Genomic DNA, 72089 nt, shown 5'->3' on the forward strand with positions numbered 1-72089 from the left:
TTGTTGACAAAGTAATGTCTCTGCTTTTTAATATGCTGTCTAGGTTAGTCATAACTTAATTCTCCAGGCCAGAATACTGGAGTGGGTATCCTTTCCCTTCTCCATGGGATCTTCCCAACCCAGGGATTGAACCCAGGTCTCCCACATTGCAGGCGGATTCTTTACTAGCTGAGCCACAAGGGAAGTCCAAGAATACTGGAGTGGGTAGCTCATCCCTTCTCCAGGAGATCTTCCTGACCCAGGAATTGAACTGGGGTCTCCTGCATTGCAGGCAGATACTTTACCAACTGAGCTATCAGGGAAGCCCTAAAGTTACTCTTAGAGGTATTTTATTTATTTGTTTTTGGCTGCTCTGGGTCTTCACTGTTGCACAGGCTTTCTCTAGTTGTGGCAAGCAGAGTCTACTCTTTAGTTTCTGTGCACAGGCTTCTCATTTCGACGACTTCTCTTGTTGTGAAGCGCAAGCTCTAGGTGTGCGTGGGCTTCAGTAGTTCTGGTGCGCAGGCTTAGTTGCTCCATGCCATGTGAGATCTCCCTGGACCAGGATAGCAAAGGTCACCCGTCATTTCTAAAAGCACTTGTATTGGCAGGTGGATTCCCAGCCACTGGACCACCAGGAAAGTCCCCCAAATTACTCTTGATGAATAGGCATTGGCAGGAAGTCCCAGAACATTTTCTGACCCTTCAACACTGAGAGTGAATGTCTACTGGGGAACAGCAGCAAAAGGGCTAAGGGTATGGCATTATTAGTGCCTGATTCAGGAGCTCTGGATAGTAGAGATGTCTGGGACTTCTGATGGGTGGAGGTGAGGCTGGGGAAGCCCAGAGAGAACTTATTTGACTCTTTAAGAATTTTGACCATTCTAGCTGGGAAACTGGGAAGTGCAAAAGGGGCTGTGCAGAGAAGGGCAGGCGTGATAACAAGGAATTCCATCCTAAAAACACTAGATGAGGGTAACGACAGAAGTAATGACCCCCCTCCCCAGTTAGTGTCATGACAACATTTTGCAAGAGGATGGAATTCGGTACCCTCCTTAAGTGTCATTTTTTATTAAGATGTCAAGATTCCACGTAGGTGTCATTTAAATAATTTATTGAAAAAATACTGTATGCAGATCACTGATCAGTTACAAGTGACTACCCTGTCTTCTGCTTCTGCCGAATTAGTGTCGTGACAGCACAGACAAGTCATGAAACTGACTTCAGAGTTAGTGCTTTTAGAAATGACGGGTGACCTTTGCTATCCCGGTGAGTACTTTCGCCACCATTGCTAATGAAAATAAAGTAGTATTGGTAGAATGTTTGTCCAACACCTACAGTCACTGCTCTCCGTTTTTGTGGGTAGAGGGAAGGATGGGGATGACATTTCCAATAAGGGGCCTTTTCCTGTCGCTTTTCTTCACGCATCGTTGACCTCAATAGGAATCTCCAGGAAAGAGACAAGGAGTAAATCTCTGACTCACTCATTGAAATCCCAGAAGCCTCTCTAGAGACACATCTTGAATCGACGTTCTGGATCAGTTTGTACAGTGCTCTGCAGGCTGACTCTCTCAGGGGCTTCAAGTCACCAAAAGTGACCAGTAAGTTGGCTTTAAACAGGAGACTGATGAAGCTGGGTACCTTATGGGGAGGGCTGGTTCCATCTTCCCAGGAGGGCTTTGGTGCCGCCCCCGCCAGGCCAGTAGGAGGCGCGCGCGCCCCCTGGGGCTTGGAGGGGACGCGGGCCCGGCGCCCGAGTCCCCGCGTGCGCGTGATCGGCGGCGGGGCCGCGCACGCCAGAGCTGGGGAACAGGGCGGGGGGCAACGCGGGGCCATTTCCGGGCGGGGCGGGGCGGGGAGGGGCGGGGCCGCCGGCGGCCGGATCTTTAATCTCGGCGGCGGCCGGCGAGTCGGTCTCACTGTGAAGAGAGGCAAGGCCGGCTAGAGAGTGTCGCGTGGGAAGGAGCGCGGGAGCTGGCTCCCGGCTGAGAAGATTTACTGGGCCCTCGCTGACCCGAGGAAATAGAGGGGTCAGCGCTGGGGAGGAGGGCTTTGGTTTGGGTTTGGAGAGAGTCGGGACTGAATGGGAGGCGGGTCCTGGCCGGGGCGGAGGAGGAGTGTCGGGACGGCGGGGGGTCCTGATGCGGAGGGGGTGCGCACAGCTGGAAGGGCCGGGCCGGACCGAGGGGCCAGCACCTCGGGGCGGGCTTGGGTTCGGGCTGAGGGTAGGGGCGTAGGCCACCCGAGGTCTTGAGTTGAATGCCAGGTTCGCGCGTGGGCGCGCGTGGGTGGGGTAGGCGCCAGGGCCGAGACGGAGCGGGACATGAAACTCCACTCGCGGGCGCGGTAGGACTGGTCTCGCGGCGGGAAGGTTTGCCGATTCTTCCCCGGCGAGGAAAGGGTTGTGTGGAGGGAGGGATGAAGTCTAGAACGAGGCCAGCTTGTTTCTGAAGAGCGGCCAGTGGAGGCTGGACCCTGGGGCTGGGCTGCCTGGAGCGGCCGCTGGTCCGCCGGGTTAGTTTGAGGTGGGCGGGGCTCCGGGCCTCGAGGCCTCGGTCCGCTGCGGGCTGGGCGTTTCCTTCATATCTACCTGGGAGGGAATTGCTTTTGTAGAGGGGCTGGCGCTCGTGGCGTTTGGTCCGCGGCGGGCGGGAAGCAGAGTGCCAGCAGGATTCTTAATTCGCTGGGTTGGGGTGCTGGGCTGTAGTGTGAAAGCGCGGAGTGAAAGCTGAGCTCTCCAAGGAGGGAAAAGAACCATTTGTCTGCTGCTCTGGTGAATATAGGCGGGCCAACGGGACAGTTTGTATCGTTAGAAGTAAACAAACCTGGTTCCCTTTTGCAGAGGGGAGACACTGAAAGGACGTCTGGGAGAGGAAAATGCCCAGTACAGACCTAATGTCGTTGGTGAGTCCTTTTCCAAATATCTTTCTTGTTGTAAGGCACTTGTCCAGTATGTTTTATTTTTAGTCCAAAGGATGAGTGTGTAGATTTCATCTCTGATGCTTGCCTTTGGTAGCTGAGAATTTCTGCCTGCTTTTATTTTGGATTTAATGATTAGATGGGTGTAAGTGACTGAAATAAATGTATGAATATATATATTTATTTAATGAATATGAAGAATATTTTGCAAAATTCTTGCAGTTGATTTTAATCTCTCCCTTCGTATACTACCAGAACCGTTTAAAAACTTCAATGAAATTTTGTCTGGATCTGCCATATATTAGTTTATAAGTGTTAGTTTCCCAGACTAGAGTTATTCCCTGGAAGGCAGATATCTTGTCTTATTTGTTTAGAGGTGATAAACACCTGTCATGGTGCTCTGTATATAATAAGTTGCTAATTGCTGAATTGAGCTAGTTTGAATTTACTTTCTTCTGTTGTGGTGAGATGTTTGGCCTGTTTTGGTAGAGGCTGTTTTTTTCCCTCTCCTCTTGAGATCTTTCTGTGCTGGTTTTTTTTTTTCCCCCAGTGAGCAGGGAAAATAGAATTGCCAAATGAGTGTTTACCAAAATGACGTTTTATTCTTGGGACATTTGTGGATTCCATAGAAATTCTTTATTGACTTTTATTTTTTTCATAGAGGGTGTTAGTGAGAGAATTGTGAGGAACCCATGATTTTCAAATAGCAGTGTGTTTAGTTTTTAATAAGTTACGTCTTTGAATCTGATGTCTCTTTGTATAAAGAGACATTGATTTGAAAACATTTCCTTTCCCTCTCTTGATGTCACTATCCCAGAGGGTTGATAGCTGTCACTGGGAAGTTGGCAAAAACTAGTAGTGAGGTTTTTTTTTTTTTTTTAATATCCATGGCTGATGTCCTGTAGTGTCAAAATCTCTAAGGTCTGCAGGAGAGGTTGAGAGATCAGCCAAGTTGTGGGGAGCAAGGATGACTCTGGAGACATAGACAAGTACTTGGTTTATCCAAGATTCAGATGAAGGGTTCTCCTTAAATAGGTTTTTGTGGGTTTTTTTGTCTCAAATTTCATACATTGTTAGTAGATAATAAATTTTGTTTTGTAATATTAAACTCTTATTACAAGAGCAGTTATGTTAGAAGAATTGGAAGCTGTTAATAAAAGGAAGCAGTCCCCAATAATTCTGCTATTCAGAAATAGCCACTGTTAGCACCTTGCAGAATGATCTGCAATAATTGGCAATTTCTTTCTCTTTTATAAATCAGTATGTATATGTAAATTAAGATTCCTATATGTTAGTAGGATATAACTCCATGCCCAGAGATGTGTGTATTACTTCCTGGGCCTGTAGGCTCCCTTTAGCAGTCCGAGCAGTGAGTGCTTTTATTTACAATATTAACTTTAGAATCAGTTTTGTTTTGAAGTATTTCTCTAGCTATCGCTACTGCTTTTCATTTCCTCGTTTGAAAATCTAGATCTTTATGGGTGTTGCTTTGCTCAGTGGTGTAAGGAATTAAATCATATGACTAACAGCTGGCCCTTGAGAATCATCACTCTCTGAAGACACTGTACATGTTGCTTGAGGTGCTCTTGATGGAAGAATTGTCCTTCTTTCTTTGACTGTACTGTGCTGAATTTTAAAGAACCAGTGACCAGGGCTGGGTTTTCAGAGAGGATGCTATAAATGTTTGGTCAAGATCTGAGTTCAAGGTGTTTCTCTGTAGTTGCTTTGTATTGTGTGATGCATTACACATGTTCTTGGCCCTCTAACTGGAAAGAAAGGACTCTAGTTAATAGAAGATAACCTCAGCATAGGGCAGCATATGGTAGGATTTCAGAATTAGAAACAACCTTGCAAGTTGTATGATGCAACTTCTTACTTTTATTGTACATGCATCCTTTTTAGAGTATCTCTGCTAAATGAATATCTAGTCATCCATCTTTTCTCCTGGGGGAATCAGACAGGCATAAGCTAAGATACAGTAAGAGATGGATTCAGGAGTAATAATGTAAGTCTGATAGCTAACATTTATTAAGCACATATTATGCATTAGGTGCAGAAATAGATATTCTACATACTCATTTAATTTTCCTAAAATTCCTTGAAAAATATGCTGGCATTCTCCTTTTATAGATGAAAAACTAGACTTAGCATATCATAGCAATGAAGTGGTGGAGCTTTATTTTAACCACAGTTGGTCTGTCTTAAAAACCCTCTTTCTTCAGCCATTAAAAAGAATTCATTTGAATCAGTTCTAATGAGATGGATGAAACTGGAGCCTATTATACAGAGTGAAGTAAGCCAGAAAGAAAAACACCAATATAGTATACTAACACATATATATGGAATTTAAAAAGATGGTAATGATAACCCTATATGCAAAACAGAAAAAGAGACACAGATGTACAGAACAGACTTTTAGACTCTGTGGGAGAAGGCGAGGGTGGGATGTTCTGAGAGAACAGCACTGAAACAAGTATACTATCAAGGGTGAAACAGATCACCAGCCCCGGTTGGATGCATGAGACGGTGCTCAGGGCTGGTGCACTGGGAAGACCCAGAGGGATGGGATGGAGAGGGAGGCAGGAGGGGGGATCGGGATTGGGAACACATGTAAATCCATGACTGATTCATGTCAGTGTATGGCAAAAACCACTGCAATATTGTAAAGTAATTAGCCTCCAACTAATAAAAATAAATGGAAAAAAAAAAAACAAACCCTCTTTCTTGTCTACTTTGTGAAGCTACCTCTAAGTTGTCTTCATGGAAAGGCACAGGAGTTACTGAACTTTGTGGCTGTTGAGAGCAGGTTTGTGTGGAGGAGGAGTGAAATAGTTCTGACCTCTAAGGGGGCACTTTGGAAGAGTGGGGGAGGGTGCTTTTGGCTTCTGATCTAGTCTTGTCTGAACATACATGTTTTATTATATAGATCTTCATGTTTGTTTTCTCTTACATTGCAGTTGGGGCATTATCTTGAAATTTTCAAAAGTTATGTCTCTAGATATAATGTTATATTCTTTGAATTTCATTTCATAATAAAGGGCATTATGAAATATAGAAAAGGGCATTGGGTCTGATACGGTTGAAAACTACTGTGTGGAGGGCGGTAAAACTGGAAGGTGAACTGGAATCCATGTGTAACAAACCTAGGATTCCAGATGAAAACTCCTGGGCTGTCAGCCCTCATTGGTTTTCTGCCCTTGATTTTGTCCTCATTTGATTAAGGTGATATGCCTGCCTTTTTTCCATTTGCTCATTTATGCCATGGACTGTAATACTTTCCACTTATGTCTCAGAGAGAATAAAATGAATGAGTGGATTCATTCATCTGAGAATTGCAGTGCTTTCAGAGGGAATTCAAGTCTGGAAATCTTTTAGCAATCTTTCTCCACTTTAGCAACCATTCTTTTTATCCATATTTTCCTCCTTCCTAGTGCTCAGGGGTAGATCACTTTGCGAGTTGCAAAATACTCCTAGATTTTAAGAAAAAAATACTTTGTAAAGCTAAGTCTACCTTTTAGACCTGTCTAAAGGGGTGGTGCAGTGTTGCTGTATGAACTGTGGTAGGCTGGGTGGGGTTTGAGAGATAGGTGTTTATCTAGGGTTGAGGTTCTCAACCAGGAGCAGCTTTTGCTCCCCTCCCCGCCATGGCCCATGGACATTTGGCAATGTCTAGAGACATTTTTAAGGGCTTCCCTGCTGGCTCAGCGGTTAAGAATCCACCTGCAATGCAGGAGTTGCAGGTTCAATCCTTGGGTCAGAAATATCTCCTGGAGTAGGAAATGGCAACCTGTTCAGTATTCTTGCCTAAAGAATCCCATGGACAGAGGGGCCTGGAGGGCTACAGTCCATAGGGTTGCAAAGAGCCGGACACGACTAAGGTGAGTGAGCATAAGCACAGTGATAGTTGGGTTATTTTGCCCATGTGTCAAGCTCTACTACTTTGGAATATACATTGGAGAGCATAATTTTCTGAAGCATGGTAAAATTTCTAAGAAATGCTGTCTTTTACTACATTTCTGCAACACTGTTTTCTTGATTTGGAAGCAGTAAACCTGTCTCAGTTTTGTTTTTCAGGTTCAAAAATCAAATCTTTCCAGATCTTAGAGCTTTATCTTTGACCCTTGAATCCTTTTCAGGGATGCTTTCTTAATGACTCTCTAATGGAGTTTAAGCAATAAACTGGAAAGATGGACATTAAAAGCTCATTTCTGTTATTTGAGTCTGATGCCTTATTTGTAGGCTTGTCTAGAAGAGAGGGAGCACAGGCAGGACACTAGAAACTTTGCTGACAGTCTGAGTGGCCATGATAGGATGAGCACTGGTTTTGGCGTTGTTCTAATTTTGTAAATAAAGCAAAATATAATAACAAGTATGATAATTTCTCCAGGTTTTGGTGTGAAGGAAAGGAAAGTTATAAATAGATAATCCCTAAATCTTTGGCTTGACTTTGCAGTCTGTGTGTCAGGAGTTTTTAGTAATATATACCTTCCTAATTAGGTTTTGCACAATCTAGTATTACATGCAGTTTGTTCATATTGGTGGCAGAAATGGGAATCAGCTTGGGATTGAGACTTTTCCATAGGGAACTGATTTGCAGTGAATCAGTCCACGTGTGGAAACACACAGAATGCAGTTACTGAGGAAAAACCATGTTAAGGGGTAAGGGGAGAGAAAGGAGCCATTCAGTGGGGGGAAGATGGAACAGTGCAGGCTGAAAATAATTTGTTGGGTCTGTCAGTTATCTCCTGGCGCACTCCAACAGCGTGAGTGCCCAGAGTTAGGGAACACCAGCGGGGTTGGTGTTAAGAGCCATTAGCTGTCTTAGGCCTGAAAGGGCAAGAGAGGGACTTGAAAGAGAGAGTAAGCTGTGGGAATGCAGCCGTTTCCAACCAGTGGCCTAGCAGGAGGGGATCCAGGGAATAAACACCTCAGATGTTCTGCTGGAGGTTTTCATCATCAAACCCAACTGGCACCCAGAGGACATGGGGACCTGGGTGATTGAATTGAGAGAACAGCCCTATGAGGCACGTAACATAGTTGGCAAAGGTTGGGTAGAGGATCAGGATATCCAGTATTGCAGAAATCAAGGTCAAGTTAGTTTTTGTTTTTTTTCCCCTTAATTTATTTTTGTCTGTGCTGGATCTTCGTTGCTCTAGTTACGGCAGTCAGGGGCTGCTCTCTGGTTGTGATGCTCAAGCCTCTCATTGCAGTGGCTTCTCTTGTCGTGGAGCATAGGCTCTAGGGCATGTGGTATGCAGGCTTAGTTGCTCCTGGCATGTGGGATCTTCCCGGATCAGGGGTCAAACCCGTGTCTCCTGCATTGGCAAGTGGATTCTCTACCACTGAGCCACCAGGGAAACCCTCAGGTTAGTTTTGAAAGATACAGTGAGAAGACAGTGTTTGAGCAGAGTCTTGAAGAACGCAGGTCAGGGAACATTATAGAAAAGAAATGTTCTTGTTTATAACAGAAGCATAGATTCAGAAGCACAGTTTGTTTTCATAGTAGCCTTAGAATCTTAATTGCCAGAGGGCCTTTAGAAGCCCTTCATTGCCACTTACCTTGCCATGTGGGAAGCCCTTCTAGGATGCCTGGCCAGGAGAGGGTGCAGAAGACTTTCTCGGGGAGTCCTTTCCATTGTTGGACAGCTTTAATTGTTAGAAAGTTTTTTATTTGTCCAAATCACAGAATGTATCAGGGTTAGGTTTGGGTGAATATAAGAGAAAAATCGAAAGTATCAGAGATTTTTAAGATAGAAGTAAATTTTTCTAGAGTAAGAGAAATTCCAAGTAGACAGTTGATGACTATAACCATCATTCCTAATTCTTTGAGGAAGTTCCACTGCTCAGAATGCATCCCTTTTGGGTCAGAACAGCTGCTTTGAGCTTGAGCTGTCAGGTTCGAGTTTCATTTGGCAGGAAGAGGAAAGGGAAGGAGAAGAGCTTGCCTGCATTCTTAATTTATTATGCAAACAAACCTGTATAAAGCCTGTGAAAGTATTAGTCACTCAGTTGTGTTCTACTCTCTGCGACCCCGTGGACTGTAGCTCTCTAGGCTCCTCTTTCCATAGGATTCTCCTGGCAAGAATACTGGAGTGGGTTGCCATCTCTTCCTCCAGGGGAATCTTCTTGATCCAGGGATCAAACCTGGATCCTCCTGCATTGCAGGCAGATTCTTTACCGTCTGAGCCACCAGGGAAGCCCCAATAAAGCACTTATCCTCATTTTAAAGAATAATAATAAAGGAAACAATCGTGTATCTACCACCTGGGTTAAAAAATAGAATATTTACCCCCAACCCCATGTTCCCCAACCTGGTAACATCTCCTTCCCTTTCTTCTAGGGTTACTACTCCACTATCCTGATTTTGGAGAATAGTTATTCCCTTGCTGTTTAAGAAAAAAATTGTGTTACCACCTATCTGTGCATCCCTAATTTTAGTTTTACTATTAACTTGCTACAAATGGATTTATATGTATTTTTTTAACCATTAAAAAAATTGAAGTATAGTTAATTTACAATATTGTGTTTGTTTCTGGTGTATAGCAAAGTGATTCAGTTACATATATATATACATTTTTATAGAGAGAGAGATTGGAGAAGGAAATGGCAACCCACTCCAGTGTTCTTGCCTGGAGAGTCCCAGGGATGGGGGAGCCTGGTGGGCTGCCATCTGTGGGCTCGCACAGAGTAAGACACAACTGAAGTGACTTAGCAGCAGCAGCATATATACACAGAGATATGCACATCCATTTATATTTCAGATTCTTGTCAATTATCGGCTATTACAAGATATTGAATTTATTTCCTTGTGCTACACAGTAGGTCTTGGTTGTTTATTTTATATACAGTATTGTGTATATGTTAATCCCAAACTTCTAATTTATCCTTCCTGTCCCCAGTGTCCCCTTTGGTACCCATTAGTTTGTTTTCTGTGTCTGTGCGTCTTATTTCTGTTTTGTAAATAAGTTCATTTGAATCATTTTTTAGATTCCACTTATAAGTGATGTCATATGATATTTGTCTTTGTCTTACTTCATTTAATATGATAATCTCTAGGTCCCTCCATGATGTTGCAAATGGCATTATTGTATTCTTTTTTTTATGACCGAGTAGTAGTCCATTATATGTATGTACCACATTTTCTTTAGTCATTCATCTGTTCATGGATGTTTAGGTTGCTTCCATGTTTTGGCTGTTGTAAATAGTGCTGTGATGAACACTGAGGTGAATGTATCTTTTTGAATTAGAATTTTTCTCCGGATATATGTCCAGGAGTGTGATTGCAGGATCATATGATAACTGTATTTTTAGTTTTTTAAGACATTTCCCTATCTCCATAGTGGATGCACCAATTTACATTCCCACCAACAGTGTACAAGGGTTCTCTTTTCTCTACACTCTCTCCAGCATTTATTATTTGTAGACTTTTTAATGTTAATCTTTCTGACTGGTAGATACCTCATTGTAATTTTGATTTGCGTTTTTCTAATAATTAGAAATAATGAGCATCTTTTTGTGTGCTTGTTGGCCATCTGTTTATGGTTGATTGATTTTTATTGTTGTATAGCATTTCATTATAGTATAATCAATATATGATTACCACAGTTTATTTATCGTACCACTGCAGATAAATATTTGGACTGTTTCCAATCTGGGACTTTTTTGAAGATTACTGTTACGAACATTCTTGTATATGTGTTTTTTGGAAAAATGTCTGTTTAGATCTTCAGCTCATTTTTTGATTGAGTGGTTTGGGGTTTTTTGATATTTAAGCTGCATGAGCTGTTTGTGTATTTTGGAAACTAATCCCTTGTTGAGTAGCGTCATTTACAAATATTTTCTTCCAGTCCATAGGTTATCTTTTTGTTTTGTTTATGGTTTCTTTTGCTGTGCAAAAGCTTTTAAGTTTAATTAGGTCCCATTTGTTTGTTTTTGTATCTGTTTTTCTGGGGGACAGGTCCAAAAAAATAATGCTGCATTTTATGTCAAAGAGTGTTCTGCCTGTGTTTTCCTCTAAGAGTTTTATAGTATCTGGTCTTACATTTAGGTTTTTAATCCATTTAGAGTTTATTTTTGTGTGTGATGTTAGGGAGTTTTCTAATTTCATTCTTTTGCATGTTGCTGTCCTGTTTTCCCAGCACCGCTTACTGAAGAGGCTGTCTTTTCTTCATTGTGTGTTCTTCCCTCCTTTGTCGTAGATTAATTGGCCATAAGTGTGTGGGTTTATTTCTGGGCTTTCTGTTGTGTTCCATTGATCTGTATGTCTCTTTTTGTGCCAGCACCATACTGTTTTGATTATTACTGTAGCTTTATAGTATAATCTGAAGTCAGGGAGTGTGATTCTCCCAGGTCATTCTTCTTTCTCAAGAATGTTTTGGCTATTCGGGGTCTTTTATGTTTCCATACAAGCTAAAATTTTTTTGTCCTAGTTCTGTGAAAAGTACCACTGATAATTTGATAAGGGATTGCATTGAATGATTTATATGTATTTTTGATGGTCTTCCTATATTACTTAGTATTTGTGAGATTCATCCATGTTCTTGCATGTAGTTCATAGTTTAGTTCATTCATTTTCATTGTTGTATAGCATTTCATTATAGCATAATCAATGCATGACTATCACAATTTATTTACCATACCACTGAAGATATATATTTGGACTGTTTCCAATTTGGGAGTTTTTTGAAGATTACTGTTACAAACATTCTTGTATATGACAGATGATCACAAGTGTTAAAGAGTTTTTCTGGGATTTGTTCCTAGTAGTGAAATTGGTGTATTCCAAGGAGTATATATCCTTAACTTTCCTAGATAATGCCAAACTTTGCCAAAGAGGTTGATACAGTTTATAACTCCTATCAACATTATATGCAAATTCTTGTTTCTACAGAGCTTGACAAACTTGATATTTAAAAGGCTTTTAATTTATTTACCAGTCCAGTAGGGTTGAAATCTAATTGCTTTCCTTGCACATTTCCCTGATTACTAATGACATTGTGTCCTTTAAATGTTTATTGACTATTTGGATTTCCTGTTTTGTGGATGCCTCTTTGAATCTTATGCCTTATTATTTATCTGTTTCCTCTTGTAGTTCTATTAGATTTTGTTGTACATAATTTGATGTTTTCTTACTAGGTACATAGAGATTTAAAATTGTTACATCTTACCTAGTGAGCTACGATTTTTATCTAACAATGCTTTTTGACTTAATATAACATAGCCACACGAGCTTTTTGTTATGAAGTAGGCAAACTATACATTTTTGGTGAATAAAGGACTACCTGTTGTAGAGGCAGAAACTTCAGAGCACTCTGCCAAGTCTGTTCTCCTGGCACAATGTAATTTATGTGTCCTGTTATCCTATGAAGTAAACAAAGCACTTAAAAAAAAAAAAGCAAGAGTTTTCTTTTTGGGAGGTACAACTTGTATACAGTAAAGGGCCCCAATCTTAATTATACGGGCATGTGGATACACATCCTCACTGCCCAGATCAAGATGTGAGAAGTGTCCAGCATCCCAGCACGTGCCTCATTTCCCTCCCACTTGATGCCTGCCAAAGGTGGTCACTCTTCTCACGATAGGTGGTTTTGAAGATTTTTCAACTTTGTGTAAATGGAAACATACGTTATCTTTCATGAATGTCTTTTTCCCTCCAGTGTTGATTGTATCTGTGAATTTCATCCATGGTCCTATGTAGCAAGATTTCTAAAAATTATTACTGTGCAGTTTTACAGTGTATGAAATACCACAAGTTATTCATCCTATAATTGATAAACATTTATGTCTCTATTTTTTTGACTTGTTATCAATGACATTGAGCATTTTTGAACATGTCCTTTAGTAACCATAAACACAGTTTGTTGGATATGATTGTTGGGTCGTGAGGTATACTGCCAAACAGGTTTCTAAAGTGGTTGTACCAGTTGCTGCTACTCTGTTTTCCCAATATGTAACTTCTGGATTTAGCTTTGGGCAAAAAGTCTTCACTTTTTGTTACCCGCATACTAGACAGTGGAGAGAGCTTTGAGAACTTTCCTGAAGTAATTCAGGTACTTTTAAAATGTGATTACACCCTTTCTTTTCTCTGCATTCTTGTCTACTCTTTAAATATTAATAAACATTTGATGGGAAAAACAAGCAAACTTGGTCTTTTTTGAATATTAAAAGTTTAGATTTGTAAAACACCATTTGTAGCAGTTAATTCCAAGGCTAAAATCATAATCCTTTGGAACTCTTTGGAACGTAAGTAGGATTTGTAGAGTATTTGCACTTCATGCTTGGTAGTGAGAAGACCTGTCTCTTTGGAGACTTTTACCACAAGGCATTTGAATTCAGCCCTTTGAATTGCATTTTGGCTGATGAGTCTAAAAAGGAATGCATTGATCATATCTTGAGTTCTCGTCTTAATGGTGCTGAGTCTTTGAGAGAGCTGAGGCAAATAGATATTTGTTTCAAATTTTAATGGGACGGACTTGAGGACAAATATGAGAATGCCTTTGTGGCCTGCTCATGGTTGAGTTGTATCACAGCCAGGATGAAAGAAAGCCTAGGATTACATTACCCAGCCCTTCTTTTTGATAAGGTTGCAGATGTTTTCCCACGTATCATGATTGCAGCAGTCAACAGCGTCTGTCTGGATGACTGAAATCAGGTTTATGATATGTAAATGTAATTATTAATAGGTAACTGGTTTAATCTGGTTTTCTTAGAATGGAAGGGGACATTTGCAACCTTCTGATTGAATTCAGTTGATGAAGGCAATAAGATGACTTAACATCTGTCCTGCAAAACCGAGGAGCAGCTTACTATTTACCTGCATTTATTAGCATCATCTGTGAGAAAATACAGCATAGGCATGGGAATCAAACTACGTAAAGCCTCTCAAAGCTCTGCCTCTGTGGCTTTGCTTGGAACCTTGCAAGGGTCACTTTTCCTTGCTGCTTATGAAAAGGAAAGGAAAATGTTTATCACCAGAGAATTCATTCATCAGATGCTTAGTTAAGTGTGTATTATCGGAAGCTGTTTGCTCATTACCTTAGTGCATTTAAGATTCACAACAACCCTTGAATTATTATTTTTCTTGTGAATTTTTTTGTTGAATTATAACAATGGCATCCGTTTTTGCAGGTGAGGAAAATCCAGTTGCATAGAGGTTCAGTAACTACCAAAGGTCACACAGCTTCTACGTTAGAGCCAAGATTAGAGTAGAAACCTTTGAACACTATCCAGACTTTCTAGGATACAACGGTGGCGTGTGAAACACTATTAACACAACTCTCAGAGTCCACAGGAGTCGTGATGAGTTATAAGTTCAGGACAGTACTCAGAGGTGGGTGTCCTTTTCAGATATCCTGGATAGTGGCTGGAGTATGTGTTCATAAAAAACACACAAAAGATGTTTTTTAAAAGTTTCATCGTTTTAGCAGTTAGTAATTCTATTTATGAACTCTCAAAACGATACCTTTAAACAGTAGTGACCCTTTTTGTCTAGTTTATACGTAATTACTCTACAAATTTCTTCGTTTTTAGACGCTTACGGATGCTTTCATTTGGAGCCCAAAGCTTTAATCTCTGTTTTTGAAATTGCAAAGCTTCTGCTATCTTTGGTCATATGGAAACTTTTTTTCAGAAGCACTTTTTTTTTTTTGAAGTCTGTGAATACCAACAATTTAGATGGTTGTTCTTAGCTGAGAGAGCATTTGGTGAACATAAATGGAATTGCTGAGTCATAATGCTTTTTTTTCTTTTAAAGTATACAATCCAGTGGTTTTTAGTGTATTCACAGAGTTTGTGAAACCATCACCACAACTTTAGAACATTTTTAGAAGAAACCCCTTACTCTTTAGTAGTAACGCTCTCCCAGTCTCCTAGTCTTGGACAAATACCAGACTACGTTTTGTTGATAGATTTTCTTGTTCAGAACGTTTCTTATAAATGGAATCATATACTATGTGGTGTTTTATAATTAGCTTTTTTCACTTAGCGTGATGTTTTCAAGATTCATCCATGTTGTAGCTTGGATCAGAAAGTCATTCCTTTTTATTTATAGGTGTGAGGCTTTTCCTGAAGAATTTTAAGTAATGGATATTCAGTGTTTCTCTTTTGTTCTCACCTACAGGGAACATGGGAGGCTTGGGTTTGCTTTATACAATAGGATAGTTTGTCGTATTAGAGGAATTATTAACCTGAGGAATATGACCTCAGTGACTGGCCTATAGGATGCCCTGAACCCTTTGTAATTATCTGCGAGATTTTATATTCCTAAGCATTTTTTGATGGGGAACATAGGGGACGGAGAACATTTAGGTTTTGTTAAAAGATAATTTCCCCCAGGAGGTAATGTCGTGACACTCATACAGGTATGAAATGAATACACACTTTATTTTACTTACAGTGTTCAAAAGAGAAGTCCAACGAACCAATACATTTGTAGATCAGGAGTATTAAAATGAATATGCAAATGGAGTCAAAACAGTTTCTTCCATAATGGAGAGGGACGTCATTGAACCTTTACTGGTCATGCAGATAATAGATTAAGATCAGTCTGCATTGCTGTCAGCTTGTACATGTCTGACTCTTTGTAACCCTCTGGCCTGTTAGCCCACCAGGCTCCTCTGTCCTTGGGATTCTTCAGGCAAGGATACTAGAGTGTGTTGCCATGACCTCCTCCAAGGAATCTTCCTGACCCAGGGATCACACCTGCATCTCTTTACCACTGAGCCACCTGCAAAGCCCAAACCTGTAAAACAACTTACATATAATCAGAATCCAATAACCCAGAGGGGTGTCCTTGACAGTATATACTTTTCCATTGGAAGCACACATTTTCTCCTACACTATCCAATAAGTCTGAAAGTATTGACTTTTTGAAAGTAAAGTCTGAAAGTAATGAATACTTCCAAGTATCATTTTAAATTTAGAGTCTTCAGTTTTTAAAAGTAGCTCCTTCATGACTAGATTTTGAAAGCAGACATTCTAAAAGTGTTTGTATCAGTTGAGGATCAGTCAGAGACCCAGGGACAGGTCTCTAGTTTATTTTTTTGAACAGGGTTACTTGTTAGAAAGTTCCAGAGAAGTAGTCCTTGCGGTTTACTTAGGTTACACTTTTGGGCATGTGTTCAGTATTTCTCATCTCTAATAGCTGTGTGACTGTTACTGAAGGGAGGGGATTTCTGTAACTAGTTATAATTTGGAAAGTCTAGCTATCTTAACTCTGACAAAGGTAGGTGGATAATCCTATTAGTAAAAGAAGTATGGGAAGGGAGAAACCTAGATGACTTACTTCTTCCCCAGTTGCTCAGGGAAGTCAAGAATTCTCATTTTTGTATGAAGAATGCGGGATTATTCCCACTTGACTTTGCTTATTACCCAAGGGGTCCTTTCCAGTATTACAAGGATGATGAACTTCTTTTGTACTTTGATAGGTAACTTCGTGTACATGTGCACAGTAAGTCACTTAGCTACTGACTGGGAGAGACACTGGGAGTTCATTGCAGATTTGGTAACGTTATGTGCTCATATTTGCAGAGTGCAATTTCCCCCCACATCTGCCCTATTTCCCTCAGCCTGAGGTTGTATTTACCAAGAAAACACAGGTGGCTCAGTGATAAGAATCTGCTTGCAAATACAGAAGACATGGGAGATGCCAGTTCAATTCCTGGGTCAGGAAGATCGTCTGGAGTAGGAAATGGCAACCTGCTCCGGTATTCTTGCCTGGAAAATCCCATGGACAGAGGAGCCTGGAGGACTACAGTCCATGGGCTTGAGAAGAGTTAGACATGCCTAAGTGACTGAGCATGCATGTACCCCTCAGTCTGTTCCTTTTGCTTGTTGGACTTAGTTTTGTGTATTTCAGTAGTCTCTGCTAGGTTGAAGCTCCCCATAATGTCTTTTTTGATACATTTCAGAAGAGCGGTGCTCAGAGTTGACAGTTGACAGAATCAGCATCTGTCTTCACTGGATGCCTGCTCTTGACCACAAGTAAATGAATAAAAAGTTTTCAACGACTGTTTGGTAGTCTTTGGGGCTGCCAGCTTTTAGGAGCTTGAATTTTCTGTGAATACACTCTTAACAACTGTGTTACATTGCATGGCTGTCTCCTCTCTGAGGCCAAGATTGTGTCCCAGTGATGATTGAGGTGCTTTGCCCAAATAACTCAGTGTAAAGTGTAGAGCAGTCAGTCTTGTCAGGCCTGTGAACTAGGACTGAGAATGTCTATCTGGCTGTCCAGGCCTGACTGGAAGGGAAAATATGGACAGTTAAGCGTTTTGAGATGAACTTCTCAGATACTGGATCATTTGCCTTACATAGCGGAATTTTGGGGGAAGTATATGGTTTGCTCTTTACCTCCTAAGAAATGATGACTCATTCCCTTCAAACATTTCTGTATCACACAGTCACCCCTGGTTGGTTGGAATGGCCGTTTGGTTTATTGCTCAATTTCTTTAATGACTCAAGGGAGTTTTCCCTTTGGGCTTGTGATCTGTTTTTGCTGATAAACTTGAATGCCTTTTGAGGCTCTAAAGACAATAGTGTTTTCTTACCTGTTTACTTTGTACTTTGAAGTTCTGCAGAATGTAATCTGAAGGAGAATCAGATTCGATTAACTTTTTTCTCCTATTTTTAGAGTAGAAGTAAAGTAATAATAAGCTCTCAACTCTTTGGCTTTCTTCTCTACTTTAATTTCACGCCCTTACTGCAGTCTCTGTCATTAGAGTATGATTTGCTTTTGAGACGGTAAGACAGTGGGTGGACTGGGTAAAACAGGTTTTTCTTTTCCTCGGCAGCCCATTCCTGCTGTAAAGCTCAGACCTCTCTGGCTCTTGTGGAAGAACTGTTGAGTGTTGAGTTGTGTGCTTTTATTAGAGGATTTGGATTATTAGTATCTAATAATTAGATTAGATCATTAGTATCTTGCCAAAGAATAAATATTAGCCATGAGCAGTGAATTGATGTGACTGGGCCCCAGCTTTAACACTTCCACTTCCAGGTAAGCTTGGTGGATGTCTTTTACCCCCATCTGGTAATATGTTCTGGAGAAGGAAATGGCAACCCACTCCAGTATTCTTGCCTGGAGAATCCCAGGGACGGGGGAGCCTGGTGGGCTACAGTCCGTGGGGTTGCCAAGAGTCGGACACAACTGAGTGACTCAGCACAGTAATATGTTAACTCAATTGCTGAGTATTTCTTTTATCAAAGTAGGGGATGGGGAGAGAAGGGACCATGTTATGGTGTAGAGAAAGGGTTCCTAACCAAGTGGGGATGTCACTGTCACCTGGGGGACATTTTCCAGAATATATATTTCTGGGCTCCACTCTGTATGTACAGTCCTCCAGGACGGATTGTTCTGAGAAAAGCTCCTTGGATAATTTTGGTGCCTTCTGCTGGTTAGAAGTGATAATAACAATCCTTTCCCCGTAATGGAAAGGATTGTTATTATTAAGGAAAGAAGCATCATCCCTTGTGGATCTGGAAATACGTTCTTTGAGTGATAGTCATTTTTAGAATGCTTCTTCTGGTCTAAGTTGTTATTTAAGAAATTTAATGGGGAAAAAATATGACTGCATATTTGGGAAGTTGATTAAGTGCAGTACTGTTTCTCAAAGAAGTTTTTGTGGGGGAAGAGGGGGAAAGAAGATGTGGATGGTGCCATTATACAAAGTTGGCTTACAGAGTCATATTCTCTTGAAGGGATTCAAGGACTGAAAATCGTTAATATCACTGGGGAGATCTGTAGGTCAGTGCTGATAGGAAAGTAATTTGTGATGGAAGAATTCTGAGTCTCCTGGACTTAGATGGACTCTGTCACATCATAGTCCTGGCCTCGTGAAAATGTTAAGAAAATAAACCCTAAGTATAAAAAGCATTGAGATTGTGTTGAATGGAACCTTAGTGTTAATTCCTGTGCTGTTACACAACTACATTCTAAATTTAAGGAAGCCAGGAGGGAAATCACTCTAAGACACTGGTTTTAAACCTGAAGGTCATGATCCATTTAGAGGGATGCAGAATCAATTCAGTGCCAAGCCTTTAAAAAGAAGGAAGAAATAGAAAAGAAATGTAAGTCTGTCACTAGTAATAAAGTATTTTGGAAATTTTTGTTTTGTTTTTATATCTTCTGTTGCTGTATATGCTAGTTTGTGTTGTAAAATACATTTCTGTGGAACTGCATTGGGAAAGTTTGAAACTCATTCCAAAAAGTAACAGGCCCCAAATTTACTAGATTTGTAGACCGCTACTATCGTGTTTACAAAAGTGTCTTGCTCCCTTGAAATGACATGGGAGGTGAAAGAGTTCAGTATTAGAATGCTACCAAGCTCCCAGACACTTCAGCAGTTGCCTTTTGTTTAATAATGATTAGGATTATTGAATAAACCTTTAGATTGGAAATGGGATAAAGAAAAAGAGGAAGTCTGGTTGCTTTATCATTATTTGACAGCTTCTTAAAGTGCTTAATGTTTGAATCTTCACACTAAAGTTGATCTTTTTTTCTTTAATATTATACTTTTAAAAGATTTATGATATCCTTTACTATCATTTTATATACACTCATTGGGCAAAGTGTTTTGGTTTTTTCCTCTACAAGAATACATTTTCAGTTTTCTAACAAAGTGTGAAGGAGAGAATGCTTTTTTGGTGAAAGTTTCACCAGTACCAAGAAGATCCTTGCTTAATAGATCACACCCACACTCACCCACAGACGCATACACATAGACACTATTTAGTGAATATTCTGTGTCCCTTCTAGATAAAGAAATAGAGTCACAGACAGGTGAAATAATTTTCCTGGAGTTGTACAATAAGCTAGTGGCCTTCGTAGATGATCATTCATAGCTCTTGTATTTCCAGAGACACAGTGTAGAGATTAAGCTGGAATAAACAGAAGCCTCTGTAGTTGTGTGTTACCATATATCCAAGGTATATTCTACCCAGAGCATAAATTGTGGAAAGAAAATCCTTGGAATGGCACTGGATTGTGATGTGTTTAGTCCTTCTCTGCCTGTGACGCTGAGGATGAAGAATTGAAAGAGGACTGGTTTCCTAGCCTCTGCTCTAACTCTAGCCCCTCCGGATGAGCTTAGGTACGCCGTTTCACTTCAGGGCATCTATAAAATGAAAATGTGGGTTTGGTCTCTAAAGTTCTCTCCAGCATTTAGATTGCATACTTCCCCAGGGCTGGTTTATTGCATCAGAATCCAGCCTGGGATTGGTGCTGTTTTCTAGGACCCGAGGAACTGCCTCCTCCTTTTTTCCAAGGAGATGGCAAACATTACCCCCACAGAGCCCTTTCAGGCAGCGAGCTGTCAGTGTTGTGAGGGGCTTCTTCATTGAGGACTGAGCCTAGGTTGTTTGTGGTGACCTAAAAGGACCTTGGAATGAGGCCAGGAGGTGTAATTTCTGTGAGCAACTAGTTACCTATTCAGAAAACTTGCTAGGACCCATCCAAGTACAGTAGCATTCTATCATTGGAATAAGAGAATATAGAAATACATCTCCTTAAGAGGTGTTTCTCTGTGCTTAAGGAGATGTAGTCAGAGACTTCAAATTCATGGATTCCCATATCTTTTCAGAGCAATTACAAAGAAAATATACTTCTGCTGATTATAGTTTTGTAAATGTTAGCAAGGAATGCCTTTGTATTTTAATAGGCTTTTAATGATGGAATTAATAATAGTCTACATTTGTTGATCCTTTGCTCTTTCCCTAATACTAGTTATGTTACTTTTTTGTTCAGTCAGTGCTGTGATAACATCCACATTTACCTTCTGACATTGGCAAACTCTTATTTTATGGGTGAACTAGGAACTAGAATCACCAGAGGAAAAAGTGATCTGAAAAGCTGGAATGATGGTTCTCCTATCGTCCCATTCATACACGCTATTTAACCATTTGGCTTTATCACAGCTCTAACACCAGAAGATGCTCTGTAATAATCAAAACTGTGACATACCTTCGATGATGGTAGGCTCCTCTGATCTTTCTCAGGTCTCAGCCATCACCGCCACTGCTGTGTGGGGTTGATTGTTGATAGCAACAGCGGGCTCTAGGGAATGGCCACCAAAAACTGTGGGGAGGGGGCTGCAGATAAGCCGTGTTTCTGTGGATAGCCCTCTGGGGACCCAGGACTTGCTCAGTGCTAATTACTGTATACCATAGCCTAATTGCTACGGGCATAAATGTTTTCAGCAAACATTAGTTGAACTACACATCTTCCTTGTAAGCTTTCATGCTACTGCTAGAACATCGCATGTAGATTGCCAATAGGAATGTAGGCCAGCAGCATTGTCTTTTTCTCACAGTCTCCTCCACCATCTCAGCTCCCCTCCCTCTTGTCTACCACAGTTAATGCTGTCACTGCTTACACAGTCTCTCAAACATGAATTTGAGAATCTGGAACTAGCTCTGTACTTCCTATGTCTAATAAGTCACTAAACCCTGTTTGTTCTGCCTCTAAAATTATTTTTCAAATTGTGCTGTTTTTTTGACCCTGATATATAGCTCTTAAGGTCAAGCCCAGTTTATTTCTGTTTTGGACTATTTCAGCAGTCCTCTTAACTAAAATATTTTGTCTTTAATTTCTGTCTTGTTTCTATCCCTTTCCCATGAAGTTATCTTAAAAAAAAATTGCTCTCTTGATTAGTAACCCATGCATTTTGTTTTGTTTTTATTTGTTCTTCAGTTTGCTTTTTTCTTAAACTCTACACCATGTTCTGGAACATTTTCATTGTGGTTCATTTAAATCTGTCTTCTTTTTCATGCTGCTAAGAATGGGTATATAAAATGTATATATTATAATTTATTTAACCATTTCTCTATCAGTAGATGTTTTATGTTTGTTTATATTTTTTTCTTTTGCTGTCACAAAGTGTATGTTCTTGAAAATGCACATAGATACAGGTAGATACCAAAAATTGGAATTACTGAGTCAAAATGAATGTACATTTAAAATGTTAATAGATACTGACAAATCACTTACAAAAGTACCTGTCAATTTATACTTCCAGTCTCTGTGCTTTTTTTTTTTAAAGACCAATTTAAATCTGGACCTAGTGTACTTCTCCTAGCCTCGGTTCTCTTGTAACTTGATGTGCTCCCTCATTCACTTGGTCTCTGTCAGCCACTGTCCAAGCCTTTGTTCAGTACAGACTGTCTGCCGGGCACCATGCTATGTGTTGAGGATGAATTCTGGAGAAGACGGAATACAGTCTCTGCCCTCATCTTGTGTGTGCTGTTACTGCACAGAGCTTTCTGCCCTTCCCAGACTCCTTTATGCATTTGCAGCTGTTATTCTCTCTTCTGGGTGTGAGTTGTTGTTGTTTTTTTTTTTTTTCTGCCTAGAGACTTTTCTTTGGTCATTCTCTAGATTTTATCCTCTGTCTTGTCTTCCTCGTCTCCCCACAGGTAGAGGTAGGTAGGCCTTTCTTAGTGATCTCTCTCAGCATCCTTTTTATAGTGTTTATCCTGAATAGTTCTGATTACTCACTTATATATGTGTGTGCCCATGTGTGTCTGCGTGTGTACATATGGGCCTCTCTCATTAGATTGTAAGCTCAGTAAGGGCAAGAACTTACATCATTTACCTTGATGTTCCCCCAGCTTAATGCCTTAAACACTGGAGAACCTTCATAAATGTTGAGAAAGGGAATGAATGGCAAACTAAAGATGAACTTACTTTGTCTGGGGCACTCGGGGGGCTTGTGAATGTGACTGGAATCTGGTCAGTCTTCCAGGACCCAGCCGTGCAGGGAGATGAGGGTCACGAGGCGACTGCACTGCACATTGTCATAAGCTCTGTGTTGAGGCACAACTGAATGCTTGACAAGAGATTTACTGTCATGAGTTGGGTATTCCGGTGACTTTTCAGAGGAGAGGGTTTTTTCCTTGCTTGTGCTAGCTGTTGTGAGTGATTCGCATCGTAAGATACAGTTCCTTGCTTTAAGAGTTTTTGTCAAATGGGGCCTTAGAGCAGAGAGGGATGGACTATGGCCCATGGGCCAAACCTTGCCTGCTGCCTGTTTTTGTATAGCCTGTGAGCTAAGAATGATGCTTTAATTTTGCAATTGTTTTTATAAAAAGAGTATTTTGTGATTGTGAAATTACATGAAATTCAAGTTTTAGCATCTGGAATTAAATTTTGTTGGAACACGGCTCCCTTCAAGTCTTCACCCTCTGTTTTGTGGCTGTGTTTGCTGCGGCCACAGAGCTGAATAGTTGTGACACAGACTGTTTGGCCCGTAGTACCTAAAATATTTACCCTGTGGCCTTTTACAGAAATAGTCTGCTGCCTTTTGGGTTGTGTTGTTGTTCAGTTGCCCAGTCGTGTCTGACTCTTTGCGCCGCATGGACTGCAGCATGTCAGGCCTTCCTGTCCTTCACCATCTCCTGGAGTTTGCCCAGGTTCATGTTCATTTCATCAGTGATGCCATCCAGCCGTGTCTTCTCTGATGTCCTCTTCTACTTCTGCCCTCAATCTTTCCCAGCATCGGGGACTTTTCCAATAAGTTGTCTGTTTGCCTTTTGGGTTAAAGATTGGGAAAGATTCAGATAAAGACGAGAAGAAGAAAAAGGCATATTGAGAAGATTAGTTTGAGTTAAGATAATGGGATGGGTACTTCCCTGGTGGTCCAGTGGTTAAGAATCCACCTTCCTATGCAGGGAATGTGGATTCGATCCCTGGTCAGGGAACTAAGATGCCACATGCTGTGGGGCAGTTAAGACCATGTGCCACAACTGGAGAAAGCCTGTGCCACTGCAGCGACCCAGTGCAGCCAACAAAAAAGACAGCAGGACAGTAAATCCTGCAGTCTTCTAGAAGTTTTAGAGCCGAAATGATGACCCAGCTTAACCTTTTATTTTACAGACAGAGGATCAAAAACTTTGTCAAAGTCCACGTGTCTGTTAAGGGGCAGTGTCCGCTGCTGTTCCTGGAGCAGAAGCTTTGCGGACTTTAGAGGTTGATAAGATTAGTGCCGGGGTAGGGCCACATCATGAATGGCCTTGCCCTTGAAAAAACAAGGGCTGGAGAACAAACTAAGGACAGACTTCCTTTCTCTCTCTGAAAGTAATATATGTATTTTTTCTTTTGTATTTCTAGAAGGCCTTTGAGCCCTACTTCGAGATTTTGGAAGTATATTCCACAAAGGCCAAGAACTACGTGAACGGGCACTGCACCAAGTATGAGCCCTGGCAACTGATTGCATGGAGTGTCGCGTGGACTCTGCTGATAGTCTGGGTGTATGAGTTTGTCTTCCAGCCAGAGAGTAAGTATGCTGCCCCCCTCTGTAAAGGCACAGTGGTGTTAACACCAGCTTTGGAGCTCGGGGCTAATGGATTGGGCTGACTTCTTGCCTGGTTGGTTTGGTTCTGAGTTTCAAAATCTGTTTAGATAGAAAGGGCATTGCCTTCTGACTGGTAAAGTGTTAATAGGACTCTTGTGTGACTGTAACTGTTTATGTTGACTTTTCTGGATTGGCAGTTTACATTAAAACCCTGAGAGATTAGTTATCGTAAGGATTCACAGAGTGTGGCTCAGACCCTCTTCACTTTTACTTTCTTGCCTAAAACATAATTGTGTCACCCGGCGTTCTCCAAGCATGGATTTATTGCTTTCATTGTAGGCTGTCTTTTCGGTAAAGATTATGTGAAATTGGAACAGCACCCCTGAAGTGACCATTGGAACGTCTGCTGTGTGTTAGGCACTGCCGTGCTCTAGAGATATCTGTACAGTACAAGTAATACAGGGTCCCTGTCCTCTTGGAATTGAACCTCTGCTGTCAGGAGACAGCACACTTTGAGCTTCCTGGGTAGGGACTCCGGGAGCCAGACTGATGGGAAGAGAAGGCCACTCCTCAGGGAGTGTGGAAACTGAGAGGTTTTTTAGTGATCAGTTAGTCCCTCTTCCATCCTTCCTAAGGCCCTGCTCATGTCCCCTGCACCCCCACCCTCACCCCACCACCTGGTTGTGTGGTACCTGCTTACAGATTCTTCCCCTGTGGGCTGTGTTGGGTAAGTCAGTGGTAGGAGAGGTGCTGGGTGTTCTGTACACGCCCCTGCACCCCTTCCTCACCCATAGTAGGGTATCTGAGTTAGTAACATTGATGAGACTTGCTTATCATTTCTCATCTGTTTAAAATTTCTGTTAACTATTTGCTTCCCTGATAACATCTATTTGAAGGGGCTCTTCAACTGATATTTTTTTCTTCTTTTTTTCTTATTCCCCTAGGAAAGTCAGCTTAGAGGCCAGATTCTGTTTTATCCCTTTACCATGAAGATTAGCCAGCCATCCAGTAACACTCTGCCACATTGCCAAGTTATAGCAGAGTTAGCATTGCACTTAATTAAAGTAGAGATGAACCGGGATGGGGAATTCGTGTAACTCTATGGCTGATTCACATCAATGTATGACAAAACCTACTGAAAAATAAAAATTGTTTTCTTTTAACGCAAAAAAAAATAAATAAATAAATAAAAAATAAAGTAGAGATGAAATGTCCTCAGTTTCTGCTCCTAGTTCTTGCAAGACTTTCTCATAAATTCATGACAGATTGGACAGACTAACCCTTGAGCTTCATTTGCTCCATGGTTTGGAAACAGACACAGCCCTTGTCCTTCTGCTAAGGCTTACTCCTTTCCTGGGAAGCATTTGATTCAGTGCCGCCCACCATCCTGTCTGATTGCAGAGGGTTCTAAGGAGTAGCAGTTCTTGCTTTTTTTAATTGTGATGAACTATACAGAACATAAAATGTATCATTTTACCCATTTTTAAGTGGAAAGTTGTGACATTAAGAACATTCACATTGTTATGGAGCCATCACCACCATCCATCTCTAGACCTTTCTCATAATTGTAGGCTCTGTGCCCATGAAACTTGAACTTCCCACTACTTTCTCTCCTCAGCTCCTGGCATTCACCATTCTGTGTGCTTTTTCCTTTTAAAGTGGCACATTCGTAAATCTGAACTACGGTCAGAGACCTTGAAGCTTATTTCCTCGATATGCTGGGTATTAGCTTTAGGTATTTACTTGTATTTCCCATTGTTCAGCCCACGGTGCCTGTGTCCGTTTTGTTTAACCCATAGTATAAGCTCAGCCATCTGAGGTCCTGGTACTTAACTTACCTGTCTTTAGTGTTCAGAAATGAATGTGCTAGCTCTGAGTACGCCATGAGAAAACTAATACTAGCAGTGTGTTAATGGTATGTGCCATCTAAATCTTCATGAACTCCAAGCCATTGCATGGTTTTAGTAACATTTTTTCTTACTATAAAAGCAGTACATTTTCATTGTATAAAATCAGGCAATATGGTAAACCATAAGAATAAAATTAAAATCTTGCTACCTAGAGATAACCACTGTTTATGTATCTGTGTGTCTGTCTGTGGCTTCCCAGGTGGCTCAGTGGTAAAGAATCTGCCTGCCAATACAGAAGACACAGGAGATGTGGGTTCGATCCCTGGGTTGGGAAGATCCTCTGGAGTAGGAAATGGCAGCCTGCTCCAGTATTCTTGCCTGGAAAATTCCATGGACAGAAAAGCCTGCAGGCTCCAGTCCATGGGGTTTCCAGTAGTTGGACATGACTGAGCAACTGATCATGCACGCACCCATCTCTTTCTATATCTGAATCATACAAAATTAATTTTGTAGTTCGAAAATTGCTGAATATTGGCAATTTCATACTGCTTAAATACACAACACACTTTTTATTTTATAACTTCCAACTTGAACTTTAGACACAGAAATGTCTTCCCTCCAGAGATCAGGTATTTGATAGAATTTCCAATTTTTTCAGCACCTTGCTCACGTAGAAATATTCTGTATATTAGTGAGCATCGAGTTCCTTTTGGTATATTGCCCTAGAGGAGTCTAAAGTCCGGCTAGTGATAAATTTTGCTGATCTTCAGATTCTGGGTACCCTTCTGAGGGAGAGAGGGTAATTGTGGAACACAGGATGGACACAGGTAGATAAGAACTGGACGAGGCAGGAGTGTAGGGCAGGGTTGGCAGTCTTCTAAGGCGTGATCTCTTTTTTACTTCTCCGTGGTTTTCAGCTTACATCCTTCCTCATTGATGTTGGTTTTACCTGTGGGATTGTCTGTAGTTCATCAGTAGAAATCAGAGTTCTGTGGTGGGAGGAGGTTTCTGGCCATGGCACCTTGGGCAGTGCCCTTGAACCTGTTAGCCTGTTTGCTCGCAGAGAAATGGGCACACTCATACCGCTTTACCCAGTCAGAATGCTGTGAGGCTTGAGTGGCGACCCTGGTGGGAAAGGGATTTGTGAACTAAAAAGAGGCATGCAGTGCTGTTCTTACACTGGCATTTCCTATTTATGACCTTAGAACTTTCTCGTTACTTTTCTCTCTGCACCTCTGCGGGCTTTTACTTTTTAAAGAAATCAACTCATCGCAGTGTAGTTGCTTTACAATGTTGTGTCACTTGCCGCTGCCCAGCCAAGTGGATCAGCTGTCCGTGTGCACGTTTGTTTTGATCTCCTTCCCATTCAGGTCACACAGAGCACTGTGATCGAGTTCCCTGAGCTACACAGTCGGTTCTCATTAGTTACCTGTTCTGTACATGGTAGTGTGTACCTTCTGTTAGTCCCACTCTCCCAATTCTTGACTTTTACTTTGGAGATAATCTTTCTAGGTCTTGACCACATGGTCTTTTCATTCTTAATTTTCCTGTCTCTGGTCTGTATTCTGTTCTTTTTACTCTGTACCCTGTTATCTCACAGATTTCACAAAATTATGTGTTCTTCTCCACCCAGTCACATTAATGTACTTTCAGACACCTGATTCAGCTTGCTGATTTTTAGATTTCTTTCTACCTCATTAATTAATTGTTTCATCCATTAAAATAGGGAATAGTTCTGAATCTTTACAGCTTTAACACTGTTAGAAATAATCAAATAACAAGCAGCTGAACCATCTAACACTAAATGCTGCTCATTTGATGGCTTGTTGTGGTGACATTTAAAAATACACTTTGGAAGAATTTTTAATAATGTAGAAATACTGTAAATGAGAAGAGAATACAATATTCTGTGTACCGTAAGATTTCAGGACTGAAAGGAAATACTCTAAGCAAAAAGTAACTGGTTTCACCTGTTTGTCTTAGTCAGCCTATGTCTTAGATACCTGGTTTTGTCCCAGACATTTACAGAGTGTTAACCTCAGTGCTAGGCCCTTAGGGATGCAACCTAGGCAAAAACTACTAGTAAAGATGCATAGCATCATTTAATAAATACCTGTAGATGATGAAGACACCTTCTTTGGCTGTTGAAAGCTACTTCTGGGCAAGGAAATTGGAATACCCAGATCTCCTAGGACAGCGGCAAAGTTCATTCAGTTCATGACTTGTATCCTTGCAGAAAGCTTGGGTCTAGATTCCTTTGAAACTCATTTGGGATAACTGAAAATTCTGTTGTGCATGTGAAGCAGTATACAGTCCTGGGAGTCTAGGACTAGAAAAACAGATTTCAGTTAAATCCTTGCCCCATCACTGATATGATCCTCGGTCTTGAGCAAGTTATTAATGCTTTGATCCTCAGCTACCCTTGGATGGTAGGTAGTGCCTTCTATGCCAGCCTCAAAATCTTGCTGTTGGAGTCAGTTGAGATACACTGAATGTGAATTCATTAAAAGGCATGACCGTGTGTTTAGATGCCATGTATTTATAATAATTGTAATTTACAGGATCAGAATTTGAGATTTGTCCTATGTACTGCCCAACAGAATGTCTGATTGGTGTCCATGATATCTGAAAGCCTTTTTAGGTCCAGAAAATGTTGGGATATGTGTTGAATGAGAGACTGGAGCACAGATTCTGAGAAGATGCATGGGTTGGTCATTTGTTTTGAGGCAGGGGAGAGAAGTGTTGGGCACCTAGAAACCTTGGGAAGGTGAGGAACTCTGCGGTACACTTGGCCCAGCAGTTCTGTTTCTGGGACCTTACCTGTAGGTGCGTTCTCATTGTGCAGTACAGCATGTGTTACAAGGCTAAGCAGTGGTTTGTAACAGACATCAGAAACAACCTAAGGTTCCATCGGGAAAGGGCAGGTTAAATAAACCAAGGTACGTCCGTCTAATGGAATACTCTGCAGTCGTAAGGATGCGTTAGGGAGCACTGGTCTTTAAAAGACTGCTGCTGAGCAGAACAGGTCTCGTGCAGTGCTGGAGCGTGCTACCCATTGTGCAAAAGGGACAGACAAGAACGTGTCTTCACTCTTGCTTGTGTATGCATACAGAAACTCTAGAAGGGTATCTAGAAACTAGTGGAAGTAGTATTAACCTGGGGGTAGGATGAGGGTCTGGGGGATAGATGAGAGTGTGTGTGTTTATTTTTTTGAACCATGTTGTAACATATTACTTGTTCAAAAATTAAAAGTTTTTTTTATTTTAAAGAAATTACCTTTGTAATCTGAAGGCAAGTGTGATTACAGAGAACATGCTGAATATTGAATAGTTCGTACATTATGACTGTCAGGTCATAATCCATGGGAATTTCAATAGAACCATTTGTTTCTTTTAGGTTTATGGTCAAGGTTTAAGAAGAGATGTTTTAAGCTTATCCGGAAGATGCCTATCATTGGTCGTCAGGTAGGCAGAGTCATTTCACTTTTCCCTACTGCTTCCCTCCCCCATGATCATCACACCTCTTTCTTTCTAATTACTAAAGCTAGGAGTTCAAGGGGGATGGGTGCGTTTTGTCCCCCACCTCCAAGAAACGTTTGCCCATGTCTGGAGATATTTTTGGATATCAGAAGAGGAGGTGGGTGCTCTGGGCATTGAATGGACGGGGTGAGGGATGCTGCTAAACATTCTCCAGGGCGCAGGGCAGGCCACACAGTGGAGACCCGTCAGACTCAGAACGCCAGAAGTGCCACGACTGAGAAGCGAGACGTCACTCTTTCTCCACCATATTTGGCCAGAGGAGAAAGGAGATGTCTGTTCAGGAAAAATTTGAAATTAGACAACCTGACAGAAGTGACAGGAAACTTTGGAAAAATATTTGGTGGTGGCGGTTTAGGCGCTGAGTCGTGTCCAACTTTTGCGACGCCATGGACTGTAGCCTGCCAGGCTCCTCTGTCCTTGGGGATTCTTTAGGCAAGAATGCTGGAGTGGGTTGCCAGTTCCTTCTCCAGGGGATCTTCCCGACCCAGGAACCGAACCCGGGTCTCCTGCATTGCAGGCAGATGCTTTACCAATTGAACTGCGAGGGAAGTGGAGCAATATTTGGCTGAGCTGAATTTAGATACTTAGCAGGGATTGAGTGCTTACATGGTTCAGGGTTGGCAGGCTTTCTCTGTAACGGGCTGGATGTGAAGCATTTTCAGCTCTGTCCCTGTGGAGGGAAAGCAGCAGTAGAACAGTGGGTGGAGGAGTGGGCCTGTGTTGCAGCAAGAATTTCTTCATAGCCACAGTCCACACTCGGCCTGTAGTTTGATTAGGCCTGTAGTCTGCTGATCCCAGGTTCAGAAACCTAGAGAGCAGAGCTGTTCTCTTGCTCTTTGTTCATATCTGTAGTCTAGTCCGTTCCCTTCACTGGCTCCTCTCTGACCTCACCCACGCTCAGGATGAGACAGTCGCTTCTACCTTCTCCCCGGTTCTTTATCACAGGTGAAGACAAACAGGGCCAGCCCCACTGCGGGCTCTAACGAAGGCACACGGCCCTGATGGCTTCATCTCCCTGCTTCCCATCCTCCCCCTCAGCTTTCCTGCAAGCTTTCTTTCATTTTTGGCTTTCAGTTCCTTTCCCCCTTTCCTGGCCAAATCAGAAACATGGCAGTTACTTCCAGCCTTTGACTGATGTCCGTTCAGACCACTGTGTGAAGTCTCCCAGAACTTTGTATTTTTAGGTTCATTTCCTGTGGGGAAGTGGAAGTAATAACGGCTGGTGAAGGAGAGAAATGAGGGCTTTTATTTGACCCTTAATCATATTAAGCCCTAAAATTAATCTACTGTAGTCCTTAGAGAACAAAGAGCAGGGGAGAGGAAGGATACTGAGGATAGGCTGATTACAAGGGATAAGAGTGTTTCCCCTTATCATTTCTTGTATTTTTTCCCTGCCCTTATTCATTACACTTTGCTCCTTCCATTTCTGATTTTGATAACAAATGAATGTTGGGGTTCCAGAACCCATTAAATTTATATATCAGCATTGGAAGATACTATTCAATTATATTATTCAGTAAATACAACAGCATTGGAAGGTACTTAGAAAATGTATAATCACCTTTCACCTTTCAGATGCAGACACTAAAGTTACTTGTTCTGAGCGAGTGTGTGTGTCCCTCCCTCATCCGTTGAGCATCTGCTCAGCGTCAGGTACCATTCCGGGTGCTGGGGACATAGCGCAGGACCACTTGGGAGGCCATGCCCTTCCCACATGGAATCTACATTTCAGTACTAAGGAAAGACAGAAAATGAATAAGGAAGCAAACACATATGAATTTCCCTTTGAGATAAATGCTGTGAAGAAATTAAAATGCAGTGGGGCTTCTGAGGCAAGAATTGATGAGGTGATGTGAGGAAGTGCTTGCTGTGCTTTCTGATATGCCTCTGATGGTCATTTTTGTCTGTTTTATTACAGTAGCATCGTCTGTGCATGGAAGCCCAGCTTTCATAGTTCTGGTTACACTTGTGCAGCACAGTTCTTTATTTAAATCTAAAAAAGAGCTTCATGTCCATCACATGCTGCCCTGGCGTTGTCCAGGAGTGTGCCCTGTTCTTCCTGCCAGTGCCTGCCTGATAGACTGTTGCAGACATGTTCTAAAGGAGTGGCTTTCCCTGTGGTTTTATTGAGGACCACATCTAAGACCATCTTGGATTCTAATCGTCCACTGCTAGAGATGAGACAACCTAAATGTTTGGAATGAGACATAAAACTTTAACAGACATATTGCTGAAACCATGTCACTGTAACACACACAAATCATAATGTATAGCCACTCTTCCCTAAATCTACAAATCAAGAGTGTCTCATTACAAATAGCAGCCTCTGCTGTATTCTTCCTGTCTGCTCTGTTCCTCCCCTCGCCCCTAACCCTAGCACTTTTCATGACCTTTATTTTCTGACTGTGATGCTTAAAGATAAGCTTCAGGACAGGACTTAGTCCCACCCCACCTAAGCTGTGTACTGCCTAAGTTTGTTTTTCCCCTGTGTATCCCTGGCCCACTGTGTATCCCTGTTGCATAGTTCAAGTGTTTACTAAGTGAAGGAATGAAAGAACATGTCTGAAGAGGATGGAAACGAAATAACCATAGTTGATAAATTATGTGGCAGAAAGGACCTTAGCGCCTCCTAGCACTGGAGAGTGGGCAGGGCGAGCTGTCAGCCTGAGGAGACAGGGGCAGCCTCCCTGGCTCTTGCCGGCATGTCTTCCTTACTCTTCCGGGTGGGGATTCTTGCAGGAACTCCAGTTCCTAGTGGGTCCTTGGGCGTGCCTGGTGAGGGAGCCCATCACTTGCTTGAGCACGGGACTCTGTTTCACTGCTGCTTGGCCTGCTTTCTGGCTGCTGTCTGTGGTTCTGCCTTGGCTTCTTCGGTGCATACATTGTAGCTGCTGCCAAGGCATGAACAAGGTCCGACTGGTGCCCAGAGAAGTGCTGACTTCAGCAGATGCACACCAAGCAAAGCGTTGGTGATCACAACATGACAAAGGAAAGGGATGGGGTGGGGTGGGGAACTGAGTGTATCTCTGACCTTTGGAGAGAAAATTGACTTTTCAGACTTCTAAGAGACTGCTGCCCAGGTGAGGTAACAGCTGAAGGGTCAAAATGTCAGTTTATCTCTTTAAGAAAAAGTACCATCCTTGCTCTCAAGCACTTGTGCAGTGCCTGGCATCAAGTAGTTGGTTTGGTGATGTAACTGGTTTTTCATTCTCAGTACTGTATTCTCCTGTCTCCCTGTTAACTTTGTCTTCCTTACCTTTGGAGATCCAAGATAAGTTGAACAAGACCAAGGAAGATATTAGCAAGAACATGTCATTCCTGAAAGTGGACCAAGATTACGTGAAAGCCCTGCCCTCTCAAGGTCTGAGCCCGGCTGCAGTTCTAGAGAAGCTCAAAGAATACAGCTCTAAGGGTACGATTCTCAGCAAATGCATGCTCCCTACTTCCTTAATGTGGCTGGTCACTTGCTCATCATTGGATGTTTATAGAGGTTAAGTAGAGTTCATCCCTGGTGCTTCTGTGTTCAGGAGGGCCCACCTCCTGTCTCAAAGGCTGAATTTCATCTTTTAAAAATTATATTTAGATTCACTCTTCACCTATAAAGCAAGCAGATCTCAGAGAAGATGGAACTTGGTTCCATTTTCTTTTCTAAGCCTGAATAAAATAGATTTGTCTTTTGGAAAGACAAAATATGTGATAAGAATGAAATGAGATTCATTTTAGAAATTATGGAATCTGTCTAGAGGCACAGAAGAAATAACAAGTCAGTGTAATTTCATCCTCAAAAGACAAACACAGATGATATATATATATCTCTTTCTCTCAAAATGTTAATGGTATTTTGTGTAATAAGCCCACACATGTACATGTATGCATGTAGGACGGATAAATGCACTTAGCAGCCTAGTGTTAAGAGTACAGCCCATGGACTCAGCCTTGACTCACATCCAGTTCAGCCACTTAACAAGATGACCTCAGGTAAGTTACTTCACTTCTCTATGCCCCTGTATCTGTCTCTCTACAATGAGGATAATAATAGTAGTACTTACCTGAAAGGATAATTGTAGAGATTAAATGAGATCATACGTATAAGCATATAGCACCAGGCTTATAATAGGTACTCAATAAATGTCAGTAAATGTTAACTATTATTAATGCAAACATGTTTGTTACAAATTAGGATTATATTACAAATAACTTAAACATAGGCTTTTTCATTTGGCATAATTTTTTAGAATTATAGAAAGTTTGCAAAGATAATACAGAGATTTCCCACAAACCCCTCATTCAGCTTCTCCTGATGTTAACATCTAAAATAAGCTGGGTAAATTTAATTTGTTAAAACTAAAAGAAAATTAACATTGGTACGGTGCTGTTACCTAAACCACAGATTCTATTCCTCTTTCACCAGGGTTTCTATAATATCCTTTCTCCTGTTCTAGGATCCAGGGTACCATACTGTATTTTAAAAGTTCTAATTAACATGTGTTGAATTTTTGATGATATTTTTGATCAGATGATACAAAATTAGATACAGTCCAGGATTTATACTTGATATAAAACAGGGATTAGCATTCTGAGACCTGTAGATTAACAATCTCTATGATTATGAGTGCTGGGTTGGCTGCCTCATATCTGCTTCCCTTCCATTTCTAAGTTGCTGTCCATCGCCATTGCTCTGCAGCTCCAGTAAAAGAACAGGAAATGAAAGCACACACCCTGCTTTTGAAATGCAGGTGACCTCTGGTCTGAAGACGTGCCTGTCACAGACCAGTCTCTCTGAGGACAAAGTCAGCTTGGCCACAGGCCAGAGCTGGCAGGTCACGTGAGAATGAGGATTTGTCTGGATAGTCACTGCTCAGTCTTCTGCTCTCACTGGAGCTGCAGACCTTGGCTTTGTTAGAAGCACGGCAGCAGTTTTCAGTTTGAGTGCTTCTGTAATTCTCACTAGCCACTTTCAGTAGGGCACAGTTATGTTGTCTTAAAGGACCCGAGACCCCCACATGAATGGATTTGTTGGTATTGTGGAGTGTCTCTGGGGGAGCACCTCAGAGAGAAGTGGAAGGTCGTACCTTACATCCTGGTCAGGAACCTTTCCTCTGATCCTTCTCCCAGTGGTGACTGTGTTCCTGACGCTGAGTGCGGAGGCGGATGTTGCTGGAAGCAGGTGGCTAACTCTGTATGGGTTTCCAGGCTTGTCTGAGGACGATGCTGATGGCTCACATCGCACCATGGTTTGCTCAGTCAGAGATTCCGTTCCCTGACTCTGGCTCTGGTGATATTGTGCTGAAATTTTGCACTTTGCCTTACTCTTTTCTGCTAACTCTGCTCATAGCAGTTTCCACACTTCGTTTGACTGGCTAGAAAGGGAGAGAAGGTGGAAGCCACTGCAGAAAAATGTCAAGCGGAGCCATACAGAGAACAGAAAACGAGTGTAGATAGAGGAGGTGGTTCTGCTGTTAGAAGCCAGTTGGGGATGATGACATTACTAGTGGACTCTCTTTATTGTACCTAGATGCTATTGCTACCTTTTTCACACTGTTGTTGATGGTAGTGGTTGACCTTTCATCTTTATTTTGCTGTGACACTCTACTGAAGCTCTTTTTCTTGATTTAATGTAAGGACGCCTTGGAGTTTCTGCTCCAAATCTTTGTACGCAGAAGAGTTTCTCCCTGTTTCTTCTTCTTCTTTTTTTTTTTTCCCCCTGTTTCTTCTTTAGAACCTGTCTCCCCAGAGGCTCCTGCTTACTGATCTAGTGGTTTGCCCTTTCTTTGCAGATGTCTTGTGGCAAGAGGGGAAAGCCTCCGGAGCAGTGTATAGTGGGGAGGAGGAGCTCACCAACCTCCTCGTGAAGGTGAGCAAGTGCCTAGTCCTTGAAAGGAGTGTGCGGCTCTGCTGGTTTAGATGATCACATCTTTTTCTCTTTATTCTTGTAAAAAAAAAAAAAAATACTTAAGGAAAGTTTATTGTTAAAACTAAAGAGGTTCAGTGTCTCTGACCCAAACATAGACAAATATGCATAACATTGTCCAAGACATCTTCAGTCTTTAAAAGAGTAAGATGTTACTTATGTCTCCAGGCTTAATAGACACCTTGTGTAGAAAGCAGATTGCTAGGGAAGGTAGTCTGTCATTTGCCATTATTAATGATAAGATATATTTTGTTGTATCAGAAGAGATAAGGGATGGAAACTTGGTCATGATTTCCTGTACCCCTTGAGTCTCAAATCACAGAATCTGAAAATGAGCAGTGGTCTCAGTTATAATTCATATAATTCTCATATTTTTTTGTTGACTTTAGAATTGCTTTAGCTTCTTCCATTTCTAATCAGATTTATTTTTTCAATCTCACTTTGTCATACAAAATTGGCATTGGACTGTTGCTTTCTAAGGTCTTTGTGTTTGATTATTAGAACTATGAAACTGTGCATACCTTACTACATACTACATGTTTTACTCAGCTGTAATTTGACATAATACCCTGACCATACTTCTGTGCTTAACAATCTTTCAGTGACTTCCCATTGTCTACAGAACAAATCCTAAGCTGCTTATGCAACCAAAAATACCGGTCCCTTCGTGAGCCAGATCCCACCTGTTTTTTCAACCATTCCTGTTATTTTCCCACATGAACACTAACTCCTGCTTTTTCTGTTTACTGAGTACCTTGCTCCTTTGTTGTTTTCCTTTCCCTCGTTCTTGCTACGTGTTCTTAATGATGAATTCCTATTCACTGCTCAAGGTTCCACTCAACAGACACCACCAGACCACTCAGAATGTGGAGTGGTCTACTCCCTCTTTGAGGCCCCTTACCTTCATGTACCCATATGCATCTGGTATCACACTGAAAATAGTTGTGCCACACAGTCGACTAAGTGCTTTGCATGTGTTCTCTTACTTATGGCTAGAACCCCATCAGCTGTGTACTGTGATTATCCTCTTTAACATATGGGGAAACAGCCTCAGTGAGGTTATTTACCTAAGATTACACAGCTAGAAGTAACAGATAAAGCTAAGATTTCAAACTGGGTCTGTTGGGTGTTTTAGTCAGTGCTTTTAACCACATTTATACTTCCTCTGTTACCCCTTTGTAAAATAATTTTTATGCCTGTCTCTTCCACTACAACATTTTGGTCTTCTTTAGACTGGAGGACATATCTTCTATTTTCCCAGTTCCTGTTGTATCTAACATGGTTTGCCTGATTCTTTGTCCTGTATGATGTAAGTGTCTCCACATGTGCTTACATTTCTCCATAGGCTTATGGAGATTTTGCATGGAGTAATCCACTGCATCCAGATATCTTCCCCGGACTCCGGAAGATAGAGGCAGAGATTGTGAGGATGGCTTGTTCCCTATTCAATGGGGGACCAGATTCCTGTGGATGTGTAAGTATATGCAAATGACATTCTATAATATGACTTTTTTTTAGCATAAAATAGTTTATTAAAAACATTACATAATACATGATTATTGTAGGAAGATCCAGCTGAACAGAAATTTTTAAAGATTACTTGCAATTTTGTATTTAGTGTCTCATCAGCATTTTAGTAAATACCTTCTAGATTTTTTTTCTCTTCAGTTTTTTATTTTGAAAATCTTTAAACTTGTATCGTCAGGATAGTTCTCCTGTCTCTTCTTTCTCTCCCTCCATCTCTTTCTTCCACCCACATACCTAACCACTTTATTGTTCAGATGCTTAGTCATGTCTGACTCTTTGTAACCCCATGGACTGCAGCACACCAGGCTTCCCTGTCCTTCACCAACTCCCAGAGCTTGCTCAAACTCATGTCCATTGAGTCGGTGATGCCATCCAAGCATGTCATCCCCTATTGTCCCCTCCTTCTCTTGCCCTTAATTTTTCCCAGCATAAGGGTCTTTTCCAATGAATCGGCTCTTCTCATCAGGTGGCCAAAGTATTGGAGCTTCAGCATCAGTCCTTCCAATGAATATTCAGGGTTGATTTCCTTTAGGATTGATTGGTTGGATCTCCTTGCTGTATAATTTTGTCAAAACATCTCATCGTTTTTTGATATACTTGTTTTGCTTGAGCTGGATATTGTTTTGCCGTAAATCAAATCTTAGTTGGTTTAGGATTAAAGAGAGTGTCATTGTATTTAAAGATACACAGGAGGATTCCTTCTCTCAACTCTTCTTTCTAGTAGATGTTTGTTAGTTTTCCTAAACTGTGATTGATGAACTTCTATTGAGATTTGTTACTACAGACTGGTGTTGCCTTCTCTAGAAAAAACTAAATTTCAGCTTATGCAAGATAGAGTTAACCCAGGGTACTATAATGGTAACCTCTAGGTGCTGATCCTGTCATAACTTCTGTAATCATCATAAAGTCTGCAAATTAAATTACTAAAGGGCCCATCCCAAGACGAGAACATTTCATAGTTATTTCCCCCCCCCCCCAATAAGCAGCATTGGGTTTTACTTTTAAAGTTGGCACCATGAAAAATCAACATGTTCAGATATTCAGTAGCTTACAAAAGTGGTATTCCAGACACTCATTTTTCCAAAAAAAAAAAAGAAATTCTAAAACTGTTAAAAACTGAATCAACCATAATCTAGCAGTGGGTTCCCTTATGGCATTTAGATGAATGGGGTGACACAGATGCCAGTATTCTTATAGTACCTGGGTATTCTGTGCCATTAGACTCTTCATGAACTTTTAAGAGAGTACAGGTTAAACAACCACAAAACCAGTTTGTGGTTTATCTAGTAAAGTTGAAAATATCAGTATTTTATGACCCTGAAATTCTACTTCTCGAGATATATTCTAGGAAAACTAGTACATTTGTATATCAGGATAGATGTACATTCATAGCAACGTTGTTCATGATAGTTAAATACTGGAAATAATTCAAATATCTGTCAGTGGTGGGGTGGATAAATTGTAGGAGACTGTGTATGCTTCAATCTACTGTAGCTGTCGCTCAGATTGATGCTCAGATTACTCCAGTTTTTGCCAGTGGGAGCTTCTTAATTTTGACTCCTGTGTCTTTTTGCATGACTCAAAGTAGTTTTTGAAAGCTTCCTTTCTCTCCTCCCCCTTTTATTTTTTTTGGACAAAATATTTTTATTTGGTGAAAATATCTTTTACATTTCGTGCTCCAGATCCAGAATCAGCCCTAGTTCAAGGAGCCCTAGTTCATTTATAACCATGTGAAATATTTTCATTGGAAGGACTGATGCTGAAGCTGAAACTCCAGTACTTTGGCCACCTCATGCGAAGAGTTGACTAATTAGAAAAGACCCTGATGCTGGGAGGGATTGGGGGCAGGAGCAGAAGAGGGGACGACAGAGGATGAGATGGCTGGATGGCATCACTGACTCGATGGGCATGAGTTTGCATGAACTCCGGGAGTTGGTGATGGATAGGGAGGCCTGGCCTGCTGCGATTCATGGGGTCACAGAGTTGGACACAACTGAGCGACTGAACTGAACTGACTGAAAATATTTTCATGGTTCCTAAAAGTAAAATTTATTGAACAAAGACAGTTAACCAGGATAAAACCCAGAGAGATGAATAGAAAGTTAAGAGACATGAAAGATAGAGTGAGAAAGGCTAACACACCTCTGTTCATATCGAAAAGCAGTCCCCGAAACATAACCTGTGAGGGTGTAACTATTAGAACAACTGATATCCTCGATAGCAACAATGGCTGGGGCAGTTGCTGGTAGAGGAAGATGGGCTGTGAGTTAAGAAATGTTGGAGCTGGGTGATACATGCAGGGGTGTTTATTAATTCCCTCTTTAACTATTCTACTCATTAGTTCTTCCATTGGGTTTCTAATTTCATTTACTGTGTTTTTCATTCTTGAGAATTCTGTTTTTTGTTTTTTTTTTAATTTGTTTGGTTCTTTGTAGTCCCTTTCCTTGGCTTATGTTTTATTTAAATATATTGCACATAATTATTTTATATTCTATGTCTGATAATTCCATGAGCCTTACTTGTATGTTTCTGTTCTGGTTTTACTTATGTTGTCTTGTATCCTTATATCTTTGATTTTTTTTTCCCTATGAGTTCGGGTTTTCCTGGAAACTTAACTTTGATGGTTGAAGTTAAATTCTTTCAGAGATTTGTATTTACTGGGGAATTGCTGGGAAGTACTGCCACATCAGAACCAGTGTAAGTCCGATTTTCAGCCCATAGTTTTGTATTGTAGAAGTAGTCTGAACTCAGACCACATACTCAAATAAAAGCTGTTTTGGCGTACATTCCTGAGAGATCCTTATTTTTCTTTACCCTGAGTATCTGGGTTGAGAAAAGCAATTTTTCTTGCTGTCCTCTTCTGTACCAGCAGGGTTTATTTCTCTCACTGCTAAGAGTGTGGGTGAAGTCAGTGTTTTCAGCCATGCCCTCTTAGATGCCTTACCTTGAACAGGCCCCAAACTTGTTTCCTGTTTATTTTTCAAAGTGAAAGTTTGAAGTCTGATCTAGGAGTTGGCAGTAACCTTCAGAGTTAAAACCAGCTTTGACACTTAGCTTACATGATTCTTGACTTTGTTTTGTTGGAGGGTTCAGTGTGTTCCTTTGTGTTAGCTTAGTCGTGGATGGATGTAAAAATACTTTTTAATGTTTTAGCAGACTTTTTTAGCTGTTTCATATAGGAGGGTGGCCCAAGATGTATAGTGTATGTTGCTGGAAACAGAAGTTCCATGATTATTTTTTTTCTACATGGGAGACCTTTGTATACTTGAAAGCCTCTTTCCTCCGTATCCTCTCTTCACCATGGTTTTCCTAGGATACTCAGCTTTCTAAGAGAATATGATCTCACAGATTTCCACCTGTGCCCAGCCTTCCTCTCAGTGTTTTTTGGCTGTGTATGACTAGCACATGGACACAGTTCTCCAAAGCACTGGGTTTTCAGTTTCTGCCTTCTCTGGATTCACTAAATTTACCTAAAATCTTTCCTATAATCAGTATAGTGGTTCTCAGCTTCTCAGTAGTGTTTAATATGTTCTTTGATGTTCCTAATGTATATAGTAATTCTGCAGTCATGCTTTTTGATACTTTTTGTTTTTTTAAGTCTGCAGTCTCATTCTGTTATTTCAGTGTTCACTCTTTCAGCTCTTGTTTTCTTGAATTCCTGTTCTTATTATATTGTCCTACAGTGAGAAACAGGAGGAATTTCCTTCTGTTCCTTAGGTTGTTACCTTCTGAGTTGGCCTTTATTGTGCAGGCTACCTTCTTTTTCTGTGTTTGCATAGTTACCATGCCATCTTCTTTCATCTTGGCTCCTGTTTTGGTGACTGTCTGTAGACATTCTATTTGTTCTGATGCATGGCGGGTCTGGTCTCATCTGAGAGGCAAGGCTTGGGTAAAGCTTTGTTCCACCTGTATTAGAATATCTCTGCCATTTCATTCAGAGTCACCTACCAGAGTTCACTCTGCCTAGCTGGAAGAGAATACTTCTTTTTGGGCTTCAATTATTCCTTTAGCTCGTCCTATGTTCCTGGAGTCGTCACTTTAAAGAGCAGGTCCTGGTGTTCCCTCTCCTGGGCTGCTTGATTCTTCGCAGCCACCATGCCTCTCTCACCCACTCATCTGACAATAAGGAAACCCCTGCCACTTGTTTCTCTGAAGACTTGGGGAATATTAATGACAATTCTCAGCATTTTGCTGTTTCACCTGGACAATTTCCACATCTTGGAGGAGGGACTAGGAACTGTGTTTGACTCTTTGCCATGATTCAGAAACTTGTTTTGTTTTCTCATCACCAGTATTTGAAGTTTATTGTGTTAGATTATCTCCTTGTTGGGTGGTTGTTATTGCAGGGTTTTACTGCTTTTTTCCTTCATTCTTGCATGTACTGAGGGAGAGAAAATCTGTGAAGTAGTTTCAGTCTTCCATCTTAATACCACAGTCCAACTCTGTTTTCTTGCATTGCTACAATTAAACCGTGCCTCTCTGATTAGGACCTTTTTTTAGTGCTGTGTCAGGGGTCAGGAGAAGGACAGATAGAATCTCAGATCCCCAGCCTCTTCAGATACTTAGACTTTTATGACAACTAATTACCTCTGGGATTATGTGAGTTTCTCAGGTTCTCTCTTAAGTCTCTGCCTTTTTGTGTATCTGTCTCTGTCTCTCTCTTGATGATCTCCTTTTGGTGAGGAAAGTTCAGAGGTAGGAAACAAGAAGACAAAGCCAGCTGACTGAGCAGTCTGGAACATGTCCTCAACTGAGGCCTTAAGCTCTTCTCATTCTTTATTCTTCACCTGAAACTGTCTTTCCTTTTTGTAGCTTCATTTGCCTCAGGTAGAATGAGTGAGAGGTGACTTTATATACTGAAAAAAATTTGGTTGCTGCAGTTAAAGGCTTGTACAAATGCCATCAGGTCCAAAGAGTATCTAAAAGAAAAATTTCCCAGTAGGTCCCGTTCTACTCTTGTTTTCTGACATAGCATATGCAGGGTGAGAGTTTTTGAAAGTGTTGAAAGATGTTGACTAACATGTCAAGTAGTTACTGAGGCTTCTGTCTTCTTACTTTAGAATTAGATTTCCATTTTGGGGGGTGGTACAGGGGGTAGAGGAAATAGAGCAGCAGCAAAACCTGAACACAGAATGTGGGTCAGAAATGAAAATCAGAAGCAGAATTTCAGTGTTCCTGCTTTTACAGTCCAAAGTACACCATTGTTTGCCTAACAGATAATGATACTGATTGGATTTGTTACTGGACTGAAAATAGGACATGTAAAGTGAGTGACTAGGCATTTGGAAATATTTCTGTTTAGATCATTGCTGAACCTTAGTGAGAGAACAGTGCACTGAGAACTTGGTCCTTTGCTGACTTCCTTCACAGCTGTCTTGGTTCCTCATGTGATGTTTTGAGGTTTTCTGCTGGACCACAGGACACAGTGCAATCTGCAGCACTGACCTCAGCTGTAAGCAGAGAAATGCAGGAGCCTACAAGCAAGGGTCCTGTGCCCCAGTTCAGCGCCTTACTGTGTGGATGATAGCCACGTGTTTCCTGTAGGCTTCCTCAATTACAGAATGACTGACTTTTTAATCTGCCACATAACTCCTGACCACTTGGATTTTGTAGCCTATGGTATTTTTGTCTTATATGTGGATATTACTTTAGGAAATTACAGCCATCATCCACTCTCATTTCATCTCATCAGGTTACACTAAATATGAAAATATAGAAAGTTTTACTTTTTATCAAAAGATGGATGGCTTCGGGTGAACCAGCCTCTCAGGGATCAGTTATCTTACCTATAAAATGGAGAAGTTTTCTAAGATTGTGTGAATCTTTGGAGATGATAGATCTAAGGAAATATTCACCTAGCTCAGTGCTATGGCTCTTTTTTTGTGTGTGTGTTTTAAAATGATTTCATTCCTAGAAGTTACCAAAAGATAGCCAGATGGGTATGACGTACCTGTATTGGTTGTGGTTTACTGAGAGTCAAATCAGGCATTAGGAAATGTTAACTGATGGTCTGATAGGTTTCAGCTTTACTGGCTGGGTATCAGGAATATTGTCATGAACAGACTGGTTGCCACCTTCATGAGGTTGTAGTCCAGTTTGGAAAACAGGATGAATGAAATGACCTCGAGTATTTTTGCATCAACTCAGTAAAATTTGCCTGTATCAGAGGGGCTAGGTAGGCCTAGCTTCAGAAAGACATTTTTCTTCCTTTAAAAACATTAGGATTTTTGTTTTGATTTTAGATAAGTAAGTTAATAAACTTCTAAGCAGAGGCTTCTGCTTTTCTTTCAAACTTGTCAAAATCACAAGTTTACTCTGGAATGTCTGAGTGTCTCTTCTTGGTCTTCTAATGTATCACATAGTTGACTAGAGCTTCCCAGTTTCACATTCTTTCAGTTCACATTCTTTAATGGACATTAAAAATTTAAATCAGTCAGTAACCCTGATGCTTCTTTCAAAGGGGATAAAATGCCCTGTCCTGTCTGTAATTTGATGAACAATAGAAATGTAAGTGTATTGTGCACGGGTAGTCTGGGCAGATATGCATTTATTTGTTCATACATACAATGTGGAGCTTCAGTAGTTTTATTCTCCTGAGCCAAGATTGGGCTCAGCCAATAAAGTCAAACTTTCCTTCTGAAAGACAGCAGCATGTGCTCCAAAGTGTGTATCCCAGAGCTTATCCGTCTCTGCATCAGATACCTGCAAGATCAAGGCAGGAAGTGCATGCTGATAGCTACCCCAACTCTCTTTTTTATTACAGGTGACCTCTGGGGGCACAGAAAGTATTTTGATGGCCTGCAAAGCTTATCGGGAACTGGCCTTCGAGAATGGGATCAAAACTCCAGAAATGTAGGTACAGTTGTTCTTAGTATCCATGGAGCATTGGTTCCAGGACCCCAGTGGATACCAAATCCTCCATGCTCAAGCCCCTTATGTAAAGTGGTGTAGTATTTGCACATGACCTTCACACATCCTCCCTATAGTCTTAAATCATCTCTGGATTATTTACAATACTTAACATGTAAATGCTATATATAAACAGTTGCTGGTGTGCAGCAAATTCAGGTTTTGCTTTTTGGAACTTTTTTCCCCTTTTCCCCCTAATATTTTATGTGTAGCTGACTTTTTTTCCCCATTTAGGTTTTTCTGTGTGAAACAGCCTGACCATTTGTTTTCTGCTTCTTCTGGCAATTCCAGTCCTCTTCCATCCTATCCTGTGCCCTTGACCATTACCCTTCACATTCAGCAAAATCCTGAGTGCATCTGCTAGTTAATATTCCCTTTCCTACACCCTGCCCCCCACAAATTTATACTTGGTGTATACTGCAAGAACAAGATTCTTTTTCTAAAAGTAACAGTTATAGGACTGTTATCTTTGAGTTCTGTGATACTTCCTGTAAGTCTATCTGGAACCTAAGGAAAACTCTCTAACTTATCTTAGTTCAATGAAAATTACTTAGACTGCTTCAGGGTGCTATCTAAGAAAATTTCAGCCTGCCAGCTGTGTTCTGGGAAGGACAATGTTAAAAATCCAGAGATGACCATAATTTTATTTGGTTGCTTTAATTTTATTCGGTTGCTTTACTGTTTTCTCTTGGCCCTCTCCCTTGTACCGTGTGCTCATACCACAGCTTTTGGGTTAATGGTTTCCCACAAGTGTCAGTGACTAAGGGTTTTGTTGCATGTGATCTCATGCTATAATTCATGCCAAGCGTAAGAGAGGAAGTCAGGCTACCATCTTTCTTCACACATACATCTTTGGTACTTGGTACTTAGTCAGTGATGGCAATTTTTTTCCTTCAAAGGGAACAGATTAATTTTAAGAGTGGAGTAATTGAGGAAAGTCTGAAAGCAAATGAGATATTTCCTTTTTCAATACTGTCTGAAATGCTGTTCCCAAGTGTGTAGGACAAAGGGGAATTTTAATTTTCCACAGGATCATGGTTTTCCAGAGATGAAGACGACCATCGATGTGATGGTTTAACATCCCTGCCAGGCAGTCTTATGTTTTCTGCCTGAGCATGTGTTGTGCCAGGAAGCTTGCTCCTCATTGGGGTGCCCTTTTTTCGATAGACAACCACCAGAAAGCACACCCTCACGTTGATCTGATCCAAATTCTCTGTCACCTTTTACTTATCTGCCCTGATTTAAGCTTGGGATTCCTCCAAGTGGCATTACTTCTAAGTTCTTCCTGTTATCAAAGTGATTTCCTAAATAGTAGGGAGGTTTCTCTAGAAAATCATGTGACCTCTTTGTGTTTAAAAAGAAAAGTAAAATAACATAAACACTTTAAAAAAAGTTTATTCCTGGTGATTGCAATGAGGTGCTAGCCATGGTATCTCTTGAACCTGGTTTGATTGAATTTCACTCTTTTCCTTTAGCGTAGCCCCTCAGAGTGCCCACGCTGCATTTGACAAAGCCGCCAGTTACTTTGGGATGAAGATTATACGGGTTCCCCTGAACAAAATGATGGAGGTGGATGTTCGGGTGAGTTTCTCTGAAGGGCTGTTGTCTGTCCTGGGCTGGGAGCAGCAGGAAGTGCGCCTGATCACCAGCTTTTCTCAGGGTCGCATGGATAGGCTTGAAGCGCCTTTGATTATCGCATCAGGACTTGGAAAATCTGCCACTGGCAGTGGTGAGCCATTGCAGCATCGGTCTTCTCACAGTGCACGAACTCTTAATAGGAGGCTGAGACTCACTTGGTGCTTTAAAGACCTGGGTTCTGCTTTAGCACCATCACTTTCTCTTCTCTTTGTAAAATGAGCCTGGACTAACTTGCCCCAAGACTCTCATTGTTGTTTTCATTTGGCCTGAATTAGTACCATTGCCCTTATAGTGGTAAGTATTTTTTAGAAGTAAACTGTCCAATTTATTACCACTAATGTTATCCCTGCACCTTAATTGAGGTGTTAACTAATTGACAAGTAAAAAAAATTGTGTATATTTAAGGTATGCAATTTGGTGTTTTGATATATGGATACATTGTGAAATAATCATCACAATTAAGGTATTTAATATCTCCATCACCTCATGTAATTTTGTTTTTTTTTTTTCATGGTTAGAATACTTAAAACTACCCTCTAGGTCCATAAGCAGATTTCAGCTATACAGTGCAGTGTTGTACAGTATAGTCATGACTTTACATTAGATCTCCAGAACTTACTCATCTTAATAACTGGAACTTGGCACCCCTTGACCAACATCTCCCCATTTCCCTCATTTTCCAGCTCCTAGCAACCACCGTTCTATTCTTTGTTTCTATGAGTTTGACTGTTTTCAATTCCCCATATAACTGAAATCATGCAGTATTTGTCCTTTTGTGTCTGGCTTATTTAATTTAGGGCTTCCCTGGTGGCTCAGAGGGTAAAGCTAGTCTGCCTGCAATGTGGGAGACCTCAGTTCGATCCCTGGGTCAGGAAGATCCCATGGAGAAGGAAATGGCAACCCACTCCAGTATTCTTGCCTGGAGAATCCCATGGACGGAGGAGCCCGGTAGGATACAGTCCACGGGTCCGCAAAGAGTCGGACACGACTGAGTGACTTCACTTCACTTATTTAACTTAGCATAGTGACCTCCAAGTTCATCTACATGGTCTCAAATGGCAGGCTTTCTTTTTTAAGCCAGAATAATAAGCCTATAGTAATTATTTTTGTGCCTTGCATTTATGTAGAGGAACTTCCTAGTTTGAGCCACATTTGAGCCTCATGATAACCTGGGGAGATCATAGAAGCAGTTAGTGTTATTGCATCTCATAGATGAGGAAACACACTGACTGAAGTTAAGTAGTTTCCTCAAGCTTTCACTGCTAATATGTGGGGCCAGAACTCACGTTTGGCTCTCTTGCCTCTTAGCCCAATATTATTCTTTACCATCACAATGATTTTGCTGTTTTGTATTATGCTCTCAGACTGTTTTCCCCAAGTGTTTGTATTTGGCCACCATCGGGGGACAGTGGTCTTCCTCTGGGCTGGAGAGGTGAAGGGGGTGTGCTGCTAGTGGAGCTGAACCTTTAGGTTGGTAGCCTAGGCTGCTCTTGGCAGCATAAGAGCAGAGTAACTGTGATGTGACTTCTCATTTTCTTTTCAACTTTATCCCCTCAGGCAATGCGCAGAGCCATCTCTAGGAATACGGCCATGCTCGTCTGTTCTGCCCCACAGTTCCCTCATGGTGTGATAGACCCCATCCCTGAAGTGGCCAAGGTATGCGGGGGAAAGGACTACTGGGCAGCAGACAGAGCGTTTAGAGCAGAGTCTAGTGGCGCATTATAGGAAAAAAGAACGTGATTTTGAGTTTAGATTGTAGTCCAGTGGTGGTGAATACCTCTCATCCACCCTGTGGTAAGCTCTATAGCTCTCTGGAAGCCTCTGAAGGTGACTAGCTCTGGCTGTGGGGGAGGGATAACACACATTTAAACTGTACATTCTGCAGTAATACTGACATTTTGATTCAGATAAGGAAATAATCTGCATTTAGGGGCATGCCGACCAGAGGGTGGTCTTCACCCACTGTGCTGCCCCAGAGCACCCCTCCCTCCCCACCCTGCAGTTACTAGAGTAGGAGACCACACACCTCCAAGCCTTAATCAGAGTTCTGCTCATTTCTTGCATGATTTTGCAGCAAGTTGGAAGCCCTGCATATTTAAAATAGAAATCACATTTCAGGTGAATTATTTTAAAGGTTAACTACACTTGAAAGATGAGCTTTATTAAGAATGTCAAACATAGCCAGGATTTTAAAACATAGTACATAATGCTCTATGGTTATATCCCAGCCTTCCACCCATGTCTTGCAAAGCCTTTGTTATAGGGCCATAACTGATATTCTTTATGGCCTTTGGAACTAGCTGGCTGTCAAATACAAAATACCTCTTCACGTGGACGCTTGTCTGGGGGGCTTCCTCATCGTCTTTATGGAGAAAGCGGGATACCCGCTGGAGCAGCCATTTGATTTCCGGGTGAAAGGCGTGACCAGCATTTCAGCTGATACTCATAAGGTGAGTGAGGAAAGAGACCACATGTTAATCAAAGTTGACAGTTGATGGCTGTGACAAGGTAAAGTGATATGACAGGATATAGAGCTGCAGGTGACGAGCAGTAGTGAAAAGGAACCTATTATCTTTGTGTCATGTGGCTAAGAGAATTTCTATATCCAGTGGCTATACGTAACCAGGACGTACTAGTGTGGTGGCTCTTACACAAAGGTTCCTGGACCCTTAAGAGTTTAGGGGTTGGGGAAGAGGTAAGGTTGATACCAGAATTTCTAAGAGGAGGTATGTTAATGTTGCAGCCCCCATGCTCCTGGGGCTCCTGCACTTGAGTGACTGGAATTTATCAACAGAAGAGGCCCCCCAGAAAAGCGATGAACTTACGAGCTTAGGAATGTTCGGCTTGTGATGTTTGAAATGTCCATGCCTGCTATTCCCGGTGAACTGAGGCAAAGTCTACATAAGATAGCCCCATGCCCTTTTTCTTACCATCTGTCCTTGTGTGGCTCAGGGAGTAAAATGAGTTCCATCTTAGCTTCAGTGAGAGTTAATTAGGAGGGCACATTAGTCAAGTACATAGTTTATTTTAAAGCTGGATTAAGTAGCTTCTAGATTTTGAGCACCATGGTATTCTGAAGAGGAAAGTATACTAAGCAAAAAAGATGGAAAGTAAGTCAAATCATGATTTTAGTTGCTCCAAGTGACCTGAATTTCTTTCTCTCCTGGCTTCCAGTGGAAATTTACTTTTGTTTCCATCCTGACATACGGCCCTGAGGTCCTGTTTTAAATAAGGAAAACTACATGCTGAATGAGAGAGGAGGCAAACCTATTAAAACTAGATAAGAGATTGTTTTTCCTAGGCCTCAGATTCCTCAGTCCTAAAATAGAGAATTTGAAACCCCTTTGGTTTCCTCTATTCTAAAGTTCTAAGTTGGAAATCTTAATGTGAGATGAAACTGTCAGAGACACTAGCAGGTGAAGGGGAAATGCCTAGAGTTCTGGGGCGGGGCTGCCATGTGAACCACTCACTCACCTGTCTGCTTCTCCCTGCAGTATGGCTATGCCCCCAAGGGCTCTTCAGTGGTCTTATACTCTGACAAGAAGTACAGGCGCTATCAGTTCTTCGTTGCCACAGACTGGCAGGGTGGCATCTACGCTTCCCCAACCATTGCGGGCTCACGGCCTGGTGGCATTAGTGCAGCTTGTTGGGCCTCCTTGATGTACTTCGGTGAGAACGGCTACGTTGAAGCTACCAAACAGATCATCAAAACCACTCGCTTCCTCAAGTCAGAGTACGTGTGCAAGATTGGCATTCTGCCTTGTCTCTTGTGTTGTATGAACATAGGCGCAAGGCATCTGCCTGACCAAGTACCACAGCTCCAGCACCTGTCGTCCCCTGAAGCTTAGGAGTGTGGTGCCGGCCCAGGAGCATAAGCTCCCTTTCTGTGCTGTGCCTTGGGGTCACAGCCAGGCTTCCTCTGGAGGCCATCGTGTCTCCAAGGACGTCTTACCAGCTGGCAGCTCTTACCAAGTGCTTAATGGTTAAGACAGTAGTTTTCAAACTTGAGGCTGAATCCTAATCACCTGGAGGGCTTTTTAAAATGGAGATCACCAGGCCCTACTCCTAGTATTCTGACACAGTAGGTCTGGAACAGGAATGTGAGGATTTGCATTTCTGAAAATGCCCAGTAGATACTAATGCTGCAGGTCTAAGAATCACACTTGTAGAATCACTAGAATAAGAAAAGAATTGGCAGGGGTGGGGGAAGAAGGGGTGCTGAAATCTGGGTTGTTAAGCTGCATGCTTTGTCTAATATCTCTTCTTCATGTGTTACCTGCTTGGTTCTCTGTGTTTCCGAGGTTGGGGAGATCTCTTCAGGATCTTGAGGTTGAATGAAAGCGGCCACTAGGCCTGGCTCGTTAGACCAAGGCCTGTATGTGGTCCTGATACACCCACCTGCTGAGAACTGGTGTACCATCTCCTGCTTCAGGGATTACATGGATGACTTTTTAAGGAGAGATGGAGGGATCGTTTTTCTAGGATTAAAAAAAAGTTCATTGCTTATTCCTCAGATACTCCTGTTGGGGGGGGGGGGGGATACATAATTTAGGAGTCAAAGGTATTAGATCTAGAGGGGTTTGGGCCTTTAAATGTTTGTAATATTTAGGAACTACTGATCTCAGTCTAGCTACCTTATTAGGAAACTTAAGTCCCCAAAGCTTAGATTGTTATAAGAGTGATATGAGATGATGCCTAGAAGAATGTGACTGAATTTCCTTTCTGTTCTCTTTAAGACTAGAAAATATCAAAGGCATCTTTGTCTTTGGGAATCCTCAGTTGTCAGTCATCGCTCTGGGCTCTCGTGATTTTGATATCTATCGACTATTCAACCTGATGAATGCGAAGGGCTGGAACTTGAATCAGTTGCAGTTCCCACCCAGGTGAGCTTGAAGATGCTTCCTTTGGTCTATGGCTGCTGAAGAACTTGGGCAGCAAGGTGACCTCAAGGATAGATGGGGACTGCTAGAGCCCAGCACTTTGATGGCAGCTGTAGTATCTGTAGGTTGTTTGTCTTGCCATTAGGAGTTACTCAGTTTCAAGAATAAGACTGTTAGCTTTAAACTGTGGCAAATGAGGTGGCAGCCCCCAGCCCTGCTCTGGGCTCTGTTCTCTCTTTCCTCTGATTACCTGAGTAATAGTGAGCTTAGAACCTTCCAGAGGGCCTCTAATCAAGGGCCTGATATTGTCACCTTTCATATGCATTTCTAATCTTCCATGATGCCTTTAAATAAGCACTCTGCTCCAAGAGTAGGTCTCTCAGCGTCCTCCACGCAGCCCCATTTTTTCACGTGTTGGTGCCACTGCCAGTCCCATCCGGACTCCGTGTTCTCTTCACAGTCTTTTTGTACACATTCTCCCTCCAAAGGGAGTCAAGAGTTTCTCTGCCCTGGAGTCCTTCAAGACCCCAGCCATATGGCCCTGTCACCATGAGGTTTACCACCTAAAATAAACGTGTCGTCCTGTGGTTGAAGGAACAGCAGTGGACGGTTTGAGGGGAGGGGTGGCACAGAACACCCTGCTGTATTCGACTTACCAGGGTCGTTCTTGATCATGCTCAGGGCATGACGCCCTCATTGCCAGCCTACAGTCAACAGTCTGGGTATTTGAGAGCCCTGATGCCTAGGACTGGGAGCAACTTGACTATGCTTGTTATGAATAACAACATGAATAAGCAACCAATAAATTCCTGCATTTGGAGCTGCTTGATTTCAGAATGTTTTTCCCTCTTTTTCCCAGATTTATCTCACTTTGTCTTTCTTCTCCCGTAGCCTTCATTTCTGCATCACACTGGTACACACCCGCAAGCGGGTAGCCATACAGTTCCTTAAGGATATCCGGGAATCCGTCACTCAAATCATGAAGAATCCAAAAGCAAAGACCACAGGAATGGTAGGGACACTTGCGGTTTTTTCTTCCTGTGGAAGCGTAGGTGTTGGTGGTGGGTTTGAAAGAATCAGATGACCTCTAGTCTATTCCTGCCTCTGCTCCTTATCCACAAACCTCGTTCTTTATTAATCAGAACTGATGATCTCTGCTTACCCATTCCCAGGTTCTTTGGTCTCAAATAAGGTATCTATAGATACAATAATAGAGAGTGTTAACATGAAGGCAGGCAGTGGTAGTGTTCCCTTGAAAAGAAAATCTTTATACAGGAAAGGAAGGCACTAAGCCAGTTTCCTCTGAAATTTTCTACACCAGATCCCACAGGCTAGTTCTTTAGGCAGAAACGCAGACTGGCAAATGCCTGTGACAAACATCTTATGCCAGCTATCTTTCTGGTGGAACTGCGCCTGGGCTGGGAGTGGGAAGATGGCGGGGAGAAGGAGTGCATGACCACAGCTTTCTATTTCCTTCAAACCCCTCATCACTAATGACATTCTTTGACTGGATTTCTAGGGTGCGATCTATGGCATGGCCCAGGCTACCGTCGACAGGAACCTGGTGGCGGAGTTGTCCTCTGTCTTCTTGGACAGCCTTTTCAGTACAGACACTGTAACTCAGGGCAGCCAGATGAATGGCTCTCCGAAACCCCGCTGAGCTGAGACCCTCTGTAACCCCGAGGAACGTCTGGCCTTCAGAAGGTTCTCGGGGTGTGGGACAGGCCACGTGGTTTCAGCATTTGGTCTTGCTCCGTCGAGCACGACACAGACCACGAGACAGCTTGATCCTCAGGATTCTCATCCTTTGGTGGTTTTTAACGTGAAGACCTCAAAGGACCCCATGACGTAATTATTTTGTCCTCGTTCTAAATGTTCCCCTGGGAATTGTTTTAACCATTTCCTTCTCTAACCTCTCTTGCTGTCAACTTCATTTAATCACCGTGTGGCATCTCTGACCTGTCCTGACTCCTTAGGGAAGCTGGGCGCCAGTTTATGATAGGAAAAGGTGTACTTCGTTAGCTCAGGCAGTGGGCTAGTCAGACAGGAATCCTGTTCTGTACCTGGTGTTCCCCTAGGTGGGGGTGAGGTCTGCTCAAGCAGGAGGCTTTCCCAGCCCTAGTGTGCTATCTTTGAAGGACACAGGTTCTGTGTCCATTCTGCGGGGCCAGCAGGGTCAGGCAAATCTGCTCAGTCCTCCAAGGCAGGTCTGGAGTGGTCGATGGTCCCCGTCTGTGCTTGCAGTCCCCATGTGGTACTTGGTTGCCATCATCTTCCATTCCCAGTGGTTTGTTCCTATTTCCATGGAGTAGGAAGAGAATGGTGTGGGTTCCAGAGATGCTAGGACCTTCTTGTCCTGGTGCTGCCTCTTGGAACTGGCAGTGTCAGAGCACACCTGAGTCCTCTCCTGGGACCCTGAAGATGGGAACCAGGCCTTTTTCTAGACTTCCCTGAGTATCAGCGTAGGATGAGCACCCAGACTCCAGGGTGTGCCACCAGAGTTAGCAGCAGTCCTCCCCACCCTGCTGCTCTAGCCATCATTGGCACATTTGTTTTTTGTTTGCCTGAAGGAACAGCTCAAAGCACCTTCACAAGTTGCCTTGACTTACCCAAGGAGGGTATGAGAGAGCCCCCAAGGCAAGGAACATCTCTGTTAGTGTGTTCTTCCTGCCTCTTCCCCCTTCATTCAACTCCCAAAGGTACGACGGCAGTCAAGCCTCAGGTACTGGATGCTCCTTGGCCCTGGCTAGGATCAGAGGAACTTTCTGGAATAGGAAGACATCAAGTGTCACTTGAGGCCTAGGGCCTGGGATTCCTTCGTTAAGACTTGTTGCTCAGGGTGGCGCAGGAACAGGACCCAGCCCTGCGCCCACTTCCTACCCTCTGCCCCCCGCACAGGGCCCTAATCTCGGTTGAGCCACTGTCCTACCCGCACGACAACACACGATGTGCCTTCTTTCTCGGCAGTGAGCAGTGATGGGCTACTCCTGACCCAGGCCCGGAGGGAACTGGATCAGTCTTTGAGTTTTTTTACCTGGGTAGGGGTAAGTCGGGAGACACTTTTCTCTGTCCCACCACCCTTCTCAGGGACTCCTGAATCCCCGGCCTACTCAGGCTGGTGTCCTCTAGCCTTCTTCACTGGGAGAGCCGGCCCGGAGAGCCACGGCTTCCCCCAGACTCCCTGGCACATTCGTCTGAGTGTTCTTTAGTGCTGTACTTCCTCCACAATAACTGACTGACTGGCTGCGTCATTGCAGGGCTGGTGTGTGGTTTCATTCTGTCCTTGTGGGCTCCAGGAATGTGGGTATGTTTGATTAGAAGCAGAGATCCTTTGGATGGGGAGTCACATTCCCCCCCGGTTGATGAACTGATGGGCACTTCCTGAGAGAGAAACTGTGTGAACCATCCCTGGATCTCCAGTGCATTCATCATGTTGGAGGAATTCCAGGGACCCAGAACCACTCAGCAGGCACCACTGTGGTTTGTCAGCTGCTAAAAACGAAGAAGCACAAACCTGCAGAGTGTCCTGTTGCTTCCTGTGTCTCCCCAGGACTTTCCTCTGTGGGCTATGGTGTTTTCAAAGGGACCTGCTGTCGCCACTTTACGATCATGAGTGTTAGACTTAACACTTGTGGGCTTTCTGTTCTGTACGTACCTGTGTGCGTAAGTAGCATCTAGTCTGCAGAGGTAGATGGAATGTCTTCATGATATCATGTTGCTTGCAGATGTCTCATTGGCCTCTGCAAAAACTGTACTGTTGTTTCTGGATTAGAGTTAAGTAGTTGCATGAATATACTGCCATGTCACTTTTAATATGACCAGTTTTATACTTGGAAAATGGTACTTGCCTCTTTTAGATCTTTTCTGTCTTTAACCTCCCCCCTTTCCATCTCAAGGCTCCCTTCCTAATTGTAGCAATAATCTCTTAAGAAGCAACTAAGTAATAAAATGTCCCAAATCTTAATCATTGTAGATGGATGACTGCATTCATTTGTTTATTTAGGCATAAAGGGGAGATAACCTGCCGGGCTGGTGGTTGCTGTAAATTGGCTGAGGTGAGAAAGTGCTCCTTTGTGGTGAGGTGGTTGTGCATGCCCCCTGATACTAGAACCAGGTCATAGCCGTCGACAAGCGGCAGCTCTGCTCAGTTCCAAGCACTATGCTTGGAGTAGTGCTACACCACCAGGAGTGGTGGTCACACCTGTTTAAAGGGAAGTCGGGAACTCACATCTCGAGTTCCTCAGAGCAGTGTCCTGCCATATGTTTTCAGTTGTCATCATCCGTATCTGCACACAGCCTAATGATGGACTGGACTGTCTCGGGTGGTCCCCAGCTAGCTGGGCCGTGCGGTTCCATCTTATGAAAGGACACTGATTTCAAACCCTGCATTTGGTTTGGGAGCTGACAGAACCCTTCAGATATCTGCAGAGGTAACCACTGGGCCTCTTGCTCAGTGGACAGGAAGTGAGAAGTCTTTCTGAAGGATTATTTGGATTAGTTCTGTCCATCAGGTACCCTAGCTTTGCATTCTGGCTCTCAGCCCACTTGTACTTTGCCAGAATCAAGCCAAGGAATGCCACCTTTGCTATATAGTTTTCTGCCGAATGACTTGGTTCCTTGAGGACCTACTTGTTATGGGGTAAACTCTAGAGAAAGAAGGCCCAGGATATGATTAGAGGGAGGCATGGTACACCTAAGAGGTGGTGTTTTGATGCTTCTACCTGCTCCTTACAGCTTAGCTCCTTTGCCTTCTCTGTGGGTCTTAATAGCAACAACCTGCTTTTAGCTAGATCCAGTAGTGACAGAAGTAATGACAGAGGCCTGACTTGGTAGCCACCAGCTACAGCCTGTAAAAAATCAGGTGTTTGAGAGCCTTGTGAATTGTCTGTTGTAATAGCCTTACTTTATTTTGTGCTTGCTTTTTTTTCATAATATCTCCTTAATATCCTCTTTTATAATTTTAATTATTTGCATTAATTTTAGAATAAACATATTTATTTCTTACAAGTGTTTATGTCTCTGTACCACATAAAAGTGCTTCATATAACTGTAGTGTCCTCCAGGTTCGTGTTTTTCAGCCTGTGATGCATGAGAGTAACAGAGACAGGAAGGTGACGTAACATAGATCATACCTCCATGGCTAGTGACTTGTGCCCTGATCCATAGTCATCAGGTCAAAGCACGTTTAGAAGAGTTCAAGTCAGAAGTGATGTAGGACCACTGTCTGCACTTCGTTGGTTTGATAATAGCACTCTGCTGAATACCCAAGAGTTCACTGAACAAATCAAAGAGGAAATAAAAAACAGAAACAAGTGAATGAAAACATGATGACCCAAAGCCTATGGGACACAGCAAAAGCAGTTCTAAGAGGGAAGTTTATAGCAATTCAGTCTCATCTCAAGAAACAAGAAAAATCTCAAACAGTATAACCTTATACCTAAAGGAACCAGAGAACTGCAACAACAGAATTAGAAGGAATCATAAAGATCCAGCAGAAATAAATGAAGTAGATACAAAGAAAACAGTTGCAAAGATCAGTAAAACTAAAAGTTGGTTCTCTGAGAAGATAAACAAAATTGATAAACCTTTAGCCAGAATCAGGGAAAAAAGGGATGGCAAATAAGCACATGAAAAGTTGCTCAACATCACTTAATAGAGAAATCAAAACTACAATGAGGTGTCACCTCACACCAGTCAGAATGGCCATAATCCAAAAATCTACAAGCCTTAGATTGCTGAAGAGGACATGGAGAAAAGAACCCTCTGACACTGTTGGTGGGAATGGAAACTGATAGAGCCATTATGGAGATTCCTTAACTAGGAATAAATCTACCACATGACCCAGCACTTACACTCCTGGGTATATACCTTGAGAAAGCCACAATTCTAAGACACATGTACCCTAGTGTTCACTGCAGCACTATTTACAATAGCCAGGACATGGAAGCAATGAAGATGTGGTACGTATATACAATGGAATATTACTCAGCCACAAAAAAAGAACAAATTTGAGTCAGTTCTACTGAGGTGGATGAACCTAGCTACTGTTTATATAGAGTGAAGTAAGAAAGAGAAAAATATATATTAATACACATATATGGAATCTAGAAAAAATGGTTTTGATGAACCTATTTGCAGGAAGGAATGGAGATGTACGCAAAGAAAATGGACATATGGACACAGTGGGGAAGGAGAGGGTAGGATGAATTTGAGAAAGTAGCATCAACATATATATACCATCATGTGTAAAACAGATAACTGGGAGAAGCTGCTGTATAACACAGCTCAGCCTGGTGCTCTGTGATGACCTAGATGGATGGGATGAGGGGAGGGAGACCCAAGAGGAAGGGGATACATGTATAATTATGGCTGACTCACACTCTTGTGTAGAAGGCAATGGCACCCCACTCCAGTGCTCTTGCCTGGAAAATCCCACGGACGGAGGAGCCTGGGAGGCTACAGTCCATGGGGTCGAGAAGAGCCGGACACGACTGAAGGACTTCACTTTCACTTTTCAGCTTCATGCATTGGAAAAGGAAATGGCAACCCAGTCCAGTGTTCTCGCCTGGAGAATCTCAGGGACGGAGGAGCCTGGTGGGCTGCCGACTATGGGGTCGCACAGAGTCGGACACGACTGAAGTGACTTAGCAGCAGCAGCAGCCGCAGCACGCCGTTGTACAGCAGAAACCAATACAGTATTGTAAAGCAGTTTTTATGCAGCTAAAATTTTCTTTTTAAAAAGGGAGAGGACTCAAATCAATAAAATTAGAAATAAATTACAACCAACACTGCAGAAGTACAGAGGATCATAAGAGACTACTACTACTGTAAGCAACTATATGACAATAAAACGGACAACCTGGTCTTCAACCTGGACAACAAATTCTTGGAAAGGCACAACTTCCCAAGACTCGACCAGAAAGAATTTGAAAATATAGAGAAACCAATCACAAGTGATGAAATTGAATCTGCAGTGAAAAATCTTCCAGCAAACACAAGTCCAGGACCAGACAGATAGCTTCACAGGTGAATTCTATCAAACATTCAGAGAAGCGGTAACACCTATCCTCCTCAAACTCTTCCAAAAACTGCAGAGAGAGGAACACTCCCAAACACACTATGAGGCCACCATCACAGATACCAAAACCAAATATATCAAACACAAAACAGAAAATTACAGACCATTTTCACTGGTGAACACAGATGCAAAACTCCTCAAAATGGTAGCAAACAGAATCCAACAATACATTAAAATGATCATACATCAAGTGGGATTTATCGCAGGGATGAAAGGATTCTTCAACATATACAAAATCAATGTGATACACTATACTAACAAATACAAGAGTAAAAACCACACAATCACCTTAATAGATACAAAAAAAGGCTTTTGACAAAATTCAATACCCATTGACGATTACAAAAAATAAGCTCCAGAAAAGGGCATACAGAGAACCTATCTCAATATAATAAAGGCCATATATGACAGACCCATAGCAAACATCATTCTCAATGGTGAAAAACTGAAAGCATTTCCTTTTAAAAGGTCAGGAACAAGACAAAGATGTCCATTGTCACCACTATTATTCAACTTAATTTTAGAAATCCCAGCCATGGTAATCAAGGAAAAAAAAGTCAGAAAAGAAGTAAAGCTGTCACTGTTTGCAGATGACATGATACTATTTATATACAAAATCCTACAGATGCCACCAGAAAACTACTAGAGCTCATCAATGAATTTGGTAAAGTTGCAGGATACAAAATTCACCAAAATCTCCTGTATTTCTATACACTGCTGCTGCTGCTAAGTCGCATCAGTCGTGTCCGACTCTGTGCGACCCCATAGACAGCAACCCACCAGGCTCCGCTGTTCCTGGGATTCTCCAGGCAAGAACACTGCAGTGGGTTGCCATTTCCTTCTCCAGTGCATGAAAGTGAAAAGTGAAAGTGAAGTCGCTCAGTCGTGTCCGACTCTTTGAGACCCCATGGACTGCAGCCTACCAGGCTCCTCTGTCCATGGGATTTTCCAGGCAAGAGTACTGGGGTGGGGTGTCATTGCCTTCTCTGTCCTATACTAACAACAAACAAAAGATCAGAAAAAAATTAAGGAAACACTCCCATCTGCCATCACAACAAAAAGAATGAAATACCTAGGAATAAACCTACCCAAGGAGGCAAAAAACCTGTACTCAGAAAACTAAAAAACTGATGAAAGATGACACAAACAGATGGGGAGATACAACCATGTTCTTGAATGGGAAGACTCAATATTGTGAAAATGCCTATACTACCCAAAGCAATCTACACATTCAATACAACCCTATCAAATTACCAACAGCATTTTTCACAGAATGGGAACAAAAATTTTTACAGTTTGTATGGAAACACAAAATATCCCAAATAGCCAAAGCAATCTTGAGAAAGAAAAACAGAGGAATCAGTCTCCCTGACCAGACTACTACAAAGCTACAGGAATCAAGACAGTATTGTATTGGCACAAATACCATACAGATCAGTATGAAATGTAGATCAATGGTACAGGACAGATAAACCCATGTATCATGGTCATCTAATCCATGACAAAGGAGGAAAGAACATACAACAGAGAAAAGACCATCTTTTCTGTAAGTGGTACTGGGAAAACTGGACAGCTGTATGTAAAACAAAATAGAACACTACCTAACACCATACACAAAAATAAAGTCAAAATGGATTGAAGACCTAAATGTAAGACCAGACACTATAAAGTGTCAGAGAACGTTTAACAGGAGGATTCCTGTGTGCTGTTTTTTGTCTCTCATAAATCCTCTTTTCCTTATCAGTTCCTGGTAACAGGAATGAGTGGAACAGCACCCTGCTCCCAGGACTGAGGTCATAGGATGAGACACATGCATGGATTTCCTTCAGTAAACATTCTCCTTACGACAAAACTGCTTAGTCACGACCCTCTTTCTTGAGATATGGATTGTCTTCTGACCTTATGACCATTGTTAATTCCTTGTTCCCTTGATAATGGTTGCTGTACATTTGGTTTTCTGATCTTTATCAATGTCGAAAGAAATTCCTTGTACAACAGCCTATATATACTCACAAAAAGATCATTAAAGCACCCTTGCTCCACCAGAGACTTGGGTCCCCGTGTCTGTCTTTCTCTCTCTCTCTCTCTTTCCCTCCAGTTAATTCTCTGGAGCATGGAAACCTGCCGAGCTCACTTTCCTGCCTGGGCTTTCAAGACCTCTTCGAGAGGGCGTCCTGTGCCTCCGTGAGTGATACAAGCCCTGTCTTAAGGCTTTATTGGTTCTCTGCATAACCCAGGGAATATTAGCTTCTTTCTCTTTCACTTGCTTATCATTGACTCTGGACCACCAAGTTCTGGTCCAATAAAGTTCTTACAGGAAAATACAGGAAAAATACTCTGATATAAACCAATCACCTTTTTGGACCCACCTCCCAGAGTAATGAAAATAAAAACAAAAACAAATGGGACCTAATTAAACTCCCAAGTTGTTGCACAGCAAGACAAAAAGACAGCCCTCAGAATGGAAGAACATAGTTGCAAATGAAGCAGTAAAGGATTAATCTCCAAAATACACAAGCAGCTCATGCAGCTCAATATCAGAAAAACAACCCGATTTAAAAAAAAAGAAAAGGGTAAAGACCTAAACAGACATTTCTGCAAAGAAGACCTACAGATGGCCAAGAGGCACATGAAAAGACGCTCAACACATCACTAATTAGAGAAATACAAATCAAAATTATAATGAGGTATCATCTCATGCCAATCAGAATGGCCATGACCAAAAAAAAATACACAAGTAGTAAGTGCTGGAGAGGGTGTGGAGAAAAGGGAACCCTCTTGCACTGTTGGTGGGAATGTAAATTGATGCAGCCACTATGGAGAATTAATACGTAGGTTCCTTAGCAAATTAAAAATAGAACTACTCTATGACCCAGCAATCTCACTAGTGGGTATATAACCTGAGAAAACCATAATGTAAAAAGACACATGTACCCCAGTGTTCACTGCAGCACTATCTACTATAGCCAGGACATGGAAGCAACCTAAATGTCCATCCTAAATATCCATGAATGGATAAAAAAGATGTGGTACATATATACAATGGAATATTACTCAGCCATAAAAAGGAAAGAAATTGGATCATTTGTAGAGATGTGAATGGATGTAGAGTCTGTCATACAGAAAAAAGTCAGAGAAAAACAAATATACATTAATGCATGTATGTGGAATCTAAAAAAATGGTACAGATGAACCTAGTTTCAGGGCAGGGATAGAGATGCAGACAGAAAAGATGTGTGGACATGAGAGAAAAGGGAGAGGGTGGGATCAATTGGGAGACTAGGTTTGACATAAATACACTACCATGTGTAAAACTTAGATGCAGTGTACATCATGTGAAATGCCAGGCTGGATGAAGCACAAGCTGGAATCAAGATTGCTGGGAGAAATATCAATAACCTCAGCTATGCAGATTACACCACCCTTATGGCAGAAAGCGAAGAAGAACTAAAGAGCCTCTTGATGAAAGTGAAAGAGGAGAGTAAAAAGCTGACTTAAAACTCAGCATTCAAAAAATGAAGATCTTGGCATCTGGTCCCATCACTTTAAGGCAAACAGATGGGGAAACAATAGAAACAGTGACAGACTTTATTTTCTTGGGTTTAATATCACTGCAGATGGTGACTGCAGCCATGAAATTAAAAGACGCTTGCTCCTTGGAAGAAAAGTTATGACAAACTTACACAGCATATTAAAAAATAAAGACAGTACTTTGCTGGCAAAGGTCTGTCTAGTCAAAGCTATGGTTTTTCCAGTAGTCATGTCTAGATGTGAGAGCTGGACGATAAAGAAAGCTGAGCACCGAAGAACTGATGCTTGAACTGTGGTGTTAGAGAAGACTCTAACTCTAACTCCCTTGGAGTGCAAGGAGATCAAACCAGTTAATCCTAAAGGAAATCAGTCCTGAATATTCATTGGAAGGACAGATGCTGAAGCTCCAATACTTTGGCCACCTGATGTGAAGAACTGACTCATTTGAAAAGACCCTGACAGTGCGAAAGATTGAAGGCAGGAGGAGAAGAGGGCAACAGAGGATGAGATGGTTAGATGAAATCACCGACATGATGGACATGAGTTTGAGTAAGCTCCGGGAGTTGGTGATGGACAGGGAAACCTGGCATGCCGCAGTCCATGGGGTTGCAAAGAACTGGACACGACTGAGCGACTGAACTGAACTGATGCATAAAAGAGTGGGATCCTGTGGTGTTAGACAGGGAGTTCAGCTTGGTGCTCTGTGATGGGTTAGATGGGGTTGGGGAGGTGGAAGAGAGGCTCAAGAGGGAAGAGTTGTATGTATACATATAGCTGATTCACTTTGCTATACAGCAGAAACTAACACAACATTATAAATAAATTATATTCCAATAAAAAATAGGCATCAGAGAGAAAGATCAAGAGACAGATAGATAGATATTTGATAGATATTCTATCAAATAGAATGATATGGAGCTCACCTTCTCCCATAAATACATCAAAAATACATCTACATGTGGCATAATTCTCACAGATTACCTACTGAATGCTGGCAGAAAATCTCATACAACAAAGTTGCAGGAAAGATCACCATGTAACTGGGTAGGATGAAACAGGAAATAAAGTAAAACCCAGGATGGAACTGTCAGGGGAGTGTAATCTCCTCGGTTCTGTATCATCTCAACAAAAATTTGAAGCAACGGACGTTAAAGTCCTTGGCACGTCACAGCTCTCAGACAGTGTTATAGCTCCCTCAATTTTATTTAGAAAATAAAGAAAATACATCCTAGAGGTGTGAGGGCATGCCGATCTAAAAGATGAAGGGAGAGAGAGAGCGTGCGTGCGTGGGAGAGAGAGGACCGCCCCCCCCCCCCCCCCCCGGCCATTTGGCTCCTCTTTTTATGTTTTTTTCCTCCCCCTGGGCTTGCTCTATGTAAACTGGGCTAGCCAGAAGTGCTGTTTGTCCCACCTGAGATCCTCACTCTGGTCCTCGGACCTTCCTTTGTTTTATTTTCACAGGCTTTCCCCTTCCTTGTCTTTTAGCCACCGCCATTCTGGACTCCTGTTTCCTATTCTAACTACCTAACAGAACCTTCACCCCTTGGAGGGAGCTGTGAAAGAGGAAAGGTTCCCTCACCCTGGGCACCCCCTTCATCAGCTGGGTGATGAGCCAGGACAGGGAGCTTCAGAAACTCAGAGGCGTGTGCAGCAGTTGGCTTGCAGCAGGCAGAAGAGAGAGACCACCACACTTGGTCCTGGTCACCTTGCTGCATTCTGCAGCCCAAGATACATATCTCCTGGAGTGTGTGGGGACTGGTGCTGAAAACCTGGGCTTCCACAGACAGACCTGGGGAGAGGACTGAGGCTGGGCGCACAGACAGCCCGAAGAGGAGTGTGGTCCAGGCTGCAATGGGACGTGTGCAGGACAGAGTCCAGGTCGTCACAGAAGCCCCACTGTTAATGTGCACACCACGGGAGAGGTGGGGTCCTGCCATAGCAGCCGCATTCTGTGAAGTGCTTAGAGTGGGCATGGCACTACCTCTACGAGTGTGCAAGTGCTGGTGGGTTGCCCACATGCGGAGGCAGGGATGAAATCTCAGCCATGTGACTTAAGTAGATTTATCCTGCTTGCAGGTGGCTTTGTAACCTCACTGCCTGTGGGGCCCCTGAGCAGGTATCTAGTGTTCCTACAGCTAATGTTGGTCCAGCATTTATAGCTGCAGGCTCAGTGGGCCCCACATGTGTGGCTGCAGGCCCAGGCCTGAGCTAACTAGCTCCCATGGCGAGTCCAGGTGTGTGACCACCACAGTGCTCTTAAGTGACTCTGGAGAATCTGAGCTAGTGGCTTTGCGAGCACAGGGCCTCAGGTACGCCTCGCAGGTTGCTTGCATTCTCACGGCTGACATGGGGCTGAGGGCAGTTCCAACAATATTGTGCTGTGTGGGCCTGCACAACACCTGGCAGGGAATGCCATGGAGCACCTCCCACTGGACAGCTCCCTGGAGGAGTACTCAGTAGCTCTTCTTTTGGCAGGAGAACTCCAGTCCCACCTACCTCACATCACAGCTCAGAAACGGATCTGGGGCTTTGACTCCAACAACTGGGGAGGGGACCCACCCCAGAGAGGGTGGTAACAACCACAGAGGCAAGAGAAGGCCCTGCTGAAGATGCAGTACAGGCTCTGGTCACCATAGTACCAGTCACACCACCTACCAAGGGGATGTCATTCAGCACACATTGAGAAATATGTGGCAGGCATCCATGCTAAAAACAGTCCTCACACCAGAAATATTAGACTGAGGCTACATAGGGACACTCCCACATAGAAGTAGCCCTTCAACTCCACAGTCGATAAATTTCTCTTCAAATCAGAGTCAGAGAATTTTAAGTGAAATGAAAAAGCAGAGGAACTACTCCCATTATTGACTGGGGGATTTTTGCAGAAACAAATACCTTTGCCCAGGTATGTGTTATGTAAGTGCACATTGAAACATCTCCAGTCAATAATGATCAGGCACCAAAAGACATTAATACATCCCTGGTCAATAATGTGTTAAAATAACAAGAAAATCCCCTGAAAGAACAATAAAACAGAATGCTCTGGTCCACTAGACTCTGAGTTCAAGAAGGAGGTAATAAAAAAGACTGAAGGAGTTAAGAAAGGCTATTGATCAAAATACAAATCAGTGTAAAAGAACCTAGAAACCATAAAGAGGAGCCAATTATAAAACTCATTTTCCAAGATGAAAGTCAAGATAAAGGCAACAAATAGCAAACTAAATAATGCATAAGAATGAATAAGTGATCTGGAAGATAGAATAATGCAAATCACCCAATCAGAACAACAGATAGAAAAAATTTTTAAAGAATATATGAGACCTATGGGATAGTATAAAGCATGTCAATCTATGCACAACGGGAATCCTAGTAGAAGGGAAAAGGCAAAGGGGGATTTTAAAAATGTATTCGAAGAAATTCTGGCTGAAAACTTCCCAATCCTAAAGAAACAGATATCCAGGTAGAGGAAACGTGGATGGTCCAAAATAAGAGACCTACACCAAGATGTATTATAATTTAAATGGCAAAAGTTAAAGAGACCATTCTAAAGTCAGCAAGAGAGAGTTAATTACAAGGCAACAGCTGAGTTGAAAACAGAAACACTGCAGACCAGAGGTGAGTGCAGGAAAAACCTGAAACCTAGGATATTCTAACCAGCAAGATCATCATTTAGAATGGAAAAAGAAAGAATGTGTCAGAGAAGAATAAACTAAAAGAATACAGTAAAACTAAAACTTACACTAAAGTATTGCAAGATACTAAAGTAGAATCTATAGGAAAGAGAAAACACAATTGGAAAGTAAATCACTTAAATAAACCAGTACAGAAATTAAAAAAATAATCAAAAGCTTTTCTGTACGTCATGATAATTACAAGGAACAAGAAAAGCATAAAAGAGGACACCAAAATCTTAAAATGTGGAGGAAGAAAGACAATGTAGATTATTTTTCAGAATATGCTTGAGCCTATATGACTGCCAGTTAAAAGCAAGTAGATATAATAATGGGTTAACATACTTAAAAACATGGTAGCCACAAAACAAAAACATAGAATATACACACACACAAAAACCCCCCAAAAAAGAACAAGAGCATAATACAAAAAAGAACCATCAAATCACAAAAAAGAGAGGACTTCCCTGGTGGTAAGTGGATAAGAATCCATCTGCCAATGCAGGGACAACGGGTTTGATCCCTGGTCAGAGGAAGATTCCACATGCTCTGGAGCAACTAAAGCTCATGTGTCACAACTACTGAGCCCACACTCTAGAGCCTGGGAACCTCAACTACTGAACACATACATACTCTAGAGTCTGCAAGCTGCAATTACTGAGCCAACATGCTGAAGCCCATGTGCCTAGAGCCTGTGCTCTGCAACAAGAGAAACCACCACAATGTGAAGCCCCTGCTCCACAATGAAGACTAGCCCCCACTCGCTGCAACTAGAGAAAGCTCACACAGCAACAAAGGTCCACACAACCAAAAACACATAATTTTAAGAAAAAGAACAAAGAAGAAATGAGAAATCAATGGGGAAATAAGGTTTAAAATGACAATAAAGATGTCTTTCAGTAATTACCTTAAATGTCAGTGGACTAAATGCTCCTATCAAAAGACATTGACTGGCAGACTGGATAATAAAACAAGAGCCAACAGTATGCTGGCTACCTTAGACCCACTTTAGGCAAAGGACATGCGGAATGAAATTGAGGGGATGGAAAACAATATTTCTTGCAAATGGAAATGACAATAACGCGGGAGGGGGGATCAACACTCATATCAAACAACACAGACTTAAAAACCAAGGCCATAAAGAAACACACACACAATATAATGATAAAAGGATCAATAGAAGAAGTGGATACTACATTTATTAACACATTGCACCTATTATAAAAGGACTTAACTACGTAAAACAAATACTAACAGACATAAAGGGAGAAACTGATAAGAATATAATAATAGTAAGAAATTTGTACACCCTACTGACATTAATAGACAGTCCTCTAGACCAAAACTCAGTAAGGCACAAGAGATCATAAATGACACAATAGAACAGTTAAATTGATATTTTTAGGATATTACATGGAAAAAACTAGAATACACATTCTATTCAACTGCACATAGAGCACTGTCTAAGATAAGCCACATATTAGATCACAAAAGAAGCCTAAATGAATTAAAAAGGATAGAAATTATTTGAAGAATCTTTTCTGACCCAGTGGCATGAAACCAGAACTCAACTACAGAGACACAAAAGAGAAGAAAAGGCTTACATGGAGACTATACAACATGCTACTAAGAAACCAATGGGTGAAGGATGACATCAAAGAGGAAATTTTTAAAAATTGTGAGACAGAAAACAAAGAAAAATCAATGTGGGCTTCCCTGGTGGCTCAGCGGTAAAGAATCCACCTGCGAATGCCGGAGACAGAGGTTTAATTCCTGGCTGGGAAGATCCCACAGGCTGGAGAGCGACTAATCCTGTGCACCACAACTACTGAGCCTGTGCTCCAGAGCCCAGGATGGCAACTGCTAAGCCCACACACAGCAACTGCTGAAGCCTGCACATCCTAAAGTCCGTGCTCTGCAACAAGAGAAGCCACTGCAATGAGAAGCCTGTGCACTGCAGTTACAGAATTGTTCCCACTTGCTGCAACTAGAGAAAAGCCCATGCAGCAGTGAAGATGCAGCAGAGTTTAAACAAAAAAGTCAACCATGCCAAATCTCTGGGCTGATGCAAAAGCAGTCCTAAGAAGGAAGTACAGTCTTCCTAAAATACAAGTCTCCCTAAAAAATACAAGTCTCCCTAAAATAAAATAAATACAAGTCTTCCTAAACAATGAGAAAAATCTCAAGTAAACAACCTAACCTACTACCTAAGAAAATTAGAAAAAAACAGGTAAAGGTAATGAAATAAACAATAAAGATCAGAGAGAAAATAAAACAAGATGAAACAACAATTAAAGATTTCAAAACAACTAAGAGCTGTTTTTCTCAAAGAGTAATAAACAAAATCAACAAACCTGGGCAGGACACAAAGAAGAATAAACAGAAAACCTAAATTAAAAAATTAAGATATGAAAGAGGAGATATAACAACTGATATTGGAAAAATACCAAAAACCCCCCACAAGCCTGTGAACTGCACATATCCCAAATCCCCCAGAACTGCACTACCTAGAAGAAATGAGAAAGTTTGTAGAAAAGAACATTCCACCATAATTCAATCAGAAACAAACTGATTATATATTTATAATTAATATATAAATTATATATTTATAATTTATATATTTATAAATAAATATATAATTAAAACAAACTGATCACAAAAAGTGACAAATGATAATTTTTAAAAAATATACCAAAACAAAAAACCAATCTAAGATGGCTTCACTGGGAAATTACAAGAAACATACGAAGAACTTACGTGGATCCTTCTGAAACTCTTAAAAGACTGAAGAGGATGAACACAAGTCATTTGGTGAAGGGAAAGTTACCCCAATATAAAAAACAGAGAAAAACACTAGCAAAAAGAAATTAAAGGCAAATATCCCTATGGAATGTAAGTGGAATAATTCTCAACAGAATATTAACAAAGAGAAACCAACAACACAGAAGAAAGATGAAATACCAAGTTAAAGTTGGATTCACCCCAGGCTTTTAAGGATGGCTGGACAACAACAAATCAACAACCCAGAACACCAACACAGGAAAGGGGGGAAAAAAAACCACATAAATCACTTCATAGATGCAGAAAGGCATTTAATAAAATTCAACATACATTCACCATAAAAACTCTGTCCTAGGCAGGTATGGAGGGAATATATCTCAACATAATATAAGCCACTTATAACCAACATACAGCCAGCATAATTCTCAATGGTGACAAACATAGTCATCCCACTAAAATCTGAAACAAGTCAAGGATGCTCACTCACATCCCTTCTATTCAACATGGGATTAGAAGTCCTACTGAAAACAATCAGACAAGAAACAGAAAAGGTCTCCAGATGGAAGCAAAGATGTATGATTTTCATGGTATGGAGAGGACGTGATACTATACACAGAATATCTGAGGATCCACACATCAGCTACTAGCACTGATACACAGGTTCAGCAAGGCAGCAGGATACAAGACTGACATACAGAAATCTATTGCATTTTTTCATGTTAACAACAACAAAAAAAAGGGTAAAGCAAACACAAAATTCCATTTAAAATCATATCAAAAAACAATATGCATAAAAATAAACCTGACCAAGGAGGTGAGAGAATTTTATGTAGAAAACAATAAAACAGTGATAAAGGCAAATGAAGACTCAAAGAAGTGGACAGCTACCGCTGTTCATGATCTTGGAATGAAGTATTAGGGTTATTTAAAGGGCTCTACTACCCAAAGCAAACTACAGATTTCAAGTCATCCCCATCAGAGTATCTGTGACATTTTTCAACAGAACTAGAACAAAGAATCCTAATACATATATGGAAACATAAAAGACCCAGAACCACCAAAGCAACCCTGTGCAAAATAGAACAAAGCTGCCCAGACTTCAAACAACACTACCAAGTTAAAATAGCATGGAACTGGCACTAAGAACAAAGCCATATGGATCAAGGAAACAGTACAGAGACACCAGAGATAAACTCAGACATGTACGGTCAATTAATCTTCAACAGAGAAGGCAAGAATATACAAAAGAGAAAAGTCCCTTCAACAAGTGTTCTTGGGGAAGCTGGACATCCACATGTTGGGACTCTCATTCATACAACACACAAAAATAAACTCAAGGTTGCTTAATGACTTAAATACAAGGCATGACACCAAAAGACTGCTGAAGAGAATATCAGGCAAAACATTTTCTGACATAAATCCCAGTAATATTTTTCTTAGGTCGGTCTTCCAAGGCAATAGAAACAAGATCAAAACTAAACAAAGAGGACCTCATCAAACTTATCATCTTTTACATGGCACAGGGCACCATAAACAAGATCAAAACACAACCTACAGACTGGGAAAATAAATATATACAAACAGGGTGACCAACAAGGTCTTCATTTCCAAACTTAACAACAGCTTAAACAATATCAAAAGTACAAACAACCCAACTTTAAAATTGGGTATGGAATTGCCTGGTGGTCTAGTGGTTGGGAGTTGGCCTTCCAATGCAGTGGACACGGGTTGGACCCTTGTCCAGGAATATCCTCATGCCACAGAGCAATTAAGTCAGCGCACCAGTACTGCAGCCCGTGCATGTTCTAGAGAGTCCAATATGCAGGAAATACTGAGCCTGTATGCTACAACAACTGAAGTTTGCACACCTAGAGCCTGTGCTCTGCAATAAGAAACAACTGCAATGAGAAGTCTCAACACCACTATGAAGAGCAGCCCCTCTTCACTGCAGCTAGTGAAAGCCCATGCAGAGCAATGAAGGCCTGGTGCAGCCAAATTAAAAGCTCAATCAATGAATGGATAAATAAATGAATACATAAAATTGGGCAGAAAACTTCAGCAGACAGTTCTCCAGGAATATATAACCGTGGGTAATAGACACTTTTAATTATTAGAAATGTTCAAGTTAAAATTCAAATGAGTTGTCACATCATACTGATCAGAAAACCATCATCAAAAGGGCTACAGTAATAAATGTGGGAGAGGATATGGAGAAAAAGGAACTCCCTTACTCTCCGGTGGCCATGAATATTGGTGTAGTCACTCTGGAGACCAGTATGGAGGTTCCTTAAAGACTTAAGATAGAGCTACCATATGAGCAGCAGTCACACTCCTGGGTTTATACCAGGAGAAAACTAATTCCAAAAGACACATTTCACCCCAAGGGTCACAGCAGCACTGTTTACAATAGCCAAGACATGGAAGCCACCTAAGTGTCCATCAACAAATGAATACATAAACAAGATGTACTCTCTACAGATATACAGATATCTCTATATAGAAACACTGAAATACTACTCATCCATCAAAAAAGGATGACATAATGGCATTTGTAGCAAAGTGGAGGGAACGAGATGATATAATGAAATGAAGTCAAAGACAAATATATGGTATCACTTATATGAGGAATCTGAAATATAATACCAATGAATAAGAAACAGACTCACACACATAGAAACCAACATGGATACCACAGCTGAAAGGGTGGCAGAGGGATAAACTAGGAGTTTGGAATAAGCATATTCAGACTACTGTACATAATACAGAGGGGATTTCCCTGGGGGTCCAGTGGTTGGGAGTCAGCCTTCCAATGCAGGGGATGTGGGTTCACTCTCTGGTTGGGGAAGTACCATCCCACATGCTGCAGGGCAACTAAGCCCATGTGCTCTAGAGCCCACATGCCACAACTAGAGAAAGCCTCAACAAAGATCCCAATGGGCCACAACTAACATGCAATCCAGCTAAATAAATATTTTTAAAAATATGTAACACAGAAAGACAAAGTCCTCTCATATAGCAGAGGGGACTATATTCAATGTCTTATAGGAACCATAATCTTAAACAATATGACAAAAAACAGGTATTGTTGCTGTTCAGTCGCTCAGTTGTGTCTGACTCTGTGACCCTATGGATTGCAGCACACCAGCCTTCCCTGTCCTTCACTATTTCCTGGAGTTTGCTCAAACTCATGTCCATTAAGTAAGTGATGCCACCCAACCATCTCATCCTCTGTTGCTCCCTTCTCCTCCTGCCCTCATTCTTTCCCAGAATCAGGGTCCTTTCCAATGAGTCAGCTTTTCACACCACGTGGCCAAAGTATTGGCACTTCAGCATCAGTCCTTCCAATAAATATTCAGGGTTGATTTCCTTTAGGATTGACTGGCTTGATCTCCTTATTGTCCACAGGACTCTCAAGAGTCTTCTCTAACACCACAGTTCAAAAGCATCAGTTTTTCAGTGCTCAGTCTTATTTATGGTCCAACTCTCATATCCATGCAGGACTACAGGAAAAACCATAGCTCTGACTATATGAACCTTTGTTGGCAACGTGATGTCTCTGCTTTTTAATATGCTGTCTAGATCTGTCATAACTTTTCTTCCAAGGGGCAAATGTCTTTTAATTTCATGGCTGCAGTCACCATCTGCAGTGATTTTGGAGCCCAAGAAAATAGTCTGCCACTGTTTCCATTTTTTCCCCCATCTATTTGCCATGAAGTGATGGGACCAGATGCCATGATCTTTGTTTTTTGAAATGTTGATTTTTAAGCCAGATTTTCCACTCTCCCTTTTCACTTTCATCAAGAGGCTCTTTAGTTCCTCTTCACTTTCTGCCATTAGAGTGGTGTCATCTGCATATCTGAGGTAATTGATATTTCTCCTGGCAATCTCAATTCCACCTTGAGCTCCACTTAGCCTGGCATATTGCATGGTGTACTCTGCGTAAAGTTAAATAAGCAGGGTGACAACATACAGCCTTGACATACTCCTTTCCCAATTTGGAACCAGTCCATTCATTGTTCCTTTTCTGGTTCTAAGTGTTGCTTCTTGACCTGTATACAGGTTTCTCAAGAAACAGGTAAGATGGTCACATATTCCCGTCTCTTTAAGAATTTTCCACAGTTTGTTGTGATCCACACAGTCAAAGGCTTCAGCGTAGTCAATGAAGCAGAAGTAAATGTTTTTCTGGAATTCCTTTGATTTTTCTATGATCCATTGAATGTTGGCAATTTGATTTCTGGTTCCTCTGCCTTTTCTAAATCCAGTTTATACATCTGGAAGTTCTCAGTTCATGTACTAGTTGAAACCTCTACTGTGCTATAAGTCACTTTAGTCATATCTGACTCTGCAACCCTGTGAACCATAGCCCACCAGGATCCTTTGCCCATGGGATTCTCCAGGCAAGAATACTGGAGTGGGTTGACATTTCCTTCTCCAGAGGATCTTCCCAACCCAGGGATTGAACCCATGTCTCCTATGTCCCCTCACTGGCAGGTGAGTTCCACTGGTTCCACATGGGAAGCCCCCACTGCGGAAGCCTAGCTCGAAGGACTTTTGAGGATTACCTTGCTAGCACGTGAAATGAGTGCAACTCTGTGGTA

General features: G+C 41.8%; 1 protein-coding gene and 1 non-coding gene across 5 annotated transcripts; one reads left to right on the plus strand and one right to left on the minus strand.

Moving 5' to 3' along the window:
* Window positions 1–229: 229 nt before the first annotated feature.
* On the minus strand, window positions 230–302 carry TRNAC-GCA (transfer RNA cysteine (anticodon GCA)). Its single transcript has one exon. It is a non-coding gene; the product is annotated as a tRNA-Cys (tRNA).
* Window positions 303–1860: 1558 nt separating this feature from the next.
* SGPL1 (sphingosine-1-phosphate lyase 1) lies at window positions 1861–55437 on the plus strand. 4 transcript variants are annotated; one of them, XM_065922519.1, is made up of 15 exons: window positions 1861–1910; window positions 2822–2883; window positions 23993–24158; window positions 29423–29490; window positions 32830–32977; window positions 35343–35419; window positions 36822–36950; window positions 43767–43855; window positions 45388–45493; window positions 47108–47206; window positions 47851–48000; window positions 49045–49283; window positions 50287–50433; window positions 51322–51442; window positions 51950–55437. In XM_065922519.1, exons 2-15 carry the CDS (start codon window positions 2857–2859, stop codon window positions 52088–52090), a joined length of 1707 nt encoding a protein of 568 aa, XP_065778591.1. In that variant the 5' UTR covers window positions 1861–1910; window positions 2822–2856; the 3' UTR covers window positions 52091–55437. The 4 variants fall into 4 exon arrangements, with proteins under 4 accessions (XP_065778591.1, XP_065778590.1, XP_065778592.1 ...); XM_065922518.1 differs by having other exon boundaries at window positions 1878–2009; XM_065922520.1 differs by lacking the exon at window positions 1861–1910 and adding an exon at window positions 2270–2325.
* Window positions 55438–72089: the final 16652 nt, after the last annotated feature.

The sequence above is a fragment of the Muntiacus reevesi genome, chromosome 2 (assembly GCF_963930625.1).
Source record: "Muntiacus reevesi chromosome 2, mMunRee1.1, whole genome shotgun sequence".
Taxonomy (NCBI): domain Eukaryota; kingdom Metazoa; phylum Chordata; class Mammalia; order Artiodactyla; family Cervidae; genus Muntiacus; species Muntiacus reevesi.

Coding starts and splice junctions, on each gene's coding strand:
- SGPL1 (XM_065922519.1), top strand. CDS start 2,857: ATGCCCAGTACAGACCTAATGTCGTTG. Junction 45,494..47,107: donor TGATGGAGGTGGATGTTCGG/GTGAGTTTCTCT, acceptor TTATCCCCTCAG/GCAATGCGCAGAGCCATCTC. Junction 48,001..49,044: donor TTTCAGCTGATACTCATAAG/GTGAGTGAGGAA, acceptor TTCTCCCTGCAG/TATGGCTATGCCCCCAAGGG.